This window comes from Lactuca sativa, chromosome 8 (assembly GCF_002870075.4).
Source record: "Lactuca sativa cultivar Salinas chromosome 8, Lsat_Salinas_v11, whole genome shotgun sequence".
Classification (NCBI taxonomy): Eukaryota; Viridiplantae; Streptophyta; class Magnoliopsida; order Asterales; family Asteraceae; genus Lactuca; species Lactuca sativa.
Genome location: NC_056630.2, coordinates 113,895,491 through 113,967,579, shown reverse-complemented (window position 1 = coordinate 113,967,579; position 72,089 = coordinate 113,895,491). Strand labels below are relative to the sequence as shown.

The window sequence follows — 72,089 nt, the reverse complement described above, 5'->3', positions numbered from 1 at the left end:
AGCTTGGGGTCCGGAACAGGGGTTCCAGAGTGTGTGCATGTAGAAGAAATAATGGGATCATCAAAAGTGACTCGTGGGTTTGTTCCAGGGGGCTACAAGGAACTATGTTCAACACCGACATCACCTTTTTGGGAAGGTGAGGGTGGATTATGTGGAGACTCCCCGTGAATGTGTGCAGGTGATTTTGAAACATTGAGGGGTACCTTAGATGAGTGGGCAGGAGGGATGTTCGGACAGCCAGAGTCAGCCTGAATGTCATGAGCATCTTCCTTTAGAGAGGAAGAGCTGACTTTAGTTCTCTTTTTAGGCTTTGACTTGGAAGGAGAAACCTTTCGTTTGGCAAGTTTCTTAACCTTAGGTCCGGACGTAGTAGGCTTGGCCTCTTCCAAGATGGGCTCAACTAAGACTGGGTCAGGTTGTGTTGGGTCGAACACAACCGAAGTCTCTAAGTGACGTCTTAGATAAATGGACTCGGAAGGAATAAGGGCCAACATGTGGTCCGGAAGTCGTCGAACCGGACCAAAAGAGGATTGATCCGGAATCCTATAAGCCTTAACAACTTTGAATGAGACACATACCTATGGAGGAATGGTGTTAACCGGAAATGGTTTGGATAGCTCTTAGAAGATTTATTGGAGCGTCAATGCCCAAAACCTAGGGCTCGAAATCTCGTTGTCCTTTCTCTTGATGGAGAATTTGCAAAAATCTTGCCTTAAGGCTTCTGGAAGATCCACTGCATTGTCCCGTCTGGAGTAGATGTTGTAGACGACGTTGAGCCAGTCCTTGCTCAGCGTATCAGTTCCTCCATGCTTTCCGGACATCCCTCTGATGATGAAGTGCATTAGCACGGTCCAGAGTCCGGAGACGGTGGACTTATTGAAATCGTTGGCTCTGTAGTCTTGATTGTAACCGATATATTTCAAAAACGTCTGAAACTCTTCAGCCGTTGGTTCTTGGACCTCGAAATCCCTTGGGTTTGCTTTCACACCGATCGCCTAAAGGAAAGTCGATTTGTAGATAGGAGCAGTTCTGTGACCGAAGTGTCATATTTGAGTTTGATACTGGTAAATGCACGATGAAGATGATGAAGTGGTAGTGGAGGTTCAGGGATTTTAGTGAGGGGAATGGAGATGGGGTGATTTGCAATAAACTCGATCATTACTCTGATGGATTCATCGTAATCCATGGGATTGAGAGAAAACAGTTGAGTGGTATCTCTAAGAAAAGGTTCTTGATCGGCAGATGATGATGAACCCTTGGAACCCTTGGTTGATTTCTTTCTTGCAATGGATTTCTTGATGGTGGAGGCAGTTTGAGTGGATTTCTGTGGAGATGCCATTGTTGCAGGAGATGAAAGCTTTTAGAACACGAAGAACATAGAGAGAAATCAAGTGTTTGAGAGTATTGGGCGCGTAAAGAGGCAAAACAGGGTTTTGGTTGGTATTTAAAGGTAAGGGAAGGGGGTCGTGTCGGTGGATGTAATAATGAGGATCCGAACAGAAAATGGTTTGCATTAAATGGTAAAGAGGTTTAAGGGGGCTGAGTTGACCTATGAGGTGAAAGGTAAGGTTGTTTGTGGCTAAAAATGGAAAACCCAAATGGCGATTCGATGGCTACTTTTATGGGGGCGTGCAATCGTGTTACGAGAATCGAGGATGATAGGATAAGGATCTTCCTAGAAAGTAACCGTTGAGAGAAAAACGTTTCACCTTATTATCTTTTGGACTTCCGGATGAGCTGTTCTGGACAGAGTTTGATTCGGAGGGTAAAGAATTGTATTTCGAAACATATTTGTCTTGAAAAGAGGTTCAGTTTGATTCGAAAAGGTTGGAGATTCCGGAGCAGAAAATCCAGAATGGTGATTTTCAAGAAATTCCGGAGTGAATTTGAAAAAGTTTCAGGAACATGGTTTAGAAAGCATTCTGGAGTGAGATTTTAGAAGACTTCCGGAGTGAATTTTGAAATTTCGGAGTTGATTTTGAAATTCCGAAGTGCAGAATGTAATACCTTTCCGAAGTGGAATTTCGGGATGCCATTATTAGGTAAATTCCGAGATAACAATCCGAATACAATGACAATGTGGGAATAGAACAACAATCAATCAGAATGAACTGTACAACTTAAAAATCAAGTGATAGTCAGAAATAAAGATAAGTAAAATGATCCTATGTATTCTGAGAGAAAGTAGTTCCGAGATGAAAATATTTTAAGATCGGAACTAGATTTCTTTCAAATACGTCTATCAAAGAGAACAAGTCTCTTGAAAGAACTGAGGATCTGATATCATCATACCCATCTTGTTCAGAAAACCATTGAATTTGGTTTCGTCTAATGCCTTGGTAAAGACATCAGCAAACTCATCGTCAGATTGAACAAAAATAAGTTCAATGTTACCATTAAGTACATGATCTTTTATGAAATGGTAACTTATATCGATGTGCTTAGTCATTGAGTGATGAATTGGATTGTGGGAAATCGCAATGGCCCTTTGAGAATCACAATAGATAGGAATACGTTGACAATGGTAACCATAGTCCAAGAGTTGAGATTTCATCCACAGAACCTAAGATGTACAGTTGGCAGCAGCAATGTATTCGGCTTCAGTTGTAGAGAGTGTAATGCAGTTCTGTTTCTTGGATGACAATCAAGCGTTAAAAACCTACCAAATTTTAATACCAAGTACACATGTTAATCTTCTCAATAAGGAATAACCATTTTCTCATGCATATTAGTAATTGATAACTTTTTACAAACGTAAATACAACTATTCAGGCTAAACATTTTTTACATATTACAAGTGTTCGATCGGTGTTCTAAAACAAAACAACATTATTATATCATATTATTTTTGGTTTATAAATTCATATAATAAATATTTATTTATTAGTTAAACGAAGATTAATAAATTATAAAATCTATTGATGTGGTTGTTTTAAATAAAGAGTTCATGATCGTTAAACTATATTTATATTTAATCATATAAATTTAATCATATAAGATATATTTTATTTCAATAAAGATATTATTATGATTAGTATATATATGAATTTAATCGTATAAGATAATCATCAAATGTATGAATATGCTTTATTTATTTAAAATGTATTTAAATCAACTTGTTAAAATCTATAAGATTTTGGTGCTAATTCTAGTTGAAGTACATTTTGGATTTGAAGGTTTTATTTAATCAAAAGCTAAAATCTCCTACTGATGAACAAAACTATTTTCTTTTTTGGAGTTTTTTCTTAAAAATTAGAAGCTAAAATATCCTAAAAATTTGTTACCGAACACATCCTAAGTTTAATCTTAAGATTTAATTTCAGAATTGCATTTTACTATTTTAGTAATATAGAATGTAAATTTGATTTTACATAAGTTTTTTTTAATGTGGATTTAATCCTAATTAAATTATCAGTTTGAATAATAAATATGAATTTTATAGTATATATATATATATATATATATATATATATATATATATATATATATATATATATATATATATATATATATATATATATATATATACTATCTTATAAAAGAAATCTAACTATTTCTAAAAATAAATTGATTATAATAATAATATTTTTTTTAAGACGTTCAAATTATGAAGCTGATAGTACAAGTAACCATTAATAAAATAATATTAAATTTTAACCACGTTTTGAATTCAAATATTTATCATCAAATCTCCTTATATTTCTCAACAATTTGACATGGTTCCCTAAAATCCCGGATTCATTCAAATTTTGAACCCTTTTAGATATCCGTAAATTTAGCATATTGATTCAAATATCTCTCCAATCACATATACCTCTTTGTTCCCTCATCTACTATAAAGTCCACCGTCTAGGAACAAAAAATGACTTCGTCTCCCATCTTCCACTATCCCCAACCACCGGTTCTATGATTCCTCGAAAGAAAATTATTCACCGTCCGCAAAAGAAATTATAACTAATTAATATTTTTTTGAAATAAAACAGACAATTTAGTTGCCGAAATGAAAGTGAGAATGTACACACACACACACATAACATTTAACATTGATATTATGATGTTAAACTATTGAAAAGACTAAGCTAAATATATAAGAGTTTAAGACTTTCATTTGATTTGACGACATTCATATTTAAAATAAGGGAGATAATCATTGCCAAAAGGAAAGTGTTCACTAAAATAAATATATTTGACGTCTGCGGAAAGAAAGTTAATCATCTATTGAAACTAATTGACGATAGTGAAAAAAAAAACTAGCCGTCATATCCAAATTTATAGCATAGAAGTCCAAAGTTAGTAATAAAATCATAAAGAAGACAAACTTTAAGTTTTTTTTTACATAATATTGTTTCTGCTAGGACCACAAAAGTATTAGTGAAGCCTAACGAAAATTTAAAAGGTGATGAAGTTTATACATCAAATGTGGTGTATAAAGAAGTGTTGCACGATTAATAATATATAATTAGTCATGTGTTATTACAAATTTTTATATTTTGTGTATTCTTATAATTTTTTATTTTTGTTTGAATGGCTTAAACATTTCATATTTTATGTCGTCTTGACCAATTTTTTTATCGGTTATTTGATGTATCATGTAACAAATAACACCATAGTTTGATTATTTTGTCTTCGACATGTACTTTTTTTGTAACATAATATTTTTTTATAGGAAACATATCACCGAAAGAATTTACACGCCCCGCCGCTTTGCGCGGGTACACTGCTAGTATATATATATATATATATATATATATATATATATATATATATATATATATATATATATATATATATATATATATATATATATTCAAATTGATAATTTAATTAGGACTAAATCCACGTTAAAAAAAACTTATGTAAAATCAAATTTATATATATATATATATATATATATATATATATATATATATATATATATATATATATATATATATATAAATTTGATTTTACATAAGTTTTTTTTAACGTGGATTTAGTCCTTATATATATATATATATATATATATATATATATATATATATATATATAAATTTGATTTTACATAACTTTTTTTTAACGTGGATTTAGTCCTAATTAAATTATCAATTAGAATATATATATATATATATATATATATATATATATATATATATATATATATATATATAATTGGATCGAGTGAGTACTAAAAAATAAGTAAGGATTGCGATGACAAATCATTGCCGCAAGATTAAAAGAATAAAAGTTGGAGATTTAATTTTATGTATCGTCAAAATCTCACGAGATGATATGTCATTTTTTTAATTATGTACAAAATTTTGGTATTTTTCGGCAAAGGTTAAGTGTTCGGAGGTTAAATAGAAAAAAGAAAAAAGAACATCCCCCCCCCCTTCTTGAGAATATGCATATACTCGTGTCGTAACACATAAAGGTTTGGCGGCAAAAAGAAATATGTAGCTTACATTTATTCTTGCGTTCTCAATTAAATAATTATTTTTATTTAAACCTGAGTCTATATATATATATATATATATATATATATATATATATATATATATATATATATATATATATATATATATATATATATATAGAGAGAGAGAGTCAAGATCAAATAAGAAGGAAAATTTTGGTAGGATGGTAAGAAGTTTTTTTTCTACATATTTTTTTAGCGAACAAACAAAATGAATCATCACATGAATCATTTGTAAGATGATTCACAAGAAAAAATTCTCAAAAAAACATGTTGATGATTCATTTATACAATGATTTTGTTGTTATTCATTAAAATTATCACAAAAATGAATATTTTCTTAATTTACTTAAAAATGAATCATGAAGATGTTTTTTTTGAATTTTTTTCTTGTGAATCATCTTACAAATGAATAATTTAGTGATTCATTTATTTTGTTCGTCAAAAAAATATATACAAAATAAACTTCTTACCTTCCTACAAAAAAATATTTCTTACCGGATCTATATATATATATATATATATATATATATATATATATATATATATATATATATATATATATATATATATATATATATATATATATACAGACAGAGAGAGAGAAAGAGAGAGAGAGAGAGAGAGAGAGAGAGAGAGAGAGAGAGATAAGATCGAGTGAAAGCTCTTTTTATAGTGAAGACTCGTGAGGACATTTTTAAAAAATTTAAAAAAAATCTAAAAAATAGAAATTATAAAATCAAACATAATAATATATTGTAGTAAAAAATTGGGGAAAAAAAATTGGATCATAATAATTGAAGCATGAATCATTTTTATGATTCTTGATTCAATTTTAATGATACAAAAAAAAAATTCCAATTTTTTTTCTCTCGGATATAGTCTTATGTTTGATTTTATGATTTGTATTTGTTTTATATTTGTTTTCAACTTTTTTAAGGTGTTCTCACCGTAACAGGATATATATATATATATATATATATATATATATATATATATATATATATATATATATATATATATATATATATATATATATATAGCCGTCTACCCGCGCAAAACGGCGGGCGGCGAATAATTTGATCTCTTTAGAGTTAAAACTATTTTGCGTTCATTTCGAGAAATGAATATTAAATGACATCTATTTTTCAAGAGCATTACCATATCATATTAAGGGGGTGTTTGGCTAAGCTTTTTTAAAACAACTTATTAGGTTCCACATCACTATAAGTTAAAAAAGTGTTTGGATTAAAATAACTTATTCTGTTGAGAAACCTCTAATACGTCATTTTTTTATAAGTTACCCTACACTTACTTATTAACTTATAAGCTAATAAACTAATAAGCAATAAGTTTTTTTGCCTAACACCCCCTTAATGGTTATTACTTCCATTTATACATACCCAAACCACTTGTACTGTTTATCGTCCTTTTTTTTTCTTAATTCCTTTATTAATTTAATGTCCTACTAAGTAAAACGCTAAAATATATAAATAATAGTTTATAAAAATAAACTTTTAGAATATCAGGTGTTGTGATTTAAAAGTCAATAAATAGGCCTTTGAGAAGGCCAAAATACTCAGGTGTCAACTTGTTCATTGTGATTTTAAACCAAGTTTGGTCACAAATTAAAACATTTTCAACGATGGTATGTAATTCAAGGATTCATATTGATTTAGGTTCTCGAAACCTTAAAATATTGAACAAAATCTATATAGAACCTTATAATAAGGACAATAATCACCGTAATTAAGAAGTCCATGTGATGAAACTTGATATTATAAGGACCAATGATGAAAAATGTTTCATTTTTAGACTAAACAAGATGAAAAATATACAAACTACCTTAATCATGTCAAATCTTGTGTTTAATCGTTCTTTATTGCAAAAGTAAGATGTCAAAATATACAAACTAATGATAATACAATGGTGTAACTGACCCTCTTGGTTGAGTTCTTTGAACCTGCAAAGCCAACACATTAAAGAAATATAGTAAAAACCTTTTTAGGAACAAACCTGATATAATAAAGTCTTCATCCAATATATTTTTAAGATAAAAATACAAAAAGTTAAAAATGATGAAATCAATTACAAGTAAGGATTAAAATAAAAACCTGTTAAGAAAGAGCCATCTGCAGGAAGGATATTTGAATCAACATGTATTTTCTGATGGTTTCAAATTTTGAATTATCCGGAATTTAAGGAATGAGATAGAATTTGTTGAGAAATATAAGGATTCAAAACACAGGTTAAAATTTAATATTATTTTATTGATAACTACTTGTACTATTAGCTTAATGATTTGAACGTCTTAAAAAAATAATATTATTATATTCAATCTATTTTTAGAAATATTGAGATTTCTTTTATAAGATAGTAAATATATATATATATATATATATATATATATATATATATATATATATATATATATATATATATATATATATATAATTTTATAAGGATATTAACATGAATGAAATTTTCTCTATATTAAATATGTTTTTTCGACTTTTATTAACATTTTACCAAATATAATCCTTCATTATACAAATAACACAAATACGTCCATGAAATATCACATTTGGGATGTCATTTGTGATTCTGGTGAATCATGAAAGCATGAAGAATGCCTTATTGACAACATTTTTATTTGTGGATGGTAATGTTTTTATGTTTTAAATATATGTGGAATATTTAAACTTTATTATAAAACGTATATATGCGACTTGTACAAAGAAAACGGGAATAAAATTGAATACATAAATTAATCTCACTCCCTGGATGCAAGCTACATTATTTTAAAAATTATATCCATCATATAAATTAAATAAAGCTGTAAACTATTCATGAAAATTTAAAATCAATAAAGTATAAATCGATACATAGTAACCTCTTCTTTTCTCTAAAACTAGATGTATAAATATATTAATTTTGGGTTCCCAATTCAACAGTTCTTGCTACTGATTGGATCAAACTTTTTTTGATTTTCTTTTCTTTCTCATTAATTTTTTTTCCTCCACCGCCTCTACCTACTCTATCTTCCACCGACAAAGGACTAGATACGTGCTCTCTTCTCAGACAACCCACTGACATTTCTCTTCGTCCTTCACACCGCCTAATATACCCAATTCAGTTCGGTGACATCGGAGATCACCTTCAACCGCCACAATCTACGCCTCCTGGGGTTCTTCGTCATGTGTTTTTGAATCCACCGTCTCATCATCGTCGTCCTCTTTCTGACCATCATCTACGACTTTTTCATCTGCTACGTCGTTGATGTTTACGCTACGAAGAATTTGAACATAGGTTACCTCTCTTCCCTGGCATCAAAAGCTCAAAAGTAAATACCAAATAGTACGTCGACAAACAGTCAAATTGGGTCGTCGATTGTACAGAACTTACCAGTGATGTCAATGCCTTTTCGAGTTCTTCAACAACCTGAGTCATGGTAGGACGTGTTTCAGGGTTTTCCGTTACACATTTTCTATCCCTTTCTCACCATGTCGCTGCTTTAGACTGGCAGATGGAAAACAGAAGCAACATGAAATTAGTTATTCATTCGACTTTTAATTGATTTTTGGTTATATCTGTTTCGAGTTGTGATACCTGTCTCGATTATGAAATTATTGGGTGCGGATATCGAACACCGGTGAGCTGTTGTAGTCGTATGTGTCGACCCGATCACACATCTCAGCCCACAAACTAGAAACCATGTTGATGTATATTTCTTTTTACATATTGCTTTATATAATGTTTTGTGTTTTATTGTGCGAGGGGGAACCAAAGGTTTTTATGCTTCTTGTTGCAGCTATATGATAAAGCAGTCACACTGTATGCTGACCTACCTGATGTCGTTGTCAACAGTTTTTGGATCACAAAAGGCTCCTCTGAGCACCATCTGTTCAATAAAATGCCCAAGTGAAACCACCGCCGACCAATCTTCTAATCTGCTAAAGGGTTTTCTAGCAAAGTTGTTCCATGTTTGTGACTTTACCATAATTTTTTCCATGTTTAATTGTTTGTTTCTTTACTTTTCTAAAAATTTACTCAATATACCTTAAATATATTTTTTTCTGTAGGAGTGAGGGGATTTGTGGAAGTGAAAGAGTATGGTGTTCCAGATACAGTGAAATCAATGTCTTGATGTGGGGAAAACATATGTGTGGGAGGAAGAGAATACATGGTATTGAATGACACATTACAGTCAAAATTATGGTTGCTTAGAATCAAATTTTATATAATTACATTTTTGGGAGAATTATGTTTACTTTTATTTATTGTACTTTGTCTGCAGGGCTATTATGTGTTTAATGTTTGCAGTTGAAGTTCATGTTGCTAAGCCTATTGTTGTTCAACTTCAACCAAAGCCTAATCCAGTAAAATAAACTTTATTTGCAGGTAAATAGGAAACTTTATACATGAAAATCTTTATATTTTCTTATGAATTTGTTGTAAAAGGAAGAAATGATTACGGGATCCAATTTTTTTGTAATCTTTCATATGAGATCAAAATTTGCAGTTTTTTTGAAGTACTTGGTTGAAGATCATACATTTACTCTTTAAAAAAAATCGTTAAAAATGTTGATCTTTTTTTTATTAATTTGTGGTGAAATGAAAAAATAAAGTTTATGCATATTAATTTTAAAAGTGATCGAAATTTGCAATCATTTCAAAAAAGAAAAACAATTGTGGGTGAAATGGAAAATATGATATTTTTTTACTGATACGTAAGTATAAAGATTCAAGATCATGTTTTTACTCTCTTTGACTCCCTTTTAAAATGAAAATTATGATTTTTTTTTACTGATTTGTGTGTAAAATGGAAAAAAGCTTACCCACATCAAAAAACTGTTGTAGTCTTTGACATATGATCAAATTTTACATATTTTTTTAAAGGACTCAAAAATATTGTTCTTTTTTTTAAGGTAAAATGAGAGTCTAGGATTAGAGCTTCCACAACAGCATGAAACCCAACCTTAAAGTAATTATTGAAACCATTTGGACTAATGTGTAGTTTTTGATGTGAAAATGGAATTAAGGTCTAATGAAAAACTTAGAAGCTGGAGTTCTAAAGTGATTTTAATAATATGTCCACTAGTTGTTTGCTAAAATGTCTCACTTGCATTGGTTTGAAAAAAAATTAACACCAACTTGTATTTTCCGATTATACAGGAAGCTTAACAAATGCTGCAGAAAAGGAGCATGTCACCCACACTAGCAAGGTTGGTCACCTTAATGACAGTCAGGTATAAGTCATAACTATGGCGATTTAAACATTTTTACAAAAATTATATAATTTGAATACAACTGACATTGAATTTTCCATATTCTTTGGTGAAGGATGCTGGACTTCATGCAAGAAATATAAGTACTGTATCAACAGTGGATAGTGGTCAGTTACATTGGATTTTGAGTCATATAGAAATTTTGGAACTTCTATTTTATAATCAAACAATCTTTTTTTGCTTTTTTTTCGTGTAGAAATGATTGATGAAGATGGGAACCCAATCTTGAAAGTTGGAAGGATAAAAAGAACAAGAAGAAAAAGAGTGTTGCTAAAGAAGTTCAAATTCATGTAGACCAACAGATGGGTGAAAAGCAGGGGTAAGTACATGACATTTCAGTTCCTTTCATTTTCACTTTATTCATAAAATCAAAATTGTAATTAAAAGGTGCAACTTGACAACTTCTAATATGGTTTAATTAATGAGAACTAATAATTGTTACTTACAGGTCAACAGAGGCGAATGCAATGCAACCACTTTCACAAATAGTTCCAATTCCAAAGAACGAAATCACACCTTATAGAGTTGTGATTATAGTGGACTTTTCTTATACTTCTTCTTGGCACACCGATTGAAGAAAGGGTAATATGTTTTTAGTTTTTTATGTAGTTGTATTTGTAGGAGTGAAACAAATTTAATTTGGATAGAAAATGAAGAACCTAATGAAAACCAAAAGCACATACATTCAATTAGGTTCTTCTTTTTATGTATTCTGGAAAACCAAAGTTGCATTTAATTCTTGATTAGGCTTCAGTCGCAAAATGATTCATGGGGTTATCCAGGATGTGGTTGTGAATGGCGCAAGTGTAATTTCGGCTTCAGTTTAAAATATAGTAGACAACAAACATTAACGTGTCTATAAAGTCACAGCAAAAATCAAGAAGAAGAAACAATGAAGGTATAACTTTTTCCAAATATATAATAAATTAATTGTATTTTACTTAAATTTATTCTAATCTCATGCTTGCAGTAGAGTTTATGAAGGCTGATAGCACTGTAATTCTGCATACATAATTGGATGCTCCAAGTTTCATATCTGTGATGCAACTTTATTCGGAGATTGTAGGATTGCAGTTTACCTTCCACTAAATAAATGACTGAAAAATATATCCTTACCTACTCTTAGTGATGGTTTCATCCAAATCTAACCCCCGTTACGCGGGGGCTCTTTTCTAGTTATTCTTTAAATTTCTTGATAATACTTTTACCTTTTACAATTTATATATATATATATATATATATATATATATATATATATATATATATATATATATATATATATATAAAATAAAGCTTATATATGTGTAAACTATTCATGATAGTTTAAAATCAATAAAGTATAAATCGATACATAGTAACCTAGGATCCAATTCGAGATTTTCCTTGAGAGGTATCGGGAAGGAATTGGAATGGAATAATATCAATTCAGACAGAAGAAAAGGTTCTTGATTGATTCAAACACTGTACCTATGGGATAGAGGAAGAGGAAAAAACCGAATATTTCACATAGTGCTTTTAATCAATCTAATTTATTTCGTACCCTTCGCTCAATGAGAAAATGAGTCCAATTCTAAAGGATCAAACCTATGGGACTTAAGGAATAATATAAAAAAAAGAGGCAAAAATATTGATATTAAATAAAAATCAATAAAATAAGTAAATAAAAATGAAAATAAAATAAGTAAATAAAAATGAAGTAGAAGAACTCAGATTCCAAATGAACAAATTCAAACTTGAAAAGGATCTTTCTGGTTCTCGAAGAATGAGGGGCAAGGGCTCGGGATTCTCGATTATTCCATTTCTTGATGTTAGCAATGTACAGTGGTCAAATAGGATCATTTTCTTCTCAGGACCTTTTACTTTTTTTTTCATCATGTGGGAATTAGCATTAATTCCGGTTTATCTACTTCTATCCATGTGGGGAGGAAAGAAACATCTCTACTCAGCCAGAAAATTTATTTTATACACGGCGGGAGGTTCCATTTTTCTCTTAATGGGAGTTCTGGGTGTCGGTTTATATGGTTCTAATGAACCAACATTAAATTTTGAAACATCAGTGAATCAATCGTATCCTGTGGCTTTGGAAATAATATTCTATATTGGATTTTTTATTGCTTTTGCTGTCAAATTACCGATTCTACCCCTACATACATGGTTACCAGATACCCACGGAGAGGCACATTACAGTACTTGTATGCTTCTAACCGGAATTTTATTAAAAATGGGAGCATATGGATTGATTCGGATTAATATGGAATTATTACCACACGCTCATTCTATATTTTCTCATTGGTTGATGATAGTAGGTACAATACAAATAATCTATGCAGCTTCAACATATCCCGGCTAACGCAATTTAAAAAAAAAAAAAAGGAATAGCCTATTGTATATATATATATATATATATATATATATATATCTTTACTATCTTATAAAAGAAATCTCACTATTTCTAAAAATAGATTGAATATAATAATATTATTTTTTTAAGACGTTCAAATCATTAAGCTAATAGTACAAGTAGTCATCAATAAAATAATATTAATTTTAACTTGTGTTTTGAATCCTTATATTTCTCAAAAAATTCTATCTCCTTCCCTAAATTTCGGATAATTCAAAATTTGAAACCATCAAAAAATACATGTTGATTCAAATATCCCTCCTGCAGATGACTCTTTCTTAACAGGTTTTTATTTTAATACTTACTTGTAATTGATTTCATCATTTTTAACTTTTTGTATTTTTATCTTATAAATATATTGGATGAAGGCTTTATTATATCAGGTTTGTTCCTAAAAAGGTTTTACTATGTTTCTTTAATGTGTTGGCTTTGCAGGTTCAAAGAACTCAACCAAGAGGGTCAGTTAGACCATTGTATTATCATTAGTTTGTATATTTTGGCATCTTACTTTTGCAATAAAAAACGATTAAACACAAGATTTGACATGATTAAGGTAGTTTGTATATTTTTCATCTTGTTTAGTCTAAAAATGAAACATTTTTCATCATTGGTCCTTATAATATCAAGTTTCATCACATGGACTTCCTGATTAAAGTGATTATTGTCCTTATTATAAGGTTCTATATAGATTTTGTTCAATATTTTAAGGTTTCGAGAACCTAAATCAATATGAATCCTTGAATTACATACCATCGTTGAAAATGTTTTAATTTGTGACAAAACTTGGTTTAAAATCACAATGAACAAGTTGATACCTGAGTATTTTGGCCTTCTCAAAGGCCTATTTATTGACTTTTAAATCACAACACCTGATATTCTAAAAGTTTATTTTTATAAACTATTATTTATATATTTTAGCGGTTTACTTAGTAGGACATTAAATTAATAAAGGAATTAAGAAAAAAAAAGGACGATAAACAGTACAAGTGGTTTGGGTATGTATAAATGGAAGTAATAACCATTTAGGGGGTGTTAGGCAAAAAAACTTATTGCTTATTAGTTTATTAGCTTATAAGTTAATAAGTAAGTGTAGGGTAACTTATGAAAAAATGACGTATTAGAGGTTCCCCACCGGAATAAGTTATTTTAATCCAAACACTTTTTTAACTTATAGTGATGTGGAACTTAATAAGTTATTTTAAAAAAGCTTAGCCAAACACCCCTTAATATGGTATGGTAATGCTCTTGAAAAATAGATGTCATTTAATATTCATTTCTCGAAATGAACGCAAAATGGTTTTAACTCTAAAGAGATCAAATTATTCGCCGCCCGCCATTTTGCGCAGGTAGACGGCTAGTATATATATATATATATATATATATATATATATATATATATATATATATATATATATATATATATATATATATATATATATATATATATATATAGGGGAGCGTTCAATCGAGAACACTTTTTATCGCGAGAATATTTGAGAACAAATTTGGACTATATAATTTTTTAATTAATATTATAAAATAATATTTATATAAATCAAAAAATACTTAAAAGCAAATAAAAAATCCAATAACTAACACCACTCACCAGCTAACCATCACCACCCACCACCACTACCTACTACCCATCACCACCACCCGCCACCACCACCCATCACTAACCACCACCACCCACCACCTATCACTACCCGTCACCCACCACCACCAACCATCACCACCACCCGCCGCCGCCGCCGCCACCCACCACCACCACCATCACCACCCAACCATCACCACCCCCCCCCCCCCCCATCATTACCAACAAAAAGGAGGACACGAACTCAACTCAAGATGAAGGGTAAAAGATATAATTCCGATCGATTAGAAAAGTTGGTAAAATTAGTGATAATTTAGAGATTAACTATATGTTTGAAGAATAAACAATAAAAGAAGAACCTACCAGAGTGAGTTAGCGGTGGAGATTTGATATGATGAAGAAAGATCGAGAACAGGAAGCTCCACAGATTCCGCCATTTCTGCTCGAATATCCAGTTTTATTCCGCTCTCTATTTGCTTAGATTGCTAAATATAAGTATTTTCCACCTCTATATTGTATATATAATTGGCATTTGATTTTTGTTTTACCTCGATTATTGAGATACACAACCATTGAAATCCAAAACATTCTTATAAAATACCTATATCGGATTGCGATTCAGATAGAATGTCTCCTATGATGTGAGATTAAGTATCAGACACCCGATTTGTCGTTCATCATAAGCTTAATTTCATGAATTTCATGATAAAACCAAGTCTATTTAGGTTGAAAAACACAGGTGTATAGACTTGAAAGAACCTTACCTGGAAGCTACCATCGATCATGTTTGTAGAGATCAACTCCGGTGTCGATTGGGGGTTGCAGAACAGATATTTAATTATGAGCTCGATGCCGGTGGGTGAAATCAGGAACTGACTGGTTTAGCAGAGGTCCGGTGACCTCAATGGTTGTATGGTGGCCTCAATGGTGGTCCGGTGAAAAACGATATGTCTAGATAGAATGGTGGAGTGGGGGTGGGTGGGATATGTTTTTTTTTAATTATAAAATTGTTCTCAAATGTTCTCAATCTCAGAAATGTTTTCATTTGAACATAACTCTTTCTCTCTCCCTCTCTCTCTCTCTCTCTCTCTCTCTCTCTATATATATATATATATATATATATATATATATATATATATATACTAGGCGAATCCTCGCGCGTTGTGCGAGAATAGAATTATATAGTTAAAATAATAACTTTTACCAAATTATTATTTAATATTTCTACTTTGAAACAAAATGTTAGTAGTAAAGTAAACATATAGTTAACATATTAGTTTTCTTAAACATTATAGTTTAATTTTTAAGTCATTGTGATATATACAATTATTTGATAATTTTATAAACCGTTTAAAATTGTGAAAATTATATATCAAATGAATGATAATATAATGGGTAACAAAATGTATGAACAAAAATATGAACTGCAACTTTTAGTAACATAAAAATAGAAAAACATCTATTATAACATTTATATTAAAAAAGATATATATACAACGAATAATAAAAAAAATATGAAAAATAAACATTATAACTTTTAATAACATAAAAAGAAAAACATCTATTATAACATTTATATTAACTCTTCATATTTAAATCACAAATCTTTTCAAATACATTAATGTTTTTAATGAGCAAAAATTTACAACCTTATAAAAGAAATGAAAATAAAAAGTTATTAGTGATTACTAATTAATAATCATAAGTTAAAAACTCTTGAGTTGTAACTAATAAATATACATAAGTTAGAAAACTCTTGAGTTGTAATGTGAGTTTCAAATGAATGTGGTACTTGGAAATGTATATTTATTATTATTATTATTATTATTATTATTATTATTATTATTATTATTATTATAAATAATTGGTTTTGATGCATTATTTTAATCCCTTCAATTATTAAACATAAAGATATTTAATTATAAATTTATAACATACATAGGTGCATATACATGTTAAACAAATCACATGTAATATATATATATATATATATATATATATATATATATATATATATATATATATATATATATATATTCGTAAATGTCATATATGTAATTCTTGTCGTAGTAATATGGAATAAATTTCTTTTATATGAAGAACATATCATGATAAGTCTATCATAATTACATATCAAATGTTCAAAATTATGTTATCTTTTAAATATGTTGTGTAGGATAACCCAACAAATCATATATATATATATATATATATATATATATATATATATATATATATATATATATATATATATATATTACTACGACAAGAATTACATATATGACATTTACGAATATATATATATATATATATATATATATATATATTACTACGACAAGAATTACATATATGACATTTACGAATATATATATATATATATATATATATATATATATATATATATATATATATATATATATCATATGTAATTCTTGTCGTAGTAATATGGATAAATTACTTTTATATGAAGAACATATCATGATAAGTCTATCATAATTACATATCAAATGTTCAAGATTATGTTATCTTTTAAATATTGTATTTTAAATATGTTGTGTAGGATAACCCAACAAAAAAATAATAGAAAATAAACATAATTAAAATAGAAAAACTACAATCAAATAAATAAGAGCATTGAGTGGTAGAATATATAAATAAAGATGTTACATAACCCTACATTTAAATCAAAAGAAAAAACTAACATTACTCAACTTTGCTCAAACAAAAAAACCTATATCCATTTTATGAATCTTCTTTCTTCATTTAACACCATTTAACCATAAAAACTTGATGACAATTCTTCACAAACCTGCAATCAAAATATTTTTCTTGAAAAAGAAGAAGCAGAAAGATATTCCAAGCAAAACATTGATGTTTGGAGAGTCACATTCAAGATTGAGTAAAAAACACAAATCACATATAAAGATTAAGTGAGAAACTGAATATAAAGAAAGAATAGAAAAGCTTCATTTGTTTTGGTTGAAAGAAAAAATCATATTTCAGTTACCATCGATGCGACATAACCCATTTCTTCAAATCATCATATTTTGATCGTGAATGCTTCAACTATATGAAAACTTTTGAATCACAATATCTTCAAATCCTTCTTACATGTAAGATTTTATATAACACAAAAGACACAAAAGATTGGCCTTTTATAGTAAACATTTCACTAAATTCTAATTAAACATAATATAAGTTATAAAACTTTTAAGTGTTAAATCATAATTAAGAAAACTTTTGAGTTGCATTAGTTAAAAAAGGGGGTTTCAAATGAATGTGGTTTGAGAAAATTAAAAAAAAGGGTTTCAAATGCATGAGATTCAAGAAAAAATGCTAGTTTTATACTTGTACTAGGCGAATGCCCGCACGTTGCGCAGAAATACCCATATAGTTGAAATCTTTACAAATATATGTTTTTTTTAATATAACAATAACGTTGTTGTTAAATTTGTATACTAAATTGATATTATATATTTATTATTTGAAATTATATGATAATATATACATCTGTTATAACTTCATAATCTCAATCGTTTGAATGATTTCTACCCGCGAGTTACACATGAATAAAATTAAATATAATATATGGTTTAATGTTATTTAGATTTATGGCTATTGTTATTTAATTTTTTAAAATTTATTTGTTTAATATTTTAATTTCTATCATTATAATTATTTAAAACACCAAACATTATTTTTTGATTTTATTGGTAACAGTATAATCATATATATATAGAGTTATTTTTAGCTATTGTTATTGTAAGTTATTTTAAGGTACTGATTTGGAAACTTTTAACGATTATAAAAATATCTTTAAGAAATATTTTAATTTAATTGATATTACAATTTAGTTTTTGCATTTATCACTACAATTTATCACTTTTAACTATTTATAAAATATTCTTTAGTTTTTTAAGTGGAACTAAAAATTTTATTTAAGTTGACATTGTAATGTTATATTTAAGTTAACAATTTAAGTATTTTGTCCAAACTGTTCAAAAGTTACAGCTTTAAACTGATAATAATTTATATATAACAACATATTAAATCTAATAAATTAAGTATAATATGTTAAAAGTTAAAGACATAACTGTATAAGTAGAAGTATATTATATTATTTCAAAATTGAAATTTAGTTTATTTATGATTACACTTTAGATTTGATATTTACTTGACCTTATTAACCAACTTATAATCATTATTAGAAAAACACTACAATTTATCACTTTTAACTATTTACATAATATTTTTTGGGTTGTTTAAGTTAAACTAAAATTTATATTTTTGTTGACCCTGTAATATTATATTTAAATTAATAATTTAAGTATTTTATACAAATTGTTCCAAAATTGTATCTTTAAAATGATAATGGTTTACATCCAACAATATATTAAAACTAATAAATAATATATAGTATTTTAAAAGCTAAAAAACATAATTTAATAAGTAGTAGTAAATATATTATTTTAATATTGAAATTTAGTTTATATATTAGGTTTAATATTTATTTAACCTAATTAACCAAATTATAATTATTATTATTAGAAAGAAATTGAAAAGTTATGGGAGTTTCAAATGAATGTGGTGAAAGAAAAAATGATGGGAGTTTCAAATTAATATGGTGAAAGGAAAAATGTTTCCTTTATAAGTATATAATGATGATGTATGATATATATATATATATATATATATATATGATTTAAGTATAAACTAGATAGCCTATGTTCTTTGTTAACCGTTGAAGTCTCCTTGTATTGATTTAGAAATGATTAAATTCACATAATAATATATATTTTAGAGCAATTCTTATTTTTAGCAACATTTAAAAATAATAATATATCATTATTTTATGAAAGAAAATGCAATGTATACAAGATAACCACTATATGAAGGTAGGATGGTAGGAGAGGTAAACATGTATATTGAAAAAACTAATGACTCATTGACTCACACGATACCATTGTAAACCACGTGATTTATGTATGATTCTAATAATATGATTGAGTTTAGAGAGAGAAAATTGAAAGTGTAATGAAAACCTATTATTGATCATTGAGCTAAGAACTTTACATTTATAATATAAAAGTATGTTGTTATATTTTGTCTACACTTTCTAAGAATAACTCTAACTAACCGACTGACTGCTAATCGTTTTGATACATGTGTTGAATCTTAACATCCTCCCTTTAAGTTGGACCTCAGCGAATGTATTGAAGGTTCAACTTAGACAAAAGAATTTGAAATTGTGGACCACATAAAGCTTTTGTAAATAAATCTGCAAGTTGTTGTTTTGTTGGGATATATTTTGGAAAAAAAATATCATCTTGTATTGATCTCATACCAGGTGACAATTAATATCTAGGTGTTTAGTTCTCTCATGAAATATGAGATTTTCTATGATATGTATGGATGCCCAATTATCACACCATAATGTAACAGGATTATTCATTTTTATTTTCAAATCTCTCATAATATAGTTGATCCATAAAAGCTCACATACAATATCAGCTAAACTTCTATATTTAGCCTAACATGATGACCTTGAGATAATTTTTGGCTTCTTCGACTTCGAAGGTATGAGACATGAACCAATGAAAATACAGTATCGTGTTAATGATCTTCAAGTATCTCAATAAGTGTCTCAATTTGAATCACTATATGTTGTGATATTAATGTTCTCTAAATTTTTTTCAAAGAATAAACCTTTTGATGGACATCCTTTTAAGGATTTTAATACATGTAATGCAACCTTCCAATGTATATTAGTTGGAGAGTGAAGATATTGACTTAATTATTGGATAACATACCTTATATCATGTTTGGTGAAGTTAAGATGAAGATACTTTACCACTAATTTTATGTATTTTTCGGGATCATTTAGAATAACTCTACCTTCTAAACATAACTACATGTTTTTTATAGCAGGATTAGATGTTGGTTTTGCTCCAGTTAAACCAATTTCTGATAATATGTCCAAGGCGTACTTTCTTTGATTAGCATATATTACTTTTCCAGTTTTTAACAACTTGATTCCAAGGAAGTAGTTTGCATATCCATGATCTTTTATAGTGAATGCCTTCACGTTGAAGGTTGGCGAATATTAAGAGTGTGCCCAAAATTTGGTGAGTAATAATAAGGTTTAAAAAGTAGTTTTAAGTTGTTTGTGGTTGTATTTTCTAAGGTTTTTTATGTTTTTTTTTTAATGTTGTTTGTTTTAATTTAATGTAATCTTGTTTTGTTAAATAAAAAGCTAGTTTAATAAAAAAAATATGTTTTATTGTGTGTTTGAATTAAATTTAATTAAAAAAATATGTTATTGTGTTTTAATGTATTTTTGAATTTAATTTAAATAAAAAAAATGAGATGGAGTGGTAAGTCAGTGGTAGATATCTCATATTAGTAGTAGAGAATGTAGTGTTGGTGTGACACCCACCACATATGTCGTATGTAGTAGGTATAACGGATGGTCTTAGATGTTTAACGACAAAACCGATGCCATCTCAATTACTTTAGAACACATATGTGCTATGCGCCACGTCAGGGCCACATGGACCCACATAGCTATTTACAAGCAGGAAACCGACGAACACCTACTCTATGTCTAGAAGATGACCACTTCAAAGTTTAATATGCTTTAAATTTAGATACCTAAATGTTGATATTTTTATAAGTCAAAATAATAAAAACATGGTTTTGATCACCAATTTAAACTTAGACGATAGACCATAATGTTAATCGATTATTACTTTATCAAATGGCTTATAGTTGTTTTCAGCTAAAAATTGAGGATTTAAATCTTGACTTAGACACGAAATATATAGATTTAAGAGTAATAGTAGGTGTATGTAAGCTTTTCTATAATAACAGACTACTATTTTAGATAACTACACTTTTTACCTGATTATAGCCTTTAAATATTAATATTCAAAACAAAAAGTTTGAAATATACAATGACTGAAAATAAATTTCATTCTTATATATATATATATATATATAATTGTAACAGCCTATAGGCTATAGCTGTAAGGCCTAAGCTTCTAACAGAATAACACAGATAGTTCATTTAATGGGCCTATATTGGACCATTTGACAAGCCTAGAACTGGGCCAAATAACTGGACCATGTAATGATCAACCTACGACAAGGACAGACACAGCACCGCTGAATAAATCTATCACTCAACTAAACCGTACAAAACTCAAGTGTGCTGTGCTGGCAGCAATCTAACTCCGAATAAATGTCTGCCATCACAGCCGTCCATTCCACCCTGTCATCCACTTTTATCACCTTCACCACCCCTTTTTATTTCTATTTTTATTTTTATTATATTATAAAGAGTATATTATTATTATTATTATTGCACCAAATTCACCACCTTCACGTTCCACCCCTCCATCTCCCTCGTAACTGCCGTTTTGCCCCCTCCAATCCACCATGAAAACTTCATCAACTCTAAATTTCTCCATCTTTTATCCAACATAAAAGAACTCAACAAGCTAGACCCATAAAATGATAAAATAAGACTGATTCGGCTTTCAAGGTAAACACGAGTCAAACAGAGTATTAAAAATACGCCTAATTTGGCTAAAAGATTGTAAACACAATATCAAGTTCAAAAGGTTGTATGAATGTAATTGATACAATAATGGCAAATACCCTATAGGTAGGACATCATACTACATACTTTTGTTGAATACGGCAACCATTCAAATAGCATCAAAGAATTGTATAAAATGCATGTTTCATTCAACGTTATTTCAATTTCATTTAATAAACAACAAATTTTGTAAAACAAAGAAATAACTCTTTACAACAACATGAACTTGAATGTAGTCTGTAAATAGGGATGGAAGAAAAGTAATAACAGAAGAAGGTAGCAACAAAAAGAGGGGGGAAATCTTGCAATGGTTCTTGAAAATGGCTGCTTTTTTTAAAAAGGTTGTCTGTAAAAAACGCAGAGGAAAAGAAAAAGAAACTTTTTTTCTTTCTCCTTTTCCATCCAATAATTTAGAGAGTAGTTGATTTATAAGATGACAAAATGGAAGAAAATTCATACAAATACATACAACAATCCTATACATAAAACAGCGAAATTGACAGTCCGTACCGTCGCCGAAGAGTGCATTTCCCCCGGTGGCGATGATGGCCCGAACAATTCCGGTGATAAATTTATTGGCATAACTGGTGCCGGAGCGCCGCTAATGGGAGGGGATTTTTCCAGCACGGAATTTTTCCCGAAAATCTCCTTTGGTAACAAAACCCTAGAAATTCCAAAAATTGCAACAGGATTCTGATCAAATACGGTTTGTGTTACGGAGGCTTGAATGATGCCCGTATTAATTGCAACCGACCCGTTAACCCGAGAAATGTTCAATGTGAAGCTCCCGGCGCCTTTGTCCTCGGTGGCTAGGGTTGGTTGAACAGGATTCACTATCGATTGAAGCGACCCGAGCGGATAGTAGGAATGTAGCACGTGAAACCTTAAGACGTCGGCCTTTTTATCCGCCGGTAACGATTGAAAGTTCGCCGACGCTGGTAGATCGGAGAATGCGTCGTCGGTCGGGACGAACAGTGTAATTCCCGCACCGCCTTCATCAGATTCGAATTCCTGAACGACACCAGATGCAGCGAGCATTGACGCCGCCACATTGAAGTTGTGGCCATCAATTAACGCTTTACTGATATTAAGCCCTAATGGCGGTCGACTCTCCGATGCGAGTAGATCGAAACCGTAAGGTACGATTAGTGAATTGACGGAGAAGATGCTAACGTTGTACGGTAGGTTCTTAATTAGGGAGATTACGGTGGCGTTGTTTGGTGCTTGTGAGTATGCGGCTGGGGATCGGACGGTGGTTGTATCGGTTTTATCATCGTAGGTAATATTAACCGAGCCGAAGTTGTTGCTGGCACGGCCCGTGGTTTGGAAGAGAGTAGTGATGAGTTTTCCGGAGGGAGGAAAGCGGCTGAGGTCGTGGACAGAGAGGTATTGTAGGAGGACATGGTAGCGGATGACGTCCGCGATGTTGGTGGAGGAGGGGGAACGACGGATGAGGTCGGAAGATCGGAGGAAGGAATTGGGGACGGCGAGGAGAGTGAGGGATGTACGTTGGGTTAGATCGGCGGCGACGGTAGTGGAGGATAGAAGGTCGGAGAAGTCGGAGAGATCTGGGTAAGGGGATAAGAGATGGGTAATGTTAACGGCGGAGATGAAGGTGGAGTGTAAGAGTAAATATAGCAAAACAATAGGGGTGAAATGGGAAATAAGTTGAGAAACAGCCATTTCTATCGAGTGGAAGCTGAACTAGTGAGAGTGATGGGGGATGATCGGGTGTTGATGGTGTATGTGAATGAATGATGATGATGATGATTTGTTGAAAGCATATACATCCGTAATTAGGATAAATCAAAAATCAAGTCCATACATTTATGCTTGTCGACAATATTAGTCCCTATACTTCACAGCCACTACATTTTAGTCCTTTTTTTGTTTTATTTTCTACGCTGCTTGATTAGCTTACAAACCCAAGCATATTGCTTAAGAGGTCAATTTTGGATTAATAAAAAATTTGGAAACTATGGAAACGTATAGTCATTTTATTTCTATCTGATTACAGGACTTTATAAAGAAAAAGTATACTCATATACAACATACATTTAATTCCTCTTAGAAATAGACATCTAATGGGAAAGTAGACCATCTTAAATGATAACATGAATATGAGTAGTATAGATAAAAGTAACGAAAGTTGATGTGAAAAATACAAACATTCACAAAACATTGGGCGGTATAATGCAAATAGCCAAAAATATTCTAGGTGGAGCATTTAATACCAACAATGAATTCCGTAGACTTTGTGTAGAAAGAAAAGTAGATAATTATGTTTTAGTATTACCATGAAAACACTCATGTTTTTCTCATTATTCAATTAAAAAAATACAGGATTAGAAACTCGGTATCTCAGGTTGGTATATTGGTTTGGTGTTTTTTAATTGGGAAAATGACTTAAAAAGATAATTATGTTTCAATTTTGTATAAAAAATACCATTTAAGTATATCATGTTCAAAAAATACCATCTAATTAAAGAATTTGTTCAAAAAATACCATCTAAAATCACATTTTGCTCTTTGATTCTATCGTGGTAACCGGTTCTGCCGGTGAGGAGGTAATGTTACCGGGAAGAAAAAAATAAACAATTATGTGGCTTCTCCCTCTATTAAGTGGAATAACCCATTCGCAAAAATCAAAATCACATAGAACACGTTGGAGGTTTTTTCACAGACGGTGAAATTATGGTTCGCTTTTCACGCTGATTTTTCACTCAAGGTGCAAGGTATGCTTACTGTCGATGTTTACCATGGTGGGAACTTTGTCCCTAAGCCATTAGTGTACTTTAATCCTTTGAAAAAATCTGTTACGGGAGTTGATTTAAAAAACATGGGGTTTAAGGAGTTCATCTTACAGCTTCGAAAATTAACCAAGGAAAGGTGCACTGATGTATATTATTGTCTTCAAAATCGGTCTGTGGTAGATGGATTAAGAGAACTAAGAGATGATAATGACTATGTAAGGTTTCTTGATGCTGGGTATGCCAATGATTGTGAAATCAATGTGTACATTGATGAATATCAAGAGTCAGTCATGGAGTGGATTAACGAAGAAAAAGCTGAAGAAAGGGACACAGAAAGTGATGAATATGAGGATGATGTAGACTCAGTCATGTCAGATGATATATCAGTGGACCATGAACTTGATGATGAAGTTATTCCATTAAAGAAATCTACAGATCCGTTTTTGGCCCACATTCCAAAAGGAGGGGTTAATGATGAAGATAGTGGCAGCACAGATGAAGTTTACTTTCCTGTTCATGATCCTAACCAACAATAGGACACAATGAAACCTGTCTTAGGTATGAAATTTTGTGATCCTTATGAACTTAAGCAAATGATTACCAATTATGTTGTTTCTAATGGTTACAATTTGTGGTATGAAAAAAATGATGCAAGTATATTATTAGTTAGGTGCAGTAAAGTTGAAGGAAAGGCATGATGTCCTTTTAGATTGCGGGCTACTTGGATGAGCCAAGAAAATTCATTCCAAATCAAGTCACTGATTGATGAACATAATTGTTGTAGAGCAGTAAATCTGGGGTCAATTGTCACATTTAGGTGGATTGGAAAAATGTTAATTCGTGATATATTGGAACAACCCAGGCTTAGTTACAGGAAAATGAAAGCGTTGGTGAAGACTAATTTTGGTCTTAATGTGAGTGTCGGGCAGTGTAGAAATGCTAGAAGGTTTGTATTGGATGAAATTGAGGGAAGTTTGGTGGGACACTATGAAAAGCTATGGAACTATGGTGCTGAGTTGTTGAGGGCTAATCCGGGTTCAACCGTCCAAATAGATGTAGATATTATGCCTGATTCTATAGTGTACTTTTTGAAGATGTATGTTTGCTTGAAGGGTGTCAAAGATGGCTGGATTGAAGGGTGTAGGAGGGTGATTGATATTGATGGATGTTTTTTGAAGGGTATTTGTAGATGTGAGGTATTAGCAGCTGTTGGTAGGGACTCCAACAATCAAATATATCCCCTGGCATGGGCTGTAGTTGTAGTTGAAAACAAGCAAATTTGGAAGTGGTTCTTAGATCTACTACTTGATGACATTGAGTTGGGAGATGGGACAGGGCTAACAATCATTTCTGACCAGCATAAAGGTCTAGTTGAGGCTGTAAAGGAGAGAACACCAGGAAGTGAGCATAGGCAATGTGCTAGGCACATTTATGCCAACTTTAAGAAAAGTTTACGGGTGTTGAGTTTAAGAGGCTTTTTTGGATTGCTGCGAAGTCTACAGCACAAAAAACATTTAAAGCTATAATGAGGGAAATTAGGCAACTTAGCATAAATGCTTATGACCACTTAATGAAAAGAGATCCAAGCACATGGTGTAGGGCATTTTTTGGAAGATAGGTGTTGTGATGCCGTAGAGAATGGCATATCAGAATCCTTCAATTCTGCAATTGTAGAGGCAAGGAAAAAACCGATAATAACTATGCTTGAAGAAATTAGAGTCTATGTCATGGAGAGAATGTTCAATCAAAAGAAGAAGGGAGAAAAATGGAACTTGCCAATCTGTTCCTCCATCAGAAGAAGGATTGAGAATTTGGAAAAGCACAAAGGTTTGTTACTTACTTCAAAAGCTAATTTACTTAAGTTAAACTAATTAATTTACTATAACATTTCATCACAGGTATTGGGAAGTTACTCCAAGTGGTCCATAACAATATGAGGCCAGATTATTGCATGAAGGATATGCAGTTGACTTGAACAACAGAACTTGTGCATGCAGATCCTGACAGATTAGTGGGATATCGTGTTTGCATGCCATTGCAACAATATTGTTTTTGAATGGGAATGTAGAGGACTATGTTTCAGTTTGGTTCACAACAGGCATGTTTGGAAGTTGCTATAGATATACAATAAAGCCAATTAATGGAGCTGATTTATGGCCAACTGTAGTTGCTAATACCATCTTGCCACCAAGACGTAGAAGGTTGCCTGGGAGACCAAAGGTGAACAGGAAGAAATGCCCTACGGAAAAAGAAGGAAGGCATACTGTTAGTAAGAAAGGAGGGATTCCAAAATGTGGTCACTGTAAGCAAGAAGGTCACATGAAAAGAACATGTCCATTATTGAACCAAGGTTGGCTTATTAATTACAATACACATAACCATTTTTTCTTGATTACAATACACAAACATTTTCTCTTGATGCAGTTACAAATGAAGTACCAGCAGACACGTTTGTGGCAAATGAAGTAGAAGACCATGAGGAGGAGTATGTAGCGGATGACGTAGAAGACCAGGAGGAGGAGTATGTGGCGGATGAAGTTGAAGACCATGAGGAGGGTTATGTCGCAGATGAACATGTTGTTGATGTGGGGGGAAGCAGGGAAAACATTAGCAGTGTGAAGAAGAGAAAAGGCCCTTCTGAGAGAATCATAAAGATGAAGTTGAAGAGAAGGGTGGGCGGTATTGGGGATAATATTGGAAACCCAGTTAATTTAAGTTAGGTCATGTGTTTGTTTATGCCTGAATTATGAAAGGCACATCTTTTGGTGCATAGTGCACATAAAACTTATGTTTGTTTATGCCTAAAACTATAAAAGGCACATCTTTTGGTGCATAATGCACATAAAACTTTATGTTTGTTTATGCCTAAAACTTTTAAAGGCACATATTTTGGTGCATACTGCACATAAAACTATTTTTTAATGTTTGTTTAATGTTAGTTTGCTCAATTACCTGTAGCTTGTTAAATTTTGTAATGATATGTGGATGTATCAACTGTTGGAAGGGATAAAATCGTCCAACTTGTACTAGCCGTATGCTGGTGTAATCATGTGTTTTTACATCTCATTGATCTCATAATAATACAACATAAACTAGTCGGAAATGACAGGTTATAAAACAGAATGATAAAATTGACAATTATGCCCTTTTGTTTCCTTTTGTTGAATTATGTGTCTTGCTGCTGCAATATAAGGGACTGCCCCTGTATAGAAGACAGTTCATTCATTTGTTCCCCTTCTTGGATAAAGTTACAGTTTTTCTTCCTATGTTGACCAATGTACCCCTATTTACCATGACCTCTTTTTTGTCCCATTTGTCAAGTTCATATGCAGCCTCACCAATAAACCCCTGTTTAGTTTAATACCTTCACTGTTATATCAATACCTTCATTGTTATACCAATATCATTTTTTTTTGTTTTATCAAAAAAACCTTCACTGTTATACATCACCTTTATACTTACAATTACATTAGCATTATAGTTAAAATATGTTTCAATTCAAAAAACACAAAACAAAGAAAATAGAATAAACATTAAAGGGAAGCAAAAGCACCCTTGATTACATTACTATTGTGCCCTTGATTACATTACCATTAAAGCTACAAAAAGCATTCATTTACAAAACACATTGGAATCAGCCATTCCATTCATTTTCCCTATACTACATCATGAATTTCACTACAAGCAGAACAAAAAGCATCTACAAACAACATTTTTGAATCTCTAATGTCCTGATCATTTCATCGAGTTTCTTTCTAAAACTCATGTCATCCTCACTTGTCTTCATCTTGTAAGATTTCAAATCATTTTCCAATATTGAAATCTTGACTTCCATTAAGTTTGTTTCTTGTTCTTCTTCATCATCATCAACCTATTTCCAGAACTTACAACTTTCCTTATTTCGATCCTTCATATTCAGGAAAATAAGTCACATAACCAAGAAATTATTTAGGAGATGGAAATAAAAAGCTAACTTTAAGCTAAACTTACCAAGGAGTATGGACAAACCATAAACTTTTTTCCAGGATTAACTTTGGTTGTTGATGTCCAAATTCGAGCAATGTACCCACAATCACAATGCTTTCTACCAAGATTAGATTTTGAAATGTTGGTTCTTGACTTGGATATGACGGATTTAGAGGAAGAAGAAGACGCCAATAAAGAAGAAGAGGAAGTCGTTATAGAGGAGTAGAGATGTTTTCCCTAATTTATTTCAATAATGGCTTATAAGGGGGGATATATCCTACCTGTAAACTCCATGCCAACTAGATAATCCACCCATTAAGAAAAAGATGCCAAGTCAGCCATTCCCATCTCCACCCGGTTACCACACTGAATCAAATAGAAAAATGTGATTTTAAATGGTATTTTTTGAACAAATTCTTTAGTTAGATGATGTTTTTTGAACAGGGTATACTTAAATGGTGTTTTTTGTACAAAATTGAAACATAGTTACCTTTTTAAGTCATTTTCCCTTTCTAATTACTCGAGTTTGATCCTCGCTACAATAACATATCTAGTCATCTTTACATGTGGATGCACACTATCACTTGGACAGTGAAGCCATATAAATCTATGTCTTGTAATGTGATTGGTATTATTTATTTTAGTTGGTTATTTACGCTTTCTTTGGTTGAATATTGTTAGTCTGTATTCCATTGGCCACTATTTTCGACTATTTTCGATCCAGTTTAGTTTTTGCTTTAGGTTGTTGGTTGTTGGTTTGCCATCCTAGGACCATGAACATTTTGTCGTATTAAATCCCAATAAATGATATCAAAGCTTTTGATTTGGGAGATGATTTGTACACAACAAATTTTCTCCATACACAATAATTGATGCTTTAAAATGTTATACTGTACAACTTTATAATGCATAAATTGTTGTGTATGACAAAAAATTGTTGTGTATGAATCACTTCCCTTTTGATTTTCGTTGCTCTTTAAGATGGCCAATACTAGTAACACTTTAACCACCTATGCCGTTATATCTAGTTATGTTAGTAGTTCTTATCGGGATGGAGATTTAAGTATGCGCCATGAAAAATAATAGTTATATTTTGAACCAGAGCTGGTCCAAACTGATTTTAGGCCTGAGACAAAATAAAAAATGAGGCCCTTCAAAAAAATATCGTCAAAGTTAATGTATGAGAGAGTAACATGAATGAAGCAAATATAAAGCTTACTGTGGAAAAGAAGACCATTTTAAACTTCAATTAATTAGTAGTGTAAATGTTAATATTTATTTAGCTTTTAGGATCTTCAAGCCCTCTTGATTTTTGGTACAATTCAAAATCACAATAGTGTAGTAGGAAAGCACACAGATGTTTGATCCCTGCAGGCAATGAGACATGGTTTTGTTGTACATCAAAATAAGAATATCTAGAAAGTACTCTCACAAATTAATAATTAAACACATGGCGTGTACCGAGAGATTCATCAACAAAATGTACTTATCATGCATCAAAACAAAAAAGCAAAATTGATATTCAATATGTAAATAGCTTCTTTTGTATGATTGTCAGCCATAATTGCATAAAGACAGCACAATACTCGAAACATACAATTTAAAAATTTTACAAACTTCATTACACATAGGAAGGGATGGAATACATATAAAGAGTTAAATCACAAAATGATTTATACCTACTTTAAATACTTGGAGCAAACAATAAGATGCATACAACATGATTGAAGAAATACAACCATAGATTCCATTGCAATCATTATGTCTTTGTATTTCGGTTGATACGTTTTTTGCTCAGTTTTTTATAAATTTAAGTTGGTTCGTTTCTATCTAGTTAAAACCAATTGCCATCATTAATGCATAAATCTTAGTCACTTCAATACCTTTGAAACGCACATGAAAATTCTCTATAAAGAATTGACATTAACTGTGTGGGTGGGTGGGGGGGGGGGGGACCTTAGACGGTCCCCATGTTGCCCCCTTACCAGTCATGCTTTGAAGGAATTGCGTTCAAATCGTTATTTATGACTTAAAAAAGATTTTGCCAAATATCTGCTCCATTATGTAACAACACTCAATTGATGAATGGACACAAGCCACTTTGCAATTCGCCATGGGTGGATGAATAATTCGAAAAATTATACACAAAACGACCATTAGAGGCATTTAAACCAAACTTGAAAAATTATACCATATGAAATTGTTAACAAACTGGTTGATCATTATGAAAACATTCTTTACATACGATATGAGAGATGGAAGTGTCGTCAAGACACAACTTAGCATGTTTGACAATGTGATCTTGAATATGAAGTATGTATATCTACAAATGAAAAAGACAAAAAATTATGGTACTCTTGTGTAACACCCAATTTTTAACACAAAGTACATCCAAAAAATTTTATTTATAAAATAGGAATCATTACAATTTTGGTGTATATTTGTATCACAAATCAATACAAACAATTATCAAAGAGGATCTTACAAGAATCTAATGTAAGAATCCAAGTCGGACGCTACTAACTCCATTTCATGCTACTAAGTTTACCTGAACCTGAAAGACACACACAACAAAACGATAAGCTACAACGAGCTTAGTGAGTAACCAAGTCAATGTGATATAAATTAATTTCACAACTAAATATTTCATCGCTTTCTCAAATATATAATCCTAACATGTCTTACAATCATTCAATACAGTACAACATTATTGGCACTGAGTCTGCCATTTATCATTTATACTAGACTTAAAGTCAAGCAAGCTACTATTAATTCCAATTAACCTTTCCTCCGTAGTAATCAACAGTACATATAAATTACAAACTCCTCCGACCAACATTTCTTTTCCAGAAGCCATTTAAACTTTCATAACATATTCTTTTGCAAGTATAGGTATTCAACCATCAAGGTTACTACAAATCACTAATTCTCCAATGATAATATTATTGTTACCATGTAACATTCTTTTCCAGAATTGATCAGTAAATGGTATAAAAGAGTCAAAGACATGGTTTTTGAGGGAAACAATATGATACGACGTGACATGAAGGGTGTCACGACCTGACATTCTAAAAGAAGAACGTGTATTTTAGATGGTCACCATGACATGACAAACAAGGTGCCACGATGTGGCGGACGCTGCAACCCAAGCCCATGAGTTTCAGGGTTTTATTTATATTTAAGCACTTTAACGACAGCCTCCAACCTCTTCATTTCAAAAACCCCAATCACTTTGAGTGTTGTTGCCATTTTTGGCCATTTGAAGGCTCATTTATTATATTTTTTGATTTGATGTGGAGCTTGAAGATAATTTATGCCACATAAATGTAGATATTAAACTAAAATAAATGAATTATAGAAACAAAATAAATAAATAAATAACAACATTAATATATTAAAATTAAGGAAATACATACTCAAAATTCAAGTGGATCGATAAAAATCACTATTCAACACAAAACCATGGCTTCAATACTCAGGAAATTAAGAGACGTAGGTTGCTGCTGCTACTTCAATGTGAAAGGTTAATTCGAGAAATCGTATTTCCAAAATAGAAGCCCTTCAACTATCAGCTTTTTGAATCGTCAGTCTGACCTCTTCAGCAAAGTCACATTCTAATTGGAAGATAATGACCAGTAGACGTGGTAAACTTATTTGGGGTCTATGCTTTTGGTCCCATCGAAGACGAAAGATCCAAATTTTATAGGTACCACTATATAATTTTTCCAATTCGATTATTCTACACATATTGTTCGTGGTCCTTCTTCTTCCTTTTCTGCTCCGTATTTAATGCGTTCAAGGTTTCAATCAATGAAAAAAAAGGACAAGACTATGTCTGTTCATCATACAATAAGTTTGTGAACATATACAACTCGCCGTAGTTGTTACTTTCATCCCTTCCTGAACCAGTCTCTGTTTATAGACAATTCTTACATACCCCAAAAGAAAATTCCCACAAATTGGCAAATTCTTTTATTCTGCTCTATCATAATCAGCCTCAGGTTGTTGCACAATAGGTGTTCGAAGAAATTACTGACTGAAAAGTGAAAAGTTAAATTGTCTTTATTTTATGCGGCTACTGTTTTAAATTCTACGTTTTTGTCGTTTACCTTGTGATATAGATTTTTCTTTCTCTCTTTCGCCAGCTGTGTAACAGCCATTACTTTTATAGTTTGATTACGACATTCTTTAGTTTCATCTCTGGTTTTTCTTTAACTAAAACTGGTCCCGAGTCGGTCAACTTTTTTGGGTCGTTGAATTCAAAAAAAATATCGTCTACAAATTACATGTTACTTCTTTCATAAACTTTCGTTAGGTTGCTTAAATAGTAGAATTTTAAAATTGAAAGATTACATCTTTCATAAGTGGTGTTTCTCATATGGGAAAGTTATTCTGTACAGAAGATGAAGATCACTTCAATAATACTCATCCTGGATGCATGTCTGGTGTATTTCCTGTTCTTGACTACCAAAATTGGCACTCTAATGTCAAAAAGATACTACCTCATAGAAAGCAAGCTAAGCAACAAAGGACTAATGGAGGAATCTTGCATGATCAAGACTCTTTTGAAACATCACAACTTTCATCGGGAAAAAGAAGTTTCATCCAGGTATATATATGTTCATTTACCATTAGATCTATCTAATGTTTTATTTTAGCTTGCACAAAATGAATTGAAAATTGAAATTACATTTTTTTTCAGACAGATAAAAGTAATCGAAAACATAACTCACACACAAGGTCAATTAAAGATCGTTTAAAGTCATTGGTTTCTGAAGACACTCTAAAGAATGAGCATAAGAAACGAGGTCGAATGTTGCAAAGAACGTATTCAATTCATCATTTAGAAACCGATGAATGGGTTCATTATGCCAATAGTGAAGAGTTTAGTGAAAAAAAGCCTGATAAAAATGATACAAACAAGGAGATTAAGGATTATGTGGATATATTAGAAAATTCAAGAATCTTGCTAGATGGTTTACAAGTCTCTCTTACAAAAGCAAAATTGACCAAATCAGGTTCTTTTCCCTCCATGTTAGGCAGTAGAAATTTAAGGCCTTCTAAGCTAAAGCACAAGCTGAATGAATTCTACTCGATGCCCAAAAACAAAAAGGATACGGATAATTGGGCACGAAAATTGGATTTATCAAAATTGGAATCTTTAATGATTGAATTAAATGATCAACAAGATGGAGAGAACATGGAAGGTGATCTCAATAATGGCAGTGTTATGTCCATCAAAAGGATATGTTCCCTCAATGAAAGACATCCCCAATTGTTTGAGAATGGTGATACTAAGGAAGCCATTTTGTGCAGTTTTCGAAGCTTGAAGTTGACAAATCATATTAGCAACTCAGACTTCCAGTTAACTGATTTTTGTTCATTACCTATTGAAGAAGAAAGTGGTCAGAAAACACAGGACATCAAGTCAAACTCTAGTTCACAAGAAGAAAATCACCATTTAGAGTTTCATATCTCACAAGGTAACTCGATATTAATAGTATTTCTTACCATTTCTTTCTTTGATATTCATGTTATGCAGTTTACAATTGACATGTTTACATATTGCAGGGTTGAAACCATTATGTGTTTCAGAAGAAGGTATCAAGAGTGTAAATACACATGATCAAAACGATGAGTACTTCAATTATGTAAGGGAGGTTTTGGAGCAATCAGGTTTCATCAAGAATGGGTTTGAGCAAACATGGTATTCCTCAAACCAGCTACTAAATCCTTCAGTGTTTCAGGGAATAGAGTCTCAATATCAATGTGATCCAGAATCCTTTGAAGAACAAGTCATTAAATTATCACATGATTTACATCGGTGTGAATTGGTTGATGAGACTTTGCTTAAATTGTATGAAAGATCATTCTCGTACTATCCAAAAGCTTTGTCCTATTCTTGCCACCTTAGTCCTGCCCCTAGTGGTAAACTTGTTCTTGAGGAAGTGTGGAAGAGTGTAAGCAGATTGCTGAAGTTAAATCCCAATAAGGATCAATCATTTGAGTATATTGTGTGGTGGGATTTAAATGTGGGTGGTGATTGGATGAATTTACAGATGGAATCCGAGTGCATTGCACTTGAGTTGGAAGATATGATTTTCAATGAACTTTTAGGAGAAGTGTTCTGATCTGAAGATAGTTAAGTAGTAGATATTGTGGGTTAATAGATTATGTAAATATCTTCATATAGTTAGGTCAATATTTTGGTGTATCTTAGGAGATAAGTGTCCATGTTTATAGATGTTTAGATACTATTTTTTATCATGAAACTCTTGTATATATACCCTACTCAAAGGGTAACGGAATCAATAATTGGGAATATCTTGATTTTTCACTAGAACTCCACCGTTGTCATCCTTAATGTATTTGATGTTTCCTATGTCTTTGTCTTATCTTTCTGGCTATTGTTAGCTTGTGAGTTCCGTTCTCCCATTCTTTTGTGTCAAGTCTCCTATGTCTCTCCATTATGCCACACGACTTGGCTTTCGTCATCATTTTTCTTTGCCTCTTGATCTACTTCCTTGTATCTTTCCTTCACTGCGTCTCCTTATATGTCCTCCTCACACTCCATGTTAGGATGGAAGGAGAATAAAGTTTCTGAAATTGATAAGGAACTTGGATCTTTTTGAAGGAATATTTGTGAACACTTTTTGAATATGATATTTCGATCTTATGTCTGAATTACACGAAATCCATATTATGGGGATAATCTTTCAAGGAACAATCACAAATAAAGGCATTGATACAAGAGCACGAACTAGGGTTTATAGAATTCGGATTGACCAATCAACATTAAATGTTGATTTTATCCCTTAATTAAAGGATAACATTTTCAAAGATAATTATGAAGAATATATTCCGAAAATAATATTTTCCATAACATTTTCCTCAACCAATAAATTTTCGGCGCCAACCTGCAACGGGGCACAACCTCCTTGAGATCAAACTCGTTTTTATACAAACGTGCACTCCGCACCTCCTAACTTGCAATAAAATCAAGGTTTTACCTATATTAGTAACTAGGTTATAACCCGTGGGAATCACAATTATAAATTTAAACAAATTTTGATCATTAAAATTCACAATTATTAATCTGTTTTTTATAAAAAAAAATATTAGTAAAATAGTTATGTGATTGTTATCTAACTTTATAACGGTTGTTTCAAATAAATTGTTAGAACTTTTTTTTCAACTATCATGAAACATCACTTACAAAATTTTGTTCAATAATTAAATTAAATTCAGCAAACACAAAATCATTAATTGAATGGAAAAATCATCACATTCTGTATAAATAGTTTTCGAAATTAAAAATATTGTTTGCTTTTGACCTTAAGCACTGTAATCTTTATGACTGATGTTATGTTTGGTTTTCTTATGACACAAGTTTGGCCTTCCTTTAGGAGATGTTGAAAATTAGAAAAGATATTATTAAAACCGGAGAATGGAATTTGGTATCCAGTCAAAATAATAAAGGAAAATTAGATTGGACAATGAAATGATTGTAAAAAAATTATTATAATAAAATAATATAAAATTTATTTTAAACAACCTTTTCATCCATAACAATCATTTATATTGATAAAATAACATTATTTTTCTTAAAGTTTCATATCTTCAGTATTATTATCGCTTTTTATTTATAACCCGTGGAATCCACGGATGAGAAAGTAAAATAACATAAAATTAATTTCATAATCAATAAATAATGTTAAAAGTATGAGATGTCCCGATATGCCTCCATATGAAGACCTTTTTGTGCACATTCATACTTACAACAGAAGTAGAGGCTTCCTTTATGCCTCCATATAACATGCAGCGAAAACTCCAACCATAGTTGATACAACCCAATTGAGAGTTCCAGACAACTTTGATTTTTTATGTGTTTAAAGTGGAAAAAATGTTTAATCACAAGACCCAATAAGTCAAATGTACTGAAATCTTGAAAAGGTAAACCCACAGTAACAGTCAGCATGTTTCAGTATAACGGTCAAAAATAAATTCGTTGGGTGAGCTTCAAATACCATCATCCAACTTGTTTTTCTACATAACACAGCCATTAACAACTAAGAAAATAGAAACTGATAAAGGATAGGATTATAATGTGCTAGTAAGAATTAAACTAAAAAAAATGTTTGACAGGATTTGTTTTCCAAAGTACAATTCTTTAAAAAAATATTTACTAAAAATACAAACGCTTTAACAGAAAACATATGAAAATAGGATGTTATAATTCAAAATTAGAATATGAAGTTACAATGCTAACTTAACACATGTAATAAATGCTTGTATATAAATTTGCATTTTCAGCAGTTCCACTATTTCACAAAGAAAGTAGGACACTATGGTTGAAAAATAAATGCAAGTACGTTGCTACTTCCGCATTTAACGTGTGGTTGACACATAGAAGGATGTTATTTACCGACTTTGTTAAATGCTATAATACTATATCAGTTTGTCCGGATCCGAAAAGCAATTCAATTTTGATAAGACAAAAGGCAAGAAATAACATCTTGTTATTATTGTAGGAGCATATTTTCATTTTTTTCCTATTAAAATAATTGTACGTTCTTTTAACTTAATATAGCATGCTATTTTTGAAAACCTCACCATCTTTATTTGTGTAAATAACTCCATCGGCCTCAAGGGTAGACTCGTCAATTTGAATAAATATTTCTAAATCTTTGTTTGATTAACTTCGTCCTGCATCAAACAATGCAAGCATAATAACTTTAAATACATCATGCATCAAACAATAAGACTTGAGCCATGCCCAAAACAAATTTTGAAACCCCAATATACATTTCTTTCTTTCCTTATTTTTTTACCAAAATGCCCTTTCCACCAAACCCATTCCAGAACCCTTTCAAATTTATACGAACTCTTAAAAATCTACAACAAACCTTAAGTGTATGCATTGGAATATTAAAATACAAAACAAAAATCTAAATCTAAAAAAAAAAATCAAACATGTATATATCTTAGGAAGCATAAATCAATTTAGTAGTCCTCTAACCTTTTTTTTTCAGTGAAGACATTTAAAAAGAACATATTCAAATACTTAATGAAATATCTTTCTACAACCTTGTGTCTGAGTGATTGCATCAATGCACCATAAACTTGCATCAACTTCATTAAAGCAAAAGCAAAAAAAAAAAAAAAAGATGAAGTATGTCATGAATCGACATTGAATATGTCAAATAGTCAATGTGCGGGACTTTTTACTTGAAAAGTTAAATAATGAAAAAAACACTTGTGCTTGTGAGGTATCAACATTTACCTCTTAATAAGCAAGATTACATGCAGTGATATAATAACCAGAATGCAATTTCAAACCTATTAAATGTCATTAACACAATCATTAACAAACCCTATGTATGTTATAGTTAGATTTAGGTAAAAAGAGATCTTGATGTTATATGTAATTTCAAACCTTGCTATTTTTTCATTTAACCTTGTACGATTCACCCTCTTGGGTTTTTTCTGCCTTCTTATTTATTTATTTTTTTCTTAGGAGTTTCATCTTGAAGTTCCATACATGATACAATCTAAAACATAAAGTAACTACTAAACTAAATAATCAATATAGGCTAACAACATCTTTTATTTAAAAGTATATAACAAACATGGAAAGAAACTTGAGTGTAGCAACAGCCTCAATTGAATGCATAAAGTTGAATTAGCTGCATTGAGAAGAAAAATAACCACCAAATTCCTTGCTCTAAGTTTAAGAACATAATGTAATGAGAAGAATCCGAACCTGGAAAATCAAAATTAAATCCAATCAAATTATAAATAAAAAATCGATAATGTTGGTTTCAAGATCTAAATTCATACCCATGAAATTGACATACACACATAGTTAAAACACATGCGCACACAGTTAAACACACATACACACATAATAACATAGACGATTTAAAGACATACCTTTGTCTGTTCTTGCTAATTTCCAGATCTGTCGATGAGGGTGAGTTTGTAGGTCAGTGGGGTGCAGTGACGGCTGTGGAGATGGATGATCGTAGTGGTGGTTGTCGTGAGGAATGGCAACTTGGTGGCGAAAGAAATTGTCAGATTTGTTGGAGAGAGAGAGAGAGAGAGAGAGAGAGAGAGAGAGAGAGAGAGAGAAGAAAGAAGAGGCAGATTCTTTATTTGGGTTTGGAAACTAATGATTTAATTGCAGATTTTATGGGAACCAAATCAAAAAAATAGGAAACGATTGAAGAGTAATATTATAAGTTTGAATCAAATAAAAAAATAGGAAAGAGTAAAATCATTGAGCGGGAAAAAAAGTGAAGAGTGAACAATAAGCCTAAGATCTATTCTTATAGGGGAAAATGACTCTTGAGGGTAATTAACTTTTGCGTTTGTACTCATTTGGTCCATTTTCTTTTTTTTGTATTCAATATACCATCGAACTTGTTGTCGGTGTTTACCATAGCCCTTTTGACCGGCTTTTGACTTGTGATAGCCGGTCAAAGCCGGTCAAAGGGCTATGGTAAACACCAACAACAAGTTCGATGGTATATTGAATACAAAAAAAAGAAAAGGGACCAAATGAGAACAAACGCAACAGTTGGTTACCCTTCTGATTCATTTTCCCTTTACTCATTTACAACAAATCTCACATCATCTCCTACTGATATTAATAACTTTTATGAGATTCATTCTTGTTTCTCTTCAAAACATAACCTACGAAAGGACATTATTCATACATGTACAACTTTGTAATGCACTTGAATATTTATTAGGGGAATCTTGACTAAGCAGGCGCATTTCATGACTACATTTACATTTCAATCAAATGATTTATCGTATCATGGATTCTAGACAAGTCTACAAACGAGTGGAATCATAAGTGCTATGATTTTTGAGTTTACTTAGCTTTAAGATCGAATTCATGGGATAAGATACAACATCAATATGTACAATACACCATAATATTGTACATATTGATATTGTATCTTATCCCATGAGTTCGATCTTAAAGCTAAATAAACTCAAAAATCATAGCACTTGTGATTCCACTCGTTTGTAGACTTGTTTAGAATCCATGATATGATAAATCATTTGATTGGATATGTAAATGTAGTCATGAAATGCGCTCGCTTAGTCAAGATTCCCCTAATAAATATTCAAGTGCATTACAAAGTTATACATATATGAATAATGTCCTTTCGTAGGTTATGTTTTGAAGAGAAGCAAGAATAAATCTCATAAAAGTCATTAATATCAGTAGGAGATGATATGAGATTTGTTGTAAATGAGTAAAGGGAAAATGAATCAGGAGGGTAACCAACTGTTGCGTTTGTTCTCATTTGGTCCCTTTCCTTTTTTTTGTACTCAATATACAATCGAACTTGTTGTCTGTGTTCACCATAACCCTTTGACCGGCTATCACAGGTCAAAAGCCGGTCAAAAGGGCTATGGTAAACACCAACAACAAGTTCGATGGTATATTGAATACAAAAAAAAAAGGGACCAAATGAGTACAAACGCAAAAGTTAATTACCCTCAAGAGTCATTTTCCCTTCTTATAGATCAGATTCAGCTTGTACTATTAGAACTAGGAGTTAAGGTGTCATGTGGCAAAACATTGGTTTAGAAGAGGACATGTGGCAATTTAGGAGTCTTTTATTAGAGATGTAGATATGTAAATTCAGTTATACTAAAATGACCTAGTGACACTAAAATCACCAACACTAAAAAAACTCATTAAAACAAATTTGTTTAACATTAACCTTAGCTTCAACCGCCTCGCTTCACAACGATGATCTATAACGATTCTCGGCCTTCTTTGTCGACATCCACATCGTGTCTTTGATCACCTCTTTAATAGATTGTATAGATCGTGACATACTATTCCATTGCTACTCAACATTCCTTGCACGATTAATGCCAAATTCTACATCCAATACCACTCTATACCTAAAAGTGTTTGCAATTATTTCGTTTAAATTATGTAAAAGTTCACCTCTTGATACAACAATATATATTTGTCCTTTTCCATTAAACATTTATCAGTTCCAGTTAACTTCACAATCAAAGATCAATCATTCTTAATACATTTCACACCCTTGTAACCTCCTCACCCTTAAAAAAACCTATGTGACCTCACTCTACCCTTGACCTAATCATATGTTCTTAGTCTACCTTAATCTAACTTGAAACCCTAATCAAACCTGACACATTATAAAATTTTATACTATCTCAAAAAAGGGCAATCTGCAACAAAGTCCCTAAAGTTTGGCTCTATTAACGCAAATGTCCTCCATTTTTTTTTTTTTGCAATTTAGCCAAAAAAACCGGTAAACACTTGCAAAAAAACCATTGTTCCCGGCTAACGTCGGTTTTTTGGGTTTTTCTGAAAACTTTAAGGACTTTTCTAACAATAAACAATTATAGATGGCCTTTTCATTAATAGGGTTAAAGTTTAAGGACTTTTTTGAAAAATTTGATATTTATGTCTACTAAATTAATGAAGAAAAATATAGATGGTATCTTAATGATGGTAGTTATCATATATAATTTAAGATGACTTAATTGATTTGTCGTCTGAAGCGTGTTTTTAGGCCACATACTACCTTCATTGTTGAATATCCAGGTCTTGGGTGTAAAAAGAAGCGATTTAGGTGTAAAACATAGCAATGGAAGGAATTTATACTTTTTTTAGAATTGATCAAATTAAGTTCAAATTGTTCTAGAACAAATAACTTAAATGTCAACATGGTTAAATAGTTGCAAAGGTCGTTATAAAAACTACAATAGTCATAAAAACACATGTTAACCACTGGCTGAACTAACATGTTGGTAGGGGTAGCATGTGTTACCCCTCATTTTCTTCCCATAAGTATTATAAATATTTGAATTCTTTTATATATAGTGTATAAAAGTGCAGTTAACAGACTTAATAAAAAGTATAAATTCTAATTCCTAATCCAAATAACAACCTACTAAATAAATTGATAACCCCACTAATTATATATGATAACTACAATCATTAACATACCATCTATATCCTATATAATTCAAAAATACTTTATTGATTTGACGTACGAAGCACGTTTCTAGGCCACATGCTATATTTATTGTTGAATTTTCAGGTTATGGGTGTAAAAAAGTGATCTAGGTGTAAAGAATGACAATGAAGGGAGTTTCCATTTTTTCATAAACGGACCAAATTAAGTTCAAGTTGTTCTATAACACATAAAATAAATGCCAACTTGCTTAAATAGTTGCAAATAACGTTAGCTATAATAGTTATAATAACGCATGCTAAAAGTGATATACAATTATGACTTTTGTTATGATATTTAATGAAGAAATCACAAAAAAAAAAAACCAAAATGATGTATATATTATCATTATCGTGTTTTTTAGTAAATAAAAATGATTTTTTTAGTGAAAATGATATAGATGATATTTTTAGTTTGAGTTTTTAAATAAATAAATATGACTTTTTTTCTTTAATTTAGTGGATATAACAAGAAAAAATTTCAGAAAAACCTTTAAACTTTAATCTATTAACGAAAAAACCATCTATGATTGTTTATTTTCAGAAAAATTTATAAAATTTAAAAAAAAAAAAAAAAAAAAAGAAAAAAAAAAAACTCTGAAAACCGGCATTAGCCGGGAACAATAGTTTTTTTTGCAAATGTTTACCGATTTTTTGGGCTAAATTTAAAAATAAAATTAAAAAACAAAACAAAAAAAAAACAGAAAAGACTTTTGCATTAATAAAGCCAAACTTCATGGATTTTATTACAAATTTCCCTTAAAAAAATTAATAGTTTTTTTTTTTTTTTTTTTTTTTTTTTTTTTTTTTAAATCGTTGAAGAAGAGAACGTTTTTAAATGGTCATCCCATTAGTAACTCAATTCAGGGACGTTGGCGGTTATCGGGTAAAGTGGACAACTGCATAAGATTCAATTTTTTTATTATGTATTTTTATTTAAAAATAAAAATTTATAATAACAATGATGACCGTTTTTCTGATTCGCCCTGTGCTTTTAAAGATATTTAATTCTTGAGAACCAGCCCTGCAATTCGCTTATTCTTGTTGTAAGTTATTTGGATTACTTAGTAACTCAATCCACTTATCTTGTAATTTATTTAGATAAAAAAATGATATTATACATACTTATAAAACTAGCATTTTTTTTCTTGAATTTCATGCATTTGAAACCCCCATTCTTTTTTTCTTTCACCACATTCATTTGAAACTCTCATGACTTTTCAATTTCTTTATAATAATAATTATAATTTGGTAATTAGGTTAAATAAATATCAAATCTAAAGTGTAATCATATATAAACTAAATTTCAATATTAAAATAGTATCTTTACTCCTACTTAAAAATTATGTTTTTTTTAACATTTAACATATTATACTTAATTTATTAGTTTTAATATATTGTTGGATGTAAACCATTATCATTTTAAAGGTATAATTTTTGAATAATTTGTATAAAATACTTAAATTATTAATTAAAATATAACATTATAGGCTCAACTTAAATATAAATTTTATTTAACTTAAACAACCCAAAGATTATTTTATAAATAGTTAAAAGTGATAAATGGTAGTGTCTTTCTAATAATGATTGTAAGTTGGTTAATAAGGTTAACTAAATATCAAACCTAAAGTGTAATCATAAATAGACTAAATTTCAATTTTAAAATAATATATTTACTTCTATTTATAAAGTTATGTCTTTAAATTTTAACATATTATACTTAATTTATTAGATTTAAAATGTTGTTGCATGTAAAATATTATCAGTTTAAAACTACAACTTTTGAACAGTTTGGACAAAATAATTAAATTGTTAATTTAAATATAACATTACAGTATCAACTTAATATAAATTTCAGTTCCACTAAAAAAACCTAATAATATTTTATAAATAGTTAAAAGTGATAAATTATAGTGATAAATGCAAAAAACTAAATTGTAATATCAGTTTAACTAAAATATTTCTTAAATATATTTTTATAATCGTTAAATTTTTTTAAATAAGTAGCTTAAAATAACTTATAATAACAATAGTTAAAAATAACTCTATATAAATGATTATATTGTTATCTTTAAAATCAAAAAATAATGTTTGATGTTTTAAATAATTATAATGATAGAAATTAAAACATTAAACAAATAAATTTTAAAAATTTAGTTAACAATAACAACAACTATAAATAATTTTAAACCATATATAATATTTAATTTATTGATGTGTAACTCGCGAGTTGAAGTTCATTCAAACGATTGAGATTATGACGTTATAATGGATGTATATATATTATCATATAATTTAAAATAATCAATATATTATATCAAATTAATATACGAATTATTATATCAAAATTAACAACAACGCTAGTATTATATTTAAAAAAATATAAATTTGTAAAAACTTCAACTATATAGGGTTTTCTGCGCATTACAATGTCAACTCAAATATAAATTTCAGTTCCATTTAAAAAAGTAAAGAATATTTTGTAAATAGTTAAAAATGTTAAATTATAGTGATAAAAGCAAAAACTAAATTGTAATCTCAATTTAACTAAAATATTTCTCAAATATATTTTTATAATCGTTAAAAGTTTCCAAATAAGTAGCTTAAAATAACTTACAATAAAAATAGTTAAAAACAATCTATATATATGATTATATTGTTAGCTTTAAAATAAAAAAAAAACAATTTTGATGTTTTAAATAATTATAGTGATAGAACTTAAAACATTAAGCAAATATATTTTAAAAAATTAATTAACAATAAAAACAATTATAAATAACATCAAATCATATATTATATTTAATTTTATTCATGTGTAACTCGCGAGTAGAAGTCATTAAAACGATTGAGATTTTGAAGTTATAATGAATGTATATATTATCATATAATTCAAAATAATCGATATACTATATCAACTTAGTATACAAATTATTATATCAAATTTAACAACGACATTATTGTTATATTTAAAAAAACATATATTTGTAAAGAGTTTAACCATATAGATGCTTCTGCGTAACGCGCGAACATTCGCCTAGTAATTAATATAGTAAAATGAACAAATGTAAAAGTACCCTAACATTTTTATTTATTATTATTCTTTTAGAAGGGCAAAATTAACCTTTTTTTTTTGGAAGAAAATGACCAAATTAAAATTTTAATCAGTAAAAGATATGGGTGTTGATCGGTTATATTTTTGGGTTTCGGATAGTTTGGGTCGGGTATATCGGGTTTTTTCTTAAAGTAATAATACCCGATGCCCAACCTATATTGCAATTCGGATTTTCGGGTTTCGGGTTTTAGGTTGGTCATGTATTTTCAATTTTTCAGGTATACCCGAAAATTAAATAAGTATTATTAATTGGATTTTTTATGAGAAAGTATAATCTAATTTAGTATGAGAAAATATAATCTAATCAACATTTCCATTCTTTCTAATTAACCAATTATTATACAACTTTCGAACCGTATTAATTTAGACTCATAGAATAAAAAAGAATATCAACAAAAGCTACATGTTCGACTTAATTAGTCAAACGTACAAAAGCATACAACACATGGTTAATTAGAACCCAACCCAACCCAAAACCAATGGGTTCGGTTTCTCGGGTTCTCCGGGTTTGGTGTCGGGTTTAATCGGTTTTAAAACCACAAACCTTAAAACTTAGAAACCAAATACTAACCATGGACATATTAGGTTGGGATCAACCCAAATCCAATGAATTCATTATATAGAAGAAGATATTAGGATGAGTTTGATCCCAGCTTCGATGTGGGACATCTCTAGTATGATATCTAAAATACATCTCTTAAACTCTCCTTTATACAATCGCATTTAATAAGAAGTTTTGTTCCAACGTCGATGTGGGATAAGCTTTAGGATGCCAGAAAAATAAAACTGCCAAGCCACCAAGATTCAAACCAGGATCTTTTCTATATAAGAGACAGTGGCTTGCCAAGCCACCAAGACGTTATATGCTTTCTTATTTCTCATAATATATATAAAATATATATGTATAATATGTTTTTATTATGTATTTAATAAACTTCGGTTCGGTTTTTCACGATTTCTTACATTTATCAAACCGACCCAAACCAAAAATTTCGGTTTTTGAAAAACCCAAACCCAACCCGTCGGTTTCGATTTTTCGGTTTCGGTTTTTCGGTTTATGGTTTTGGTTTTTCGGTTTATGGGTTCGGTTTTGCTCATCTCTATGGTGAATATCTTAATCCTAATAAAAGAATCGTTCTTTCACACTTGTCTCTTCTACAATAATTTTTAGCCAAAAGTAATTTTACCCTTATACCCTTCTATGTGTCCTTACGTCATTTAAGGCGTTTATTCCCAAAATCACGCAACTTTTCTTCCAATTTTGCAAACTTGGTTTTGGAAAGAAGATATTGATTCAAATTTAAAACACCCAAATGTCGCAACAAATTTTAAATACTACGATTATGGTGGAAGTTGGGGTTCTGAATCTCTTTAAACTCAATTGTTCATATTCTCTTTCTCCCCTTTCGGTGTTTGTCTGCAGATTCGCCCAGAAATTCAAAGCGAAAAAATACATGTCCTAACTAAATTCATTCTTTTGTTCTTAAAAGAATTAGGCATGTGAAAATCTCAGCTTTTCAACATCTATTTGGTTCAGATATGTCTTCGATGAATTGCTTCAATTTCTGCACACCAAGTGTTTGATGAATTGCTTTAGAGGCTTTGCACAACAAGTGTTTGTGATTTTACCGACAAGAAGGTAATACTCTATGATTTATCTGAACATACACCCAAGTCGTTGTAGATTAAGAAAATATAAACCATTAACTGTAAATTTATATTACTCAAATAGAATTGTTTACCTAATGGTTGAGGGTATAATTGTAAATTGATTATTCCGACGAGCTCAATCATCGTAGAGACTGAATTGTGGAGGAATATGGAAAAAATTAAGCAGTTGGATAGCTTTTGAAAAATTTGATGACTTCAATTATTTTGTTGTTGGTTCAGGATCGTATGATTTTGTTCAAGTAACCTGAATTTGAGAATCTTTGTATCTCGTTTTCATGAAACTCTGTTCTGCAATATGTTTGATTTATATTAGTGTTTTTTTTGTGCATTAGGAATTTTATAATGGTGATCTTCAACAATGTGAAATAATTCATGAAAAAATAGGGTGTACGGCTCAAGTATACATCATAAGTTGATCACCCAAATGGGCGGTGCAAAGGTATAAGAGTTTTTTTGGATCTTATTTTTTTTTCTCTGAATTTATTTATTTTAAATGTTTTTAAGATATTTCCATATTTTTAATAAAAAAATTGTATCATGTTTTCAGGTGGCCTTGAATGTGTATGCAGTGTTATACTTGAGTCATGTTGCAATTACATTTTTAGATTATTTCCAATATTTGAGTGCAGAATTAATGTTGAACTTGCAATTCCAGCGAGAAACTAGGTCTACGAGTGTTTGAAGAAGTCACAATGGGTTTTCATCCTAGATCATGGGAAATTGTAAGATAGTATATGAAATTCATAAATGATGATTAATTTAAAGTTATGTTGGAAAATTACTATTTTAACCATGACTCACTGCTCAACTCCTCATAGGTTTACAATGACATGGCTCAAATCGGTTATGAAAAGGCTTATATGGATTACGGGGTGAAGAAGAGTATCTCCATTTTCTTTACTTTTTCAACCTCTTTTTTCGCTTTTTTTCAAATTAAAATTTTGCTAAAAAATTTATATCTTTTTGTTTTTTATTACAGTTTCGATGCTGACCAGAGTAATGTATCACTTTATATGACAACAATTGGATCCCATTCACATTTAGTAAAAATACCATCCATAAAGGTTTATTCATATCTAGCTACATTCTTTTGTTTCCATTTAATGGTTTCTATTGTAATGCACATTTGATTTTATGGTTCAATACACATCACTTGAAGGATTCCAAGAAAGATAATCACAGCTTGCATATAGGCTCTTGAAATCCATCTTTAACAAATTTTATCAAATCAACACCTGAATAAAAAAAACATCTTCCGAACATTACACACTGACATGTGTGCTTTAAAGGGAAAATGACTCTTGAGGGTAATTAACTTTTGCGTTTGTACTCATTTGGTCATTTTTTTTTGTATTCAATATACCACCGAACTTGTTGTTGGTGTTTACCATAGCCCTTTTGACCGGCTTTTGACCTGTGATAGCCAGTCAAAGGGTTATGGTGAACACAAACAACAAGTTCGATGGTATATTGAGTACAAAAAAAGGAAAGGGACCAAATGAGAACAAACGCAACAGTTGGTTACCCTCCTTATTCATTTTCTCTTTACTCATTTACAACAAATCTCACGTCATCTCCTACTAAAATTAATGACTATGAGATTCATTATTGCTTCTCTTCAAAACATAACTCACGAAAGGACATTATTCATGCATTTACAACTTTGTAATGCACTTGAATATTTATTAGGGGAATCTTGACTAAGCAGACGCATTTCATGACTACATTTACATTTGCAATCAAATGATTTATCGTATCATGGATTCTAGACAAGTCTACAAACGAGTGGAATCACAAGTGCTGTGATTTTTTAGTTTACTTAGATTTAAGATCAAACTTATGGGATAAGATACACCATCAATATGTACAATATCATGCTGCTTTTGTAGACATATCACCATAATATTGTACATATTGATGTTGTATCTTATCCCATGAGTTCGAGCTTAAAGCTAAGTAAACTCAAAAATCACAGCACTTGTGAATCCACTCGTTTGTAGACTTGTCTAGAATCCATGATACGATAAATCATTTAATTGGAAATGTAAATGTAGTCATGAAATGCGCCTGCTTAGTCAAGATTTCCCTAATAAATATTCAAGTGCATTACAAAGTTGTACATGTATGAATAATGTCCTTTGGTAGGTTATGTTTTGAAGATAAGCAAGAATGAATCTCATAAAGTCATTAATATCAGTAGGGGATGATGTGGGATTTGTTGTAAATGAGTAAAGGGAAAATGAATCAGGAGGGTAACCAACTGTTGCGTTTGTTCTCATTTGATCCCTTTCCTTTTTTTGTACTCAATATACCATCGAACTTGTTGTTTGTGTTCACCATAACCCTTTGACCGACTATCACAGGTCAAAAGCTGGTCAAAAGGGCTATGGTAAACACCAACAACAAGTTCGATGGTATATTGAATACAAAAAAAAGAAAAGGGACCAAATGAGTACAAACGCAAAAATTAATTACCCCCAAGAGTCATTTTCCCTGCTTTAAATTTATACCATTACATAAAGTAGTTTCAAAATTAATTGGACTGATTGCTTTTGGTTCAATACACATCCCATTTGTTCGATAGTTATTTTGCGAGGAGTATGGCCCAAATAGTAGCATAGATGAACCAGGTGTCATGCCTTTTTGCTATCATTGTGTAATCTCCTTTAACATCCTCTAAGATTTGTCAATGTGATGATTTTACTATCACAAAATGACCATTAATCATGTATATTATAATATATGAAGAAGTTTGTATTATATTTTAAAATTTTGAAATGAATGAAAATTCAAAAAATAAGTTGGTAGATTCAAATGCTTTCATATTAAGATCCTGTCAAATAAATAGTAAATTTGTAAAAAAAATATCAACATTTTTTTTATCCGTGGTTTCCTAGTATATATATATATATATATATATATATATATATATATATATATATATATATATATATATATATAGAATATATTATATTCTATATATATATATATATATATATATATATATATATATATATATATATATATATATATTCTATGGAATGATCAATCCTAATACTTTATAGTTTATACATTTCTTTGGAGTTAAGTGTTGAATATATAGTCCAAAGTTAATCTACTAACCATTATCAAATTATAGCTAATTATTTTACTAACAGTGCTTACAATTTCAGCCTACTTATATGAAAAGTGGTCAATCGTGTTATATTTTATCAAGGTTCTAAATAACGTAAAGCGTGATTTGACGGCAATGTCAAGCCTCAAGCTTTTCCGAGCCTTGGCGAGTCACGACGTTTGTAAGGCGTGACTTAAGGCGACAATTTTCTATTTAATTAATATTTTTATATGTATTTTCAACTATTATTCATTTTTATACACATATATGAGTTAAGGCGGCGTTTTGGCAAAGTTTGGCGGCAGGTGCAAGCCTTGGAGTCGTGGCGCGCCATGGCGGAGCCATGGCGAGCTTTTTAGAACCTTGTATTTTATTGATAAGAGATCAAACAAATAAAATATACAAAAGAATTAACTAAAAGAGAATGGATACAATAGCTTAAACGGCTCAATTGTAATGTCCGTGTTTTTAGGCTAGTCATTAATAATGATGTAATACTCTAGGTCAATCTTTGTAATTTGTTTTGAAATAATAAATTGTATTATTTGAGTATTATGTGTTTTATGCTTAATTATTATGATTTAATGAATTAAGAATAAAAATAAGCGTCGAAAATAAATATTAGATAACATCAATATCTATGAAGGAAGTTGTAGTGGTCGTTACAAGGATTCCAGATATATAAAGAATGCCGAAATCCGAGTTATAACGAAGAAGTTATGACCTACCGAAGTTTCGCGACAAAACCGGTACGCCACTGCGTGACGTAAATAGTGAGTTTACGATAGAACGATTTTTAGCCTTAGTAATCTAAATTAAAGTCGTAGTGTTCGTTAAACCGAGAGCGTGCATTAAAAGAACGCCCAAATCTGACTTCGCATGAGGAAGTATTGATTTTTCTAAGTTTCGACTTAGCTGTATAAAACCCGGAACTCGAATTTTAGATCGAGTGATTTTTAGCCGAGACAAACTAAATGAGAATCGAAGATCTCGTTAATAGTAGTACAACGGTAAAAAGACAGACGAAAACGGACGCGTGATGAAGAAGTTATGAATTTTTAACGGACTTTTCCTGTCCCGGCCTGTTAAAAATATAAATTTAAAAATATAGTCAAAATTAGCCGACGGAGTCTAAACAAAAGTTGTAGAGCATAATTTCACCTACGAGTGGATACAAAGAACGTCAAAAACGGAGTTCGTATACAAAAGATATGAATTTTTGAAGTTCTGGGCACAAACTTTGAAGCTTATCCGAAGGGAACGCCCCGTGTTTGCATGTAGTGACACGTATCTCGCATCTTGACACTTTCGAAGCCACGCACCAACCGGAACACGCTGCGTTCGTATGAGTACGCTGCATTCGAGAGCCACCCCCTATAAATAGAAAGCAAGACTTCCGAATTTTGTTTAGAATTTCACTCTCTCTCACCCTTTTCTCACTCTCAAACTCTCCTAACACCCCTGACGTCCCGGTAACATCCCTAATACCCGAAGCAAGTCCCGAAGCCCCGAAGATCCCAAGAAAAAGAGTTTTTGAGCCGAAACTCTATCCGTGTGAGACCCGGTTTTTGAGAAAAGCACTCCGGTTTCATTTGAAAAGATTATTTTAAGAGATGAGGTGCTGCCCAATCATCATCTTATCAAGTGAGTGTGTAGTCACTTTCATCTTACACATAGATATGAAGTATTTTCTATAAAATACGTGCTATGTGTAATTATATTGTTTGTTTATCTGCGATGGGTGTTGAATAAATATTTTATACAAGTTTTAAAATGTATATGTATTTTTATCTACAAATATGTTGGGTAAAACATGGGTAGATGTAATAGTTGATGTGTGTTAAAATGATGAGAGACCTCAATATTGTTGTTGTTTCAATCATCTAACGGAGTATAGATGACGACCACAGACTTTTCTAGAAAGTCTAGTGGAACGCTAGCAGGTGTGCAACCTGTAAGTGTTTGTGGACTTAGTGTTCAATGGTGTACTTCATCTCCTACATGGTTGCTTTATTTGACATAAATTGCTGAGGAATCCCCTAAAGCAGTGTTGTCACCCCGATGAAAAATCCTTAGACTAGGTCCCTTATGAAAGGTGTTTAGGGACGTAAAGTGAGGATAACGGGAACGGGTAATCAGGGTTATTGTTGTTTGATGAAATTAATAAATTTATTATTGGTTGATGAAATTAATAAATTTATTATTATTTTTGGGTCGAAAACCCTATATGCTCACCATGCTCCCAAGCCTGACCCACTCAGATTTTTATATCACAGGTAGTGGACCCAGAGCATAGTTTGGAGGTTGAAGAGGGATTTTTGGATTATAGGTCAGTAGATGTAAATATCTATTGTAAGGTTTATAATGTACTGTTTATGATTTTGGTCTGTATCGGAACATGACATCCCGAGGTTTTGTTATATAATGAAAACTAGGTGTGAGACCCATGTATTACATGAGTTTATTTAAAAAAATATATGAAATTTTAACAATTTGAAAAGTTTGAATTTGTAAGGAAAATGAGAAAAATTTTGAATTATTAAAATTAATGAAGCTTTAATGTATTGAATACATTACATATATACACAATTTTTAATAAATACCTTACATATATATTACCTTACATATTAAATATGGAATTTTAATTTAATAAAATGAAAAATACAATAAAATGACAAGTGGATAATAGAAAATTTAAAAATTCTACAAAATGACATGTGTCCAAATGAATGAGAAGAGGACATGTAACAAAAAACTTTTATTTATTAGAGTAGATATATTTTTTTAAGAAATGTTTTGATAAATTTTTATTATATTTTGTTTGGGAACAAATTACGCAACATCTTTTGGAAAAATACTCTGGTTTTATTTTTAAAAGCATAAACTAAATTGGTATTTTTTGGCTGAGAAAAATGGGGATGTCAAATCAATATAGTAAAAAGAAAATGTATTATGCGTTTTTTTAATCGGGTATGCCTGAATTTTTTTAGAGTAAATTACACGACTGGTCCCTATGGTTTGGGGTAATTTGCGTATTTGTTCCCTAACTTATTTTTTTTAACTCGGAAGGTCCCTAATGTTTGTTTTTGTTACGCGCTTGGTCCCTACTTTTTGTTTCTGTTTCGCGCTTGGTCTCTGTCTTACCTAAAAAGACTATTATTTAAATAGAGAAAAATAGTATGGTAGGTAGGGTAATGTGAGGGGGTTGGGTTGGGGGTGTGATTATTTAAGTAAGTTAAAAAATCAAGGGCAAAATAGTCTTTTTAGGTGAGACAGGGACCAGGAGCGTAACAAAAACAAACAGTAGGGACCTTCCGAGTTAAAAAAATAAGTTAGGGACCAAACACGCAAATTACCCTAAACCATAGGGACCATTCGTGTAATTTACTCATTTTTTTAAGCCTACGCAATACCCAACCCATTTGAATATCCGGTTACCCGATCACCCAAATTTCCAAACCCCATATCTGATCTACCCGAATTCAAAACGGGTCAGGTCGGATTATCGGGTATCGGTAAAGAAGGCAATCTCAAGGTTGTAAACGTTTATATATAAATGTTCAGGGGTTTAATTGAAACTTTGTCCCAAATTTATTTTTAGAACCTCTCAAATCTCAAACAGAGGCGGGGGTTTATGCTGCTTTGTGCGAGCTTCTCTAGGAGGGTGTCTAGTGAAAACCAATAGAACGAAAGGCAAAAGCTTTGACAGATTTCGCTCCTATAATATGTATGCCCCAAAATGATTGCCATGTAATTTTACGTTGCTAATATTGTTTTGTCAAAAAGATATCGTCTTGTGCACTGATAGTCTGATACTTCAATTTATTGAATCACCGACTACATTTTTGTTATTGGCTATTTCCAGTATTATGTATTTTGATTATTCCACGTATTTTTCAGTTATCCCATAACCTATTTTGGTTATATGAATAGGATGCGGTCCCAAGTTTCGATGTTGAAGAGTTGCAGTCCAGGTGTTCGATGTTTTGTCTGAGTGAGCAAGTGGTTGCGGAACTTGTATCGAGTAATCAAGTTTTTCTTATATACATTCAAGAGCTCCAATAAAGGTTGAATTGGTAACCTAGTAACCTACACGAATGTTATGCCACCTCGAAGCATCAGAAATTAGTAAATATGTGGTCACGTTGCAAGAACCCTCTTCATTATTTGGAGGCTTTACAAAATTGCTCAAAATCACCATGGATTCTCCAGATTTCAAGATTTTCAGATACCCCTTTCAAAAAACCAAAACTTGCACCCCTACAGGTTCCTCTTTTACCCCTATTCCTTATGAACAAGTGTAACAACAACTTTTCAACTTCATTTACATAATCTTTTTCCTATCTCACATTATTTTCTCTACACTTTCTTTCTTTTTCTTTTTTTAATTTGTATTTTCTATTGTTGAAGGAGCGTAGAATGATAGACTGTCGCAGGCTGTGGGCTAAAGGAGGAGATGGCGGCAATGGTTGCTTTAGCTTCCACCGGAGCCGCCATGACCGCCGTGGCAGACCTGATGGTGAGTAATCAATTTGGTAGTATTCAAATGATACAAGAAATAGCAATGTACTTTCCATTTTTTTTCTTATTACAACATTGTACTTTCAAATATATATATTTATTAGGATATTGTACTTTGAAATATTTCCCTAATCTTAATCTGTGGCATGTAGGTGGCAATGGTGGAAGAGGTGGAGATGTGATTCTAGAATGTTCACCAACAATATGGGATTTGAGCAGCCTACAACATCACATTGTTTGTTAAAATTTCCATATTTTTCTTATTAATTTTCACTTTCACCCGAATATGAAGTCAACCATTTTATGGTATTTTACAGAATGCAAAAAAGGGGGGACATGGAGCTTCAAAAAACATGATAGGAAGCCGAGGAGATGACAAGGTCATAATTTACTTTCATATTTTTATTATTTTCCCTTCACATTTTTCAGCAAATAAAAAAATAATAATATTTTCAGGTGGTTCTAGTACCTGTTGGCACTGTACTTCATCTTGTTGAAGGTGATATGCCATCTGTAGTTCAAAAAGTACAATCTACACCTTTGAACCCTTGGGAGATTCCCGATAATACCCTCGAGTCTACCCAACATGCCACATGTCAACAATCCAATGGAAGTGCCATTGAGATAGAAAAACCAAAGGATTCAGAAAGCTTCAGTTTTTGGAATCAAGAAACTATCAACACATGGGAAGCTCGAGTTACCAACAATGGTGGATCTGAAGAAACAATGGAAGAACGTGAAGAAGAAGAAGAAGAAGAAGAAGAACATATTGAATACAACATTGCTGAGTTGACCGAACCCGGTCAACGCATAATCATTGCTCATGGTGGAATTGGTGGCTTAGGCAACATCTCTCTCTCAAAACCTTTTAAAAATTCCAAGAAAGATGAAAAAGTCAACAACTTTGACTTTCAAGAAAACGAAATTGACAACCCGTCACACACAAATGGGTCGCCCGGGTCCGAATCCGTTTTAATACTCGAACTCAAAAGCATTGCTGACGTGGGTCTTGTGGGGATGCCAAACGCGGGTAAAAGTACACTTTTAGGAGCTTTATCAAAAGCCCAACCCAAAATAGGGCATTACGCGTTCACAACTTTGAGACCTAATTTAGGAAATTTAACTTATGATGACTTGTCAATCACTGTGGCTGATATTCCCGGGCTTATAAAAGGGGCCCACGAAAACCGTGGACTCGGGCATGCTTTTTTGAGGCATATAGAAAGGACTAGGGTTCTTGCTTATGTTCTTGACTTAAGTGCGGGGTTAGATGGTAGAAAAGGGGTCCCACCATGGGAGCAGTTGAGGGATTTGATAATGGAGCTTGAGTTTTACCATGAGGGTTTGTCGGGTCGACCCGCATTGATTGTGGCTAATAAGATTGATGAGATTGGGGCTAGTGAAGTTTATGATGAGTTGAGAAGAAGGGTGAGTGGTGTAAAGATGTTCCCGGTTTGTGCTGTTCTTGAAGAAGGTGTTGGAGAGTTGAAAGATGGGCTTAGGATGCTTGTGAGTGGGGAGGAGTTGAGTGGAGTGTCATTGGATGAGATTGATGTTGATTAGAATGTGGGCCCCATCCACGGTTTGTGCCATTTTTCATCTTGTTGCGTAAGTTGATTCGTGTCATGTCATGTCATGTTACATGACATGTCACCGATAATGAGTTAACTTCTGCCAAGTCATCAACAATCATGTCTTAATTTTGTTGTTGAACATATTTGCAACAAAGTTGAGCGACCCAAGTTATAAAAATGAAAATTGGTTATTGAATTTTGTAGTTTAGTCGAGTTGCATTGTATGAAATCTCACATCTCTTTATCACTTTAATTGACTTGCGAGGACAACACCTAAAAGTAGTCTTGAGGTTGCTACATCTTTGCTTTTTGGTAATATATTCTCGAGTGAGATTGATGTTTGGGAATTTATGCTATAAAACTTTTAAAAAGCTTTAGAATCCCAATAATTTTTTTTTTTCCATTTCCATTGTTATTCTACATGGCTGGTTTTTATGTTTGTTATACATGATATAATATGTTATACTGTGTTTGACACACGTTGGACAACAATTAAATTTGCTTTCTCATGTATGAAAAAGAAGTGAATGCCTCTTTATCCTGATATAAAAAATAACCATATGAAACTTGTGTAGTAAAGTTATGGCCCTTAAAATCCACTTCAAAGTTAAGAACAATTTGCATTTCAATCCATATGGTAGGGCTGACAATTCTCGACATGACCTGCGACACGACACGAAATAAATGGGTTTGGGTTGAGTTTTTCAACCTGCCAACCCGCCAACCTGTTTATTAAACGGGTCATATATGAGTTTTTCAAAAAATAAACGGGTTAACCCGCCAACCTGTTTATATTCTTAATAAAAAAAATTAATTTATTTTTAAATGTATTTATGTATCAAGTATGAATATTTAATAAGTATTATATAATATATACCATTGATTCATAGACCATTTGATTGTTTTGACATTTTAACTCGTGGTGGATGGTCTAAGGTCGTAAGTCGTAACCTATAAGGCTAAGTCTGTAACATATTTCTATGAATGTTTTTAATTTTCATTTGGATGTTTAAGACTTAAATGTCTAAAATTCGGACCCATGAACCCAAATCTGACCCACAAACCAGCCAACCTATGAACCCGTATAAATAAATGGGTTGGCGGGTCATATATGAGTTTATGTTCCAAACCCGTCAACACGTGACCTGTATATTTAAATGGGTCGTTTTTGGGTTGACATATTTTGATCCGCCAACCCGTGACACGCCAACCCGAACACGACACAATTGTCAGGCCTACCATATGGTTTTACATGACAGAATATGGATGACATATCTATCATAATTTTTATATTTTTTCAATTGTATAGTTGAACAAACAAATTTATTGATTGTATACTTTGTTTTTATAACTATATCAAAATTAAGTTAATAAATTACAATAATAAAATGTTAAAAAAGGAAAAACATACAAAAACACATTGTTTTTACCTTTTCATTGATCAAATCCTCTTTCTATATTTTTTTTTAGTAATAAAGCATCTGATTTTTTATAATAGTTAAACTCTTACGTGTTATATACCATTAGGGATGTAAACGAGCCGAGCAACTCGAGCTCGGATCGTTAAAAGTTCAAATCGTTAAAAGCAAGAAACGAGCCAAGCTTAAATGAGCTCAAGCCCGAACTTGAGCTTAGATTTAAGGCTCATTTATTAACCGAGCTCGAGCCGAGCCTTATATATTGAGTTCGTTTAAAGCTCGTGAGCTTAAACGAGCTTTGATATAATACATATTTTTTATTCATATAATTACATTATATATTTTTATATCATTAAATATGAAAACAATAAAAACTTATATAATTAAACGAGCTTTATTGAGATTTTGACGAGCTTTTTATAACATTTCGTGAGTCGATCTTAAGCCTCAAGATACGAGCTCGAGCTCGAGCTTCTGCAATTTTAAAGAGCCTCGCTCGATCAGTGTAAAGCTCGACTTGGCTCGGCTCGTTTATATTCCTGTACAATATATGTAAGAGTTTATACATCTACGATGAGGGTTTGAGGTGCAATATTTCACACACGAGATCTAGGTTTAAATACGGGCATGTTTAAAATATTGTTCATGGTCCATGATTTACGATCCACGTGATGAGCCAGGTTCGTCATGGGCAACTCAACAGTTATTCATATGACAAATATCAAGAAAAATAAAAATATTACGAGTTACAAATTTTTACATGTAAGAGTTTAACTATTAAAAAAAATTACAACACTTAATAAAATAATAAAAATGTAATAAATAATAAGTAATGCATCCAATTGTCAATAATTCTTTTAATAATGATATTAATACAAACACTTTGAGGAATACTATAGTACTATACGATATATACAGAATGTAATGATATTGAATATAATCGCTTTCCATTTTGTTAGTATGATCATGGCTTAAGTAGCCTTGAGTGCAATTAATATCCCTAACAATCAAGAGTGGGCTTCACTTGTACGCTATCCTTCTTGACCTTACCTCGACCGCCCTAAGCCAACCAGAACGGCAAAGAAGAGTTATATTCGGCGACCGGTAGGGAGAGGAGAGGATGGGAGGAGAGAATGTCGACCCTGTGTTCAGCACATGAGTTAGCGTTACCGCGTATTTAGTGGAAGCAAATAGTTAGGGACTGACCTGGTACCACTTTGAGTTACTGCCCCGAAGTACTATTACAACTAATATCATAATAATCAAGGATTCATCAAAGGGGTTGGTAAAAAAAACATCCCAATTTTTAGTATAGATAATTTTTAGTATAGATATCATATTTGATTTTTAAGATATTTTTATTGGTTGAATTTTTATTGTTTTCTGAACAAATAATTTATAAAGAGTTTATTATAGGTTGACTTTTAATAAAAATGTTCATAAGGTGTGGGGTGTCAATTTAACAACACCCTTCGACAAATCAAATATAATCAAACATAAATGTTCATAAGGGAAAACCATGGGCTATGGGGATGTCATGGAGAGGAGAAATAGAAGACAGTAGAAGAATAAAGCGAAAAAACATAAAGAATTGAGATGAGAAATTTAGAGAGATAAACATTGGTGTTTATGAAAAACGATATGGAAGAGATTGAAAAGAAAATTGATTTTCTTAGAGAATAGTAGGGTAGAAATGGCAGCGATGGAAAATTTTCTATTGTAGAGGTAAAGAAACAAACGAGAGAATGCACCTCCAACGACTAGAAAAAATCGCTGGAGGTGATGGTTGATTGCAAATGGTTGTGGTGAGCAACACAAGGTTTAACCTAAAGTTTTGATAGCATTTTATTGAATGTGAGTACAATGAAAAGGTAACTTTGGGAATCGGTAACCTCAGAGGAATAAATGATAAATAATAAATTATGTGGAGTTACAATCGAAGATGACAAAATGGAAACAAGAAGGTATCTCTTGTCAATTGTGATTGGGGCCATAAAGTACTAACTATTATGGCCTTATGCTACCCATGTGCATCCAAAAGAAGATTTACGACATGAAAATAGTATTGCAATAATGTATGGCTATTAATGATACGTTGGTTTCACCTTGAAGTTCAAAACAATAATGTATGTACCGGAGGGTTATGAATATATATTATAACGAGGTTGGATAAAAAGATACTCTATTTTATTAAATTTTGAAATATTTTTATTGTTTGAAATTATATTGTTTTTCGAAAAAACTGGTTATAAATACTTAATTATAGATTAACTTTTTAAAAAATAGTCAATATGATGTCTAAAGGTGTCTTGTTAGCATCACCCATCATGATTCATCATTAAGTTAGATTATGTTGGTAGCTTTTTCTTAATGAATTAGAACTTCAACCACCATAATCAATTTATGGATTAGAACTTCAACCACCTAAATGAATAAATTATATTTCATTTGATACTTTCGACACTAGGATTTAAATCATCTTACTTTCTTTTGCTTGATACATTTGCCCTTTAACATTTCATTTGTACACACATTGAGGTCCGCTTTTGATAACATCTTAATGCCTTTTAATAATAAAAAACTGCTCTAATCTATAAGATTCATAATGTTTGGTAGCCATTTAATATATTACCAAATCTAGGGATGAGCATATGGACCGAGGAACCGGCCGGAACCGGTACCGGAACCGGAACCGGTCGGGCCGGGACCGGGACGTTATTTTTGTGGATTTTTGGAACCGGTAAAAACCGAAACCGTATGATGCTATTTTTCGAGGACCGGTTCCAACATTTGAAGACACGACAAGAACCGGTAGGAACCGGGAACCGGTGGAACCGGAACCGGTAGAACCGCCGAGCCGGTTCAGTTCTTGATTTTGGCCGAAGCCGGTTCCCGGTTCCGGCCGGTTCGGTCCTTTTGCTCATTCCTAACCAAATCAGATGTAAATGCCTATCTAAAAAAAAAGAAGAGCGAGAGTTGCTTCCTATATGCCCTAACCTCTTTCAAAATAGATTCCTAACCCCAAACAAATTACTCAGACTAACCACTCGACATTTGCATAGTTGTCATTTGGAGCACCGCACTCTGCATCAACATGACAAAAATGACAACTTTTTCGGCAATAACATACCTACCATTCTCTCACATTTGATTTTTTGACCAACCAATCACACGGTCTTTATTCTTTGTATTTTATTTTATTTTAATTTTTTTTAACATGATAAAAATAGCAACTCACGCCCAATAAATAACAAAATTTTGAAATAGTGTCATAATTCCTATATGGCGTGATAAATTTGACATCTCTATCTGTCCTCGTAACCAAATTAGCTTAAGATCGAAACAAGATAAAAATAATAAATTCATTCCTTGAAAAATATATGAATTGTTAGATTTTTGTAAGAGAGTTCCCAAATACGTACTTTATCTCTTTCAAATCGAGTAAGATCAACAAAAATCGAGATTTCTTTTTTTCATGGCCATCCTTCTTTTTTTTTTTATCTTTTTTTTTTTCTCACAAAATGGCTGGACAATATTTATTTTGATAAAAAGAGAGCTTTTTTGTCCACTTTTTCTTTTATGACCATCCTTCTTTTTTTTCAAACAAAATGGAAAAGTATTAAATTGACGTGACCAGGGAATCCCTTGCTAATAATGTCTTTGATTTCTATCACAAAATTATAGCTTTTGACTTGGGAATCACATCTAATTGGATAAATGTCACACGTAGTTGACAAAAACATTAATTTATTTTAGTCGGTAAAAACCAAAATTCTTCCCAAAATCTTTCATTTTTTACTTTTTATCGAGTCATCAACCGATCATTACCTATTTTTTTAATAAAATTGAAAAGTCATCCGAAAACTTATGAATTTTGCCAATGAAAAAATTTATGGTTTTTTCCAACCAAATAGTAGAACTTGGGAATTCCTTTTTGTATAAAATAGCAAAAACCTCAAAAGTTTTACGCGTTTTGTTGGAAAAAGCCATAATTTTTTTTTTTTAATTTTTTTAATTTTATTTATTTATTTATTTGATAAAAATCACAAGTTTTCAAAAAACCTTTCATTTTTTAAAATAAAAGGTTATCCAAAAACTTATGATTTTTACCAACAAATAAAAAAAATAAGGCTTTTGTCAACTAAGTGTAGTATTTGTGATATTGTGTCATGTGACCTTCCAGGCCAGCACATATTTAACATATGAGCACGAAAAATGATATATTCCATATTATGTTTATTAACACTTTTAAGCCCAATTTATTATGTAAGATATGAATGGGGTGTAGGCAAAACCGGTCGGATAAATCATCTTAAGCAAATAAAGTTTGAGGTATTTGATTTGGGTTATTTAGTTTTTGCGTATTCGGTTTGTTAACCTAAGGTCATCTCCAATGCATTGAACTCTTAAGAGTTCAATGGATTGGCACATCAGCATTCCACTAACTATACCATTTAACCTATTAAACTCTACACTCCATTAAACTCTTAAGAGTTCAATGGATTTTCACATAATCATTTTAATTTTTTTTTATAAATAATATTAATAAATAAAACTAGAATATTACATTAATTAGAAATTCAAAGTTACAATTACTAAATATTAATTAAAGATTACAATTTAGAAATTAAAAGTTACAAATAATATACTAAATAAAAAGTACAATATCTAAAATACAAATTTTACTTCATATTGTATTTTATCTTAATCTCGTCACAACGATTTTTCCAAATTTCACGTCCATCTTCCGACGTGGTACTGGGATCCATGAAAATGATTGAAATTTCATCATTCTTTACCTTTTCTTCTTTAATCTTCATCTTTCTTTCTTTCAATGCATTCTTCATATCCAAAGAGTTTTGATAGCGTTCAAAAGTCTTTTTATTTTCTTCTATATGTTTTTCAAGTATTTCATCAAGCCTATTACCAGATGACGAAGTGGAATTGGTAGCTTTTCCTTTTGCTGCTTTTTTTGCTGCATTCCTACCAATTGGACGAGTTGTAACTTCATCATTATCCAGGTTAATGAAAGATTCTGTATTTGATGAAGACATAGATGCCCCATATGCAGTGCTTGAACCTTTCCATTTCTGTTCATTTTTAACGATATTCCAAATATGTTCGTGCCTAAAATCGGCACCATTTCTAGCATGATAATGCTCAAAAGTTGCACGTTTGAGATCATCCTCAGACCATCCACTCAGGTGTTGACTTTTCAACACTATATACATTTGATTAAATGCACCTGCAAATGGGTTCATGTAATGCCAATGCGTTTTGAGGTTGGCTTGAGTTCTTGCAACGTTCGACGTGTTGCTTTTTTCATAGTATGCAGTAATTCGTCTCCAGAACTCTTTATCACGTTGTTGACTTCCGGTAATTCTATCTTCTGAAATTTGTAGCCAAGCTTTTGCCAACAACATTTCTTCTTCTTTGCTCCAATAGGTTTTTTTATCTTGCAGATGGTATATATCCTGAATGGGCTACAATGGTTAAAAGTTTTCCACATCCGGCCGACCCAAAAAGGATCAAGTTTAAAGAAATGCAAGAGGCTGCAAGTGGAGAGAGCATTTGGTGTTCTGCAATCTCGTTGGGCAATTGTACGAGGTCCAGCAAGATCGTGGCAACTTAAAAACATAAAGGATATAATGTATACATGCATTATATTACATAATATGATCGTAGAAAATGAAGGAAATGCAATTAGTAATTGGTCAGATGATGTTGATCCTCCTATACGTGTGAATCGAGGACTTGTCGAAGAAGTTCAATATCAAATTCAAAGAAACTCTGAACTACGCGATAATGCCGTACATCATGTTCTTCGACATGATTTAATGGAGCATATTTGGGAACGTTTTATTAATATGTAATATCACTATGTTGTATTATAATAAATAAGATGTTATTTTTTTAAAATGTTTTTAAGATTTATATATTTTTTTTTATTGTTTAGAATAAAAAATATGAAGTAACTTAATAAATTAAATTATTGAATATAAAATAAAATAAAGTATGATATATATATATATATATATATATATATATATATATATATATATATATATATATATATATATATAGTTTATTGTAAAAAAAATATTAAATATTACTTTTTATTGAGAAAGAAAAACAAAAAAAAAGTGTTTACAATAAAATGAGAAAAAAAAAGCTTATATAATAAACTGAAAAAAAAAAAAAAAAAACATACCACGGTTGAATGGGGATTAAACCCCTCATTCAATAAACCCCCTCCAAAATGGTTTCTATGTTCATTCAACTGCCACCTAGATTTTTTTTTCCCATTAAACTCCCCATTAAATGGCATTGGAGATGGCCTAATAAGGATAACTTTATTTGCTTAACTTTTGGTTAACTTTTCACTATTTAGGGCAACCGCATAACTGGATAATCAATGTAACATCCCGATGATAAGGCACTTCTAATTTTAATCATATAATTTTATTATATTACAATTTGGACCCTAAAAAAGATTGCAAAGAAGGCCCTAGTGGCATTTTCGTAATTTGGGAGTGTGGGGAGTACGACATGCGTATGTGTGTACGCTGAGCGTACTAGGGCGTACGTACCAGGCATGCAAACCCTAATTTTTAGGGTTCGACTCATATTTAAACCCCATTATAGCCTCATTTTCCCTCACTTCATCAGCCTTCATCCTCTTGATACGTTTTTGCAACCTTAATCCTCCTTATGAAGCATTTCTAAGCTTGAGAGTGTGTGTTTTGTGCTTTTGAAGAAGAAGGAAGGAAGGAGAGACCCTGTTGGAGAAGTGAAGCTCTTTAGTTCCAGGATCACACCACCTTTTTGCATCATTTTGAGGTAAAAAGTTCTGAACTTGGTGAAGTATCTTTTAGATCATGTGTTGGAATGATTTTTGATCCTTTTTGTCCCAAATATGAAGATTCATGAACATAACATGTTCTTGACCCATTAAGCTGTCCTTTCAGACCTTTGGAAGGGTCTTGAGTCATAAAAATGGATTCTAAACGGTTGGTTTTGCTCCATGCATCATTTAGAAGGTCTTAATGATTAAGAAGTTTAGTTAAGCACTTATTAGGCATGCAAAGTCAAAAAGTTAGAAACTTTATGACTCTTGAGGGTATTTTAGCCATGGATCTGAAAGATGGACGTCAGAGCTTAAACCATTAAGCTCTTAATGAAGATCTGGGCATCTAGGAGTACGCCCCACGTACCTAGAGTACGCATCGCTTACAAGGTCAACCACCCCGATAGTGGTCAATGCTCGAGTACGCCAAACGTACGTTAGTACGCCCCGTGTACTCACTCTATGTTGACTCGATTGGGTTGACTCAAATGATTTAACCAGTTTGATTTTGACATTGACCAAGTTTGACCTAAGGGTATTTTGGGTATTTTGGGATTTTAATTGTGATTGGTCATTTGATCGGACAGGTGACGGGTTAGAGCTGAGATTCAGAGTCGAGACTTCATCAACTTTTTTCCGGTCTGTGAGGTGAGTTTTCCTCATTGTATTTACGGGTCGAAGGCACCAAGGTTGGCCCATTGGATTAGATATCATGTTATGTGACAGTATGTTATGGTGCCGTAATGATCTGTTAGATCGGTATCCTGGTATATAGGATGATGCTACGCTTAGTGATTTGTAGTTATGCATGATTGTCTGTAAAACCGGTTATATATGTTTATCTGTTATGTATATGTCAACATGTTATGTGTGGTTGGGTTGAGGCGGACCAATGTAGACTGAAGGCCAAGAAACCCAGGGCGGCCCGGATAGACTAAAGGCCTGAGAGGCGAACGGTTAGGCTGAAGGCCCGGAGAACGGTCCAGATAGGTTGAAGGCCCGGTGAGGCGGTCCAGTCATGCTGAAGGTTCTGTGAGCGGTCTAAATAGTCTGTAGGCCAGTGTGACATTCCAGTCAGGCTGAAGGCTCTGTATGCATGTTGTTTGTTATTATGTTTATGTGGTGGAACTTTGGGGGAATTCACTAAGCGTAGGCTTACATTTTTGTGTTACGGTTTTAGGTACTTCAGATGACCGCGGGAAGACAAAGGCGTAACTATACACATCCTCTTGTTTATGACTTATGATTTTAGGAGACTATGATGTTTGGAAAATATCTTGAAAACTATGATTTGTAAACATTTTATGAATTTGGGTTGATTTTAAAAGTTTAAATTTCTTGTGATTTTATGGATGTTACAAGTTGGTATCAGAGCCTTGGTTTGAGTGAATTGGAGGAACACTTGTGTGAATCTAGTCTCAAACTAAGGAAAAGGTTTTAAAAATGATTTTTAAAGTGTTTTCAAAATAATCAAAATAATATGCGATGTGTACGATCAGCCGGAGCTAGTAAGTAGACCCTAATTTACCACACTGTTATTTGATATTATGATATGTTAGAACAACATGCTAGTGATAGGATAGGGATCTTTAGGAATTACATGATAGAATTGTCTGATTATATGATGCATGATAGCCTAGGATTCTTCCTTATATGAAATTGACATCATTACTGTAGTTGGTTGGTGTATGCATCAAAATTATACATAACTAAGATTTTATAGCCTGAGAATGTTTGATTTAGCCTTATTTCCTATTCCTTGTTTAGCTGTAGACTTAGGGTAGAATCAAGTCTTCGACTGTCTATAGGATCCAATGTTATGTATGGTTAGCATACACGAGTGCTGCAGGGTTGGTGGAAATTTCATGGATGAGTTGCGTGCGGTCAGTCGGCCAGTCGTGTAATGTTTATCCTTCCTCTAGGAAGTGAGGATAGAGTGTATGTGTATGCTAGTGTATATTGTTAGGGTTGTTGTGATGATCCTCCGAGACAAATACAGGTAGGTGTGGAAGGTAGTATGGGCCCGTACTACTAGAAGCACATAACTCGTACGCGTTATAGGGAAGTTACAACCCCTAGGTTTTGTTTAGGGAGTGGTCTCCATGGTGTTATATGAATTTATATTATATCTCTTGTTTATTTTCTGTATGGTGGTTATGAGACGATTTGAGACGGGATTCAGATCAGGAGTCGGGCCAAATGGCCAGGATGGGCCGGGATTGACTTAGGATCTGGTTCGGAAGATTATTCGAGAGGAGGTTGTTTCCATTGTTTAGGGTCAGATACCAGAGCTATTTGGGTCTATCAATACCTCCATGATGGAGTTATTTGACGACCGGTATGCTGCCCTTTCAGAGACTGTTGCTGTTGCAGCCTCTGTGACCGTTGCTGCCGCAGGGATTAGTGTTGGGAGAGCCTTCCAGTACCGGTACTTTGATAATACAAAGTCCCTGATATTTGATGGAGTTCAAGATCCGGTCATAGCCATGAGGTGGTTGTTTGACGTTGAGGGGGTTTTTCTTCAATTGCTCTTGCCCACTGACCAGAGAGTCAAGTGCGCTCTGAACCTTCTGTGGTCCAGAGCGAAGGATTGGTGGAGACTTATTACTAGCTCGTATTCTTCTAAGTAGATGGTTGTTGTGAGATGGGGTAGTTCTCAGAGATGTTGCGCTCTAGATATGTTCCGCTGGTGGAGCGTGAAAGGTTGGCCCAATAATACTTGGATTTGAGACATAGAACTGAGTCGGTGACGAAGATCACCAAGATGTTTATGGAGAGGCCATGTTTTGTCCTGAGTTTGCTGCTTCTGAGCAAGCTCAAATGACGCATTACATGAGCATGCTCAAGACAGGCATTAGGCTGTTTGTATCCATGCAACATTATGGTTCATTGTTGGAGTTGCAAGTGGCCGCCATGCGGCGGGAGATTGAGATGGAGCTCCAGGCGAGGGAGCAGAGACATGCCCTAGCGTAGTTGTAGCCTGCGCTGAAGCGGTTCAAGGCCGCTGGTACTAGATCTGGGAGTAAGAGGGGTCGCACTAGTGGGAAGTGCGGCAAGGTTCATGACGGGGCTTGTCGATCTGTTGGTGTATGCCACAAATATGGAAAGAAGGGGAACTATGCGAGGGATTGTCGCCAGCCGGTCCCAGTTCCAAGTACCAAGATTTGCTACCACTATGATCAGGTTGACCATATGAACGCCAACTGTCCTTTGATCACCACTAAGCCAGCGCAGGCCCCATCGCCAGCCACTTTGAGGATCACCGATGGGCATCAGGGGAGGGCGGAGCCCCCGAGGGCTCGGGGCCATGCTTTTCAACTCACTGCCAAGGAGTCCAGAGCAGCTCCAGATGTCATGAACGATATGTTTCTATTTATTATTCTATTAATTATGTTTTATGTTATGCTCATGTATATGCTCTAAATAGGTACGTTCTTAATGAACTATTTGCCTTCTCTTGTGTTATTTGACTCATGTGCGAGTTGGTTCTTTGTATCTCGATCTTTCAGTAGGGGGTTTGATATGCCTATTGGGGAGTTAGATTGTCCATTGTAGGTTTCTATCGCCAAAAAACATGGAGTTTCTGCATCTGCAATGTATGAGGGTTGTGTACTGGAGATCTTCGGGGTGCCTTATCCGATTGATCGGATCTCTATCCCCATGGGGGATGTATGTATGATAGTGGGTATAGACTGGATGAGCAAGTTTGGTGCCATGATTGATTGTGAGGGCCAGCGAGTGGTAGTTTCGAACCCTAAGTGGGGGATAACTGGTTATCTATGGGGAGGGTACCAGGGTTGGTTCAGGGTTTTTTTCAGCAGCCAGGGCTCGACAGTATATTCAACATGAGTATGTGGGTTATTTCGCTTATGAGGTTGATACTTGGGTAGGAGAGCAGACCTCTATTTCTAATGTGCCAGTTGTCAGGAGTTTGTTGATGTTTTCCCGGGGGAGTTACCGGGTGTGCCTCCCGAGAGGCAGGTTGAGTTTGTTGGATTAGTGTCTAAGTCCATAACTATTTTGGTATGTACTTGACCCGATGGTGCATGATCCTTTTGGGTTGCCTTCACCAAAGCAACTTGATTGGAGAAATAAATAGAAAGAGAGGATAATATGATTTATTAATATGTTATAAGGATAATATATTAAAGGAGAAATCATATTTGTTTAATTAATATTGGTCAATAATTAATTGAGAATTAATTTTGTGATCAAGTGTAATTAATTAAACTAGAGGGGCTGATTTGTAATTATGTGATAGTTACAAAATAAGGTAAGGATTATCTTATAAGTATGGTGGACGAATTTGAGGTTGGAAAGCCTTAGAATTCGAGTATGATAAGGATTCAAGGATTATCTTATTGGTTGCTTAATGGATAATCAACTAGATAAGGATAATGACTGAAACCCTATCTCTACACCTATATAAACAACCCCAAGGTCATGAATTCGGGTATCCCTTCCCAAATACGAATTCTAACCTCCTTCCTCTCTCTTTATACTTTCTCCACTTGCTTATGGTGTTTGTAAGCCATTAGAGGAGTGACACTTGTGACTCTCTGCTTTCCAAGGTCAATTCAAGGAGGAATTGGATTGTTATTGCTACATAACAATCAAGGTATGTTCTTAAACCTATTTACATGTGAATTCTGATTTCCATATGCTAGAATTAGGGTTCAAAGTCTTGGATTCAAAGTATGTACAATAGAGAAACCTAGATCCGAGCTTTAGGGTATGTATGAGCACATAGGATGTCTTATGACCAAAACCCATCAGTGGTATCAGAGCCATGATTGGTTTCTATTGTATTGATGCTTGATATGTTTAAAAATTCAATTTTTGGTGTTCTGCTTGATGGACTCGGCGAGTCCCCCTGTGGACTCAGCGAGTTGCCCCTACTCGACGAGTTCCAGAGGGTGACTCGGCGAGTCGGTGCGTCAGACAGTGCTTATCTCGGGATTTCTTGCTGTTTTTGCATTGGGATAATTACCTTATCATGTTAGATTAATATTAATCCGATTATATGATATATTTGACTATTTTTTAATCTAATTGAAGATATTTATCAATTAATAAGATAATTGTTTCCTTATAAGATAATTGATTAATTATTTTGAGTAAATTGATAAATTGTTTTGCAAAAAATCATTAAATAAATCACATATGGATAATTATGTGATTAAATGTTAATTTGAATTATTTGTTATTTGATCCTTGTTGTTGTGAAAAATTTCATATTTAGCCCTTTAGGTTTTATAGTTTAAATTTGAACCCAAAAGTTTTGTTGTTTTGAAATTTAAATAGTTAAAACCCTAATGTTTTGAAAAAGGTTTCAAAACTTGCCCTCAAGTTTTGGAATTTAAATTTTGATTAAATAGTTTAATTTTGATGCATATTTAAATTCTAAACCCTTTGGTTTGAAATGTTTCAAAACTTGCCCTCAAGTTTTGGAATTTAAAGGTTGATTAAAAGTTTAATTAGGAATGTTAAATTCTAAAACTCAAGTATAGTTTTTAAAAAAAAAAAAAAAGTTCAAATCACACCCTTATGGTTTTATTAATTAATTAAGGTGTATAATTAAAAGAAGTTTAATAAATCCATAATAGTTTAGGTCTACAATTTAATTGAATTAAAAGTATAATTGTTAAATTAGACCACCTAGTATTTTAAAAGTATAAAAATACACCCTATACTATATATAACATTAAAAGTCTAACATTATATATATGTATAACTAAAAGTCAGTCTTACCGTTAGTAGGCCTCATTCACGAAGCTGGTCTATAAGGGGTGTTTAAGGAAATTGCCTATAAAATGGCGATTGAATGGGTATCCACTCTTACCCACCGCACTCTTGACTAGTGGAGGGTCGTTAGCCGAACGGGTAGGATATGACGAAACCTTCCATTATAAGTATAATGAATTACTAAAGTAACTAAATGCTTTCATAAAATTCCCAATCTTAGTTACTTAGGCAAAAGTGAATTGATGCAATTCCATGAAATTACACTTTGTGCCCTTGCGAAGACGTTAGTGGAGCGTGTGTGGTTAACCGGCACACTAAATGGGTCTAAGCAAAGGTAGCAAAGGGTGACTCAATGTTTGTCATAGTTCGGTGGAGCGTGTGTGGTTTACCGGCACATCGAATAGGTGACTGTAACATGTGAGGGCACCATGTAAGTTTGCATGGTTATTCACACCCGCTTTGTGATCCTCGGCATCCCAGTCACAAACAAGAAGGGCATACCGAGATTTAAACATGCCATTAAAAGTTCAATGAATCTCAAAGGATCTAGGAGTTTTCATAGATTTAAAACTTAAATTTCTTTTTCGTTTTTCATGGTGGAAATTAGTGAATCGTCATTCACTTACCTTCAAATGTTCTGCAATTTGGGTTACGGCATCCCTCTCCCGAGTTGTAGAATATTGTGTTGGGTCCTAGCCTTAGTATCTCATTTGGGTGATTTACTAAGGACTCAATCTATCAACTAACTTGAATTCGTTTTCTCCCGTATTGTAGATGTCAAAGTTCGACAACTATGGTCTTCCCAAATCCCGTGGAACAAGTATTCCATATGAAGATGGTATTCCACGATTTAGTCGAGGAACGAGAAATCATGCTTCACTTCCTCCTCCTCCTCCTATTGTTCTCCCCAACCCACAAGATCGAAGAATTGAAAGGTTCAATATCACTAAAGCCCTATTGGAAATGAAACATGAAGATGGCAAACCCGTGTGTGCCCACGTTCTAGGAATGAAATCACACATTGATAGGTTGATAATGTTGGGTGTGTCATTTCCAGATGAGTTGGCTGTGAATTGGGTTTTGCAGTCACTTCCTGAATCATATAATGAGTTCAAAAGAAAGTATTATATGATGAATCATGACGACAACCTCATTGACCTAACTTACATGCTCATTGCTGCTGAATCAGAAATGATTTGGCGAAGCAATGGAGCGTATTTGTTGGAAAAGTCAACCAACCATGCTTCCAAGGACGTTCTAGGAGAACCGACCTGCGTTTGCTGCCAAAAGAGAGGGCGTTGGATACAAGTCTGCCTGAAGAGCCTGAAGAGTCCAGAAGCTGGGAGAGTCAAAGAGTATGGCTGCGCTTCAGGTAAAATCCACTATCTAACTCCATTAAGTTCCTATTCATTAATTCTTAATACATAATGTAATAAGATTGCATTTGAATGTTTTACAGGATTGGTGAAAAGAAAGGAAGCTTGGTGAAAGAGCAAGATGAATCTAATCACAAGGAGTGGATCTTGATCGCATGGACTTGAAGATTAGATTTTGAGCTTAGATAGTTATGATAGAGTTGTTAGAAAATTTTCTTTTGAGATACATAGTTTTCAATGGATTTTGCATTGTAAGGACAAATGTTTTCCGCTGCTTTTATAAAATAAATTTTCATTTGACTTATTTATTTATTTATTTATTTCCTTGCAATGAAATCGTTATGAAAAATTAGTGTTTGCATATTTCTACAACGAATGGATATGATTCTTAGTTATGGAAATGTCAAGAATTTACCAAATAGGGAGAGTTTCTCATCGCCCAAAGTTTCAATTGGATAGAAACTTGAAATCATGCAACGTGGATGCACGATGAATGAGAAATTTCGTATTTGGAAATTAGACTGATTCGTTGACAAAGTGTCAAGTGAAGGACTAAGAGATCGAGCACACAAAGTTGTGTGTTGATCAAAGTCCACCATAAGAGTAACAATGATATTCGTCATGATTTACTAAAGGTT

The 72,089-nt window shown here is 32.1% G+C and overlaps 5 protein-coding genes and 2 long non-coding RNA genes across 18 annotated transcripts; 4 read left to right on the top strand and 3 right to left on the bottom strand.

The window, feature by feature from the left end:
• Positions 1-8,397: 8,397 nt before the first annotated feature.
• Positions 8,398-11,944, top strand: LOC111896770 (uncharacterized). 9 transcript variants are annotated; one of them, XR_002852027.3, is made up of 9 exons: positions 8,398-8,761; positions 9,320-9,435; positions 9,535-9,638; positions 9,750-9,853; positions 10,628-10,701; positions 10,796-10,847; positions 10,937-11,059; positions 11,189-11,638; positions 11,711-11,943. It is a non-coding gene; the product is annotated as an uncharacterized LOC111896770 (long non-coding RNA). The 9 variants fall into 9 exon arrangements; XR_002852026.3 differs by lacking the exon at positions 8,398-8,761 and adding an exon at positions 8,769-8,903; XR_006186332.2 differs by lacking the exon at positions 8,398-8,761 and adding an exon at positions 8,769-8,903 and having other exon boundaries at positions 9,264-9,435.
• Positions 11,945-22,462: 10,518 nt separating this feature from the next.
• On the bottom strand, positions 22,463-24,160 carry LOC111896758 (fasciclin-like arabinogalactan protein 4). The gene has a single exon (XM_023892745.3). It carries the CDS (start codon positions 24,016-24,018, stop codon positions 22,789-22,791), a length of 1,230 nt encoding a protein of 409 aa, XP_023748513.1. The 5' UTR covers positions 24,019-24,160; the 3' UTR covers positions 22,463-22,788.
• Positions 24,161-32,563: 8,403 nt separating this feature from the next.
• Positions 32,564-35,397, top strand: LOC111896764 (uncharacterized). 2 transcript variants are annotated; one of them, XM_023892750.2, is made up of 4 exons: positions 32,564-32,760; positions 33,455-33,663; positions 33,757-34,537; positions 34,626-35,397. In XM_023892750.2, the coding sequence occupies exons 1-4, from the start codon at positions 32,718-32,720 to the stop codon at positions 35,183-35,185; spliced, it is 1,593 nt and encodes a 530-aa protein (XP_023748518.1). In that variant the 5' UTR covers positions 32,564-32,717; the 3' UTR covers positions 35,186-35,397. The 2 variants fall into 2 exon arrangements, with proteins under 2 accessions (XP_023748518.1, XP_023748519.1); XM_023892751.3 differs by lacking the exon at positions 32,564-32,760 and adding an exon at positions 32,913-33,055.
• Positions 35,398-36,714: 1,317 nt separating this feature from the next.
• LOC111896762 (uncharacterized) lies at positions 36,715-39,324 on the bottom strand. The gene is made up of 3 exons (XR_002852018.3): positions 38,988-39,324; positions 37,668-38,817; positions 36,715-37,100 (listed from the first exon to the last, which is right to left on the bottom strand). It is a non-coding gene; the product is annotated as an uncharacterized LOC111896762 (long non-coding RNA).
• A 14,202-nt stretch (positions 39,325-53,526) lies between these two features.
• Positions 53,527-56,261, top strand: LOC111896766 (probable GTP-binding protein OBGM, mitochondrial). 3 transcript variants are annotated; one of them, XM_023892752.3, is made up of 6 exons: positions 53,527-53,697; positions 53,904-54,236; positions 54,381-54,489; positions 54,644-54,726; positions 54,809-54,871; positions 54,948-56,261. In XM_023892752.3, exons 2-6 carry the CDS (start codon positions 54,105-54,107, stop codon positions 56,052-56,054), a joined length of 1,494 nt encoding a protein of 497 aa, XP_023748520.1. In that variant the 5' UTR covers positions 53,527-53,697; positions 53,904-54,104; the 3' UTR covers positions 56,055-56,261. The 3 variants fall into 3 exon arrangements, with proteins under 3 accessions (XP_023748520.1, XP_023748521.1, XP_042753374.1); XM_023892753.3 differs by having other exon boundaries at positions 53,871-54,236; XM_042897440.2 differs by having other exon boundaries at positions 53,527-53,720; positions 53,871-54,236.
• Positions 56,262-62,165: 5,904 nt separating this feature from the next.
• Positions 62,166-62,906, bottom strand: LOC111896759 (glutathione S-transferase T3-like). The gene has a single exon (XM_023892746.2). The coding sequence runs from the start codon at positions 62,904-62,906 to the stop codon at positions 62,166-62,168; it is 741 nt and encodes a 246-aa protein (XP_023748514.2).
• Positions 62,907-62,945: 39 nt separating this feature from the next.
• LOC128127820 (uncharacterized) lies at positions 62,946-63,356 on the top strand. Its single transcript, XM_052766521.1, has one exon. The coding sequence runs from the start codon at positions 62,946-62,948 to the stop codon at positions 63,354-63,356; it is 411 nt and encodes a 136-aa protein (XP_052622481.1).
• Positions 63,357-72,089: the final 8,733 nt, after the last annotated feature.

Excerpts from the sequence above, each read along its gene's own strand:
- LOC128127820 (XM_052766521.1), top strand. The coding sequence starts at position 62,946 with ATGGTATATATCCTGAATGGGCTACAATGGTTAAAAGTTTTCCACATC.
- LOC111896758 (XM_023892745.3), bottom strand. The coding sequence starts at position 24,018 with ATGGCTGTTTCTCAACTTATTTCCCATTTCACCCCTATTGTTTTGCTA.
- LOC111896764 (XM_023892750.2), top strand. The coding sequence starts at position 32,718 with ATGCTTTTGGTCCCATCGAAGACGAAAGATCCAAATTTTATAG. Across the intron at positions 32,761-33,454 it reads GAAAGATCCAAATTTTATAG|AAGATGAAGATCACTTCAAT; the intron begins GTACCACTATAT and ends TATTCTGTACAG. Across the intron at positions 34,538-34,625 it reads AGAGTTTCATATCTCACAAG|GGTTGAAACCATTATGTGTT; the intron begins GTAACTCGATAT and ends TACATATTGCAG.
- LOC111896759 (XM_023892746.2), bottom strand. The coding sequence starts at position 62,906 with ATGTTGTTGGCAAAAGCTTGGCTACAAATTTCAGAAGATAGAATTACC.
- LOC111896766 (XM_023892752.3), top strand. The coding sequence starts at position 54,105 with ATGTGGTCACGTTGCAAGAACCCTCTTCATTATTTGGAGGCTTTACAA. Across the intron at positions 54,237-54,380 it reads CAAAACTTGCACCCCTACAG|GAGCGTAGAATGATAGACTG; the intron begins GTTCCTCTTTTA and ends CTATTGTTGAAG. Across the intron at positions 54,872-54,947 it reads GAAGCCGAGGAGATGACAAG|GTGGTTCTAGTACCTGTTGG; the intron begins GTCATAATTTAC and ends TAATATTTTCAG.